The 72,089-nt window shown below is 36.7% G+C and overlaps 2 protein-coding genes across 2 annotated transcripts; both read left to right on the plus strand.

The window, feature by feature from the left end:
• The first annotated feature begins 3,185 nt into the window (after nt 1-3,185).
• si:dkey-1h24.6 (T-cell-specific surface glycoprotein CD28) lies at nt 3,186-7,116 on the plus strand. The gene is made up of 4 exons (XM_027156081.2): nt 3,186-3,543; nt 4,834-5,166; nt 5,296-5,420; nt 6,153-7,116. Exons 1-4 carry the CDS (start codon nt 3,459-3,461, stop codon nt 6,321-6,323), a joined length of 714 nt encoding a protein of 237 aa, XP_027011882.1. The 5' UTR covers nt 3,186-3,458; the 3' UTR covers nt 6,324-7,116.
• A 1,486-nt stretch (nt 7,117-8,602) lies between these two features.
• cckbra (cholecystokinin B receptor a) lies at nt 8,603-36,587 on the plus strand. Its single transcript, XM_027156493.2, has 5 exons — nt 8,603-9,099; nt 14,997-15,245; nt 22,380-22,641; nt 26,189-26,316; nt 34,697-36,587. Exons 1-5 carry the CDS (start codon nt 8,946-8,948, stop codon nt 35,227-35,229), a joined length of 1,326 nt encoding a protein of 441 aa, XP_027012294.1. The 5' UTR covers nt 8,603-8,945; the 3' UTR covers nt 35,230-36,587.
• The last annotated feature ends 35,502 nt before the right edge of the window (nt 36,588-72,089 follow it).

Here is a 72,089-nt window from a genome sequence, read left to right on the forward strand (position 1 = left end):
AAAATAATAAAGATGTATGTAAATATATGTTCGGTTCAAATCAATTCAATTCAAATGTATTCATGTAGCTTTTTAAAAAATGGACAATGTCTCAAAGCAGATTTACAGAACACAGGAAATACAAAAGGTTTAATATTATACAAAAATGAAAATAATACAGAAATTCAAGATTAATATTAGACTTATATTTAAATGTGTTTGTATTTATCCCCAGTGAGCAAACGTGAGGTGACTGAAGTGAATGTGGTGAAGAAAAACTGTGTAATAATATGTGTAACATAATAAAAATTATAATTATATAATAATATAAGACTGATATACTGAAATCTTTAATGTATAAATTTCAATTCGATTCCATTTGATTTATTTATACAGTATATTTAATTACAAAAAAAGTGCTCCTTAATATTTTTCTTCATGTAAATGTATGCAAATTTATGTTTAACATCAGTTTTCCGAATAATAAAATTATACATCATGAAGATAAACGATGAAAGCACTAACATGGGATTTTTCTTCTCTAATGTTCGTACTCTACGGTCAATGAATCAGTCAATGAATCATATGAAGGTAGAACAGACAGATGTTGTTCAGATGTTGTTGGTATGGAGTTTAGCACCATAGAGATACCTAAAATGCATTGAAAGTATTAGTAGAGCACAACTATTAGGAGATCAAGCCGAGAGTAGAGATGTTACATGTAAATATGAGGCCTGGCGGAGAAATATATTGAATTTTTCTTTTCTTTTTTTTTTTCTTTCAAAAAGGCATGTGCACGTTTCTTGGGTAGAAGATGATCTTGAGTGATATCATTGAGGTTTTGAAGCTGTCAAAACCAAACTTGAACCAAACCTTATGACAGTGTTGGCATTTCTCTATCTGGGGGATTTTCAATGTTTTTTTTTTCTACAGTGTTTCTGGTGGTAAAGTAATTAGGGCTCATGTTAAATAAATAAAAAAGTTTAGGCCACACCCACTTATTGAAACAGATACAGAAGATGAGGTTGTGTTGTGTCAATAATTTTTCCAATCATGGAGGTTTTCACACAACAGTTTGAGGTCGAATACAGCAAACTTTTGTATAGTTAGAATAAACCCAGTCCAATTTAACGTGAATTACCAGTAATGAAATGTTCAGCTTTAACAAACAAAGTGCAGACCGTGTATCTGTGATGTACAGGTCGATTTCTGTTGTCTGATATATGGTAAAGACAGGGAGAGTTAAGTGAGATTGTGGAGCGTTCAAATATATGGAGGCATTGATATTAAAATTCAGACTATCTTTGAAAACTAAGGTGAACTTTTTCCACATGCTAGCAAACTCAGCTCTTTTTTCCAGCTCTAGAAAAGAGATCATTTTTGTCTTTTTGTGCAGTTCTTGAGATCTGGCAACCCTGGTTATGGTTCGAACCCCAACTCTAAGCCACAAGATATGTAAAACCAGCAACTTGCAAGAAATACAGTTTCAGAATAAATGCCACTGTGACGATATTTCATGTCACGTACACCGACACACGCAGGCAAGTGGGACAGGATCAAATGTCTTCGATTTGGAAATAAGAATGATATTGTTGATTATTAATTGAATTTTTGATTTATTCTTTGGTTCTTTCCACCTCATGTTGTGGTTTGACTGTAGTTTAGGTACAGTTTATATTTTACCTGAATATTTTTGTAATACATTCCAAAAAGGGGTGTAAATTTTAAGAACAAGGTAAAGCTTCCTTTTTTATATAGCAGTAACAAAAAGCTGCTGACTATAAATCCTACAGCAGAAAATCTCATGAATACCATTGTAACGAGTCTGTCTGTGTTTCCCCTCGTTTCTGTCTGCTGTCATTTCCCTGCTGTTAATTGTTGACCCTGCCCACCTACAGTATCTGTTACCATGGACATTAACTACACTCATTCTCTTCCCCAGGTGTTTTGTCTTAGTCTGTGATTGCCTCTGTCTTGTGATTGGTTCTTGTTCATTCCCCTGTTGTGAGTCATTGTTGGTGTTTGGCGTATTCTGTTGTCTGCTCCCTGTTCCCTGTTCCTGTCCTCTGTCCTCTGTCCCTGTTCCCTGTTCCCTGTTCCTGTCCTCTGTCCTCTGTCCCTGTTCCCTGTTCCTGTCCTCTGTCCTCTGTCCCTGTTCTCTGTTCCTGTTCACTGTCCTGTTCAGTGTTCTGACCTGTTTTGCCTGCCTATCTGTTTGTTTCTTGTTTTGGTTAAAACTGCATTTGGATCCTCACTTGCCTTTGTCTCATCATGACAACCATACACTTATTTACCCTTATGTCATTCAAATCGCATTTAAAATTCAACCAGCAATATATTAGTAATAAGATTTATATAATGCAAGGGTTCAAAAGTTTATCAGATTTTATCAGTTTTGACTGTTTGATACTGTAGGTTTTTTTTTTTTTTAAATAAAGCAGTCATTAGACAAATAAATAAATAAATAAACAAACAAACAAACAAATAAATAAATAGAAATAAAGACATGAAGATTAAAATAAATCACTTGAGAGAAAAAGCATTTCGATAAAGAAGAATAAAAGATACAGGGCATAAAAGGTTTGCATTTATTAGCAGTTATATTTGCTTCAGTTAAAACACACACACACACACACACACACACACACACACACACACACACACACACACATACACACACACACACACACACACACATACACACACACACACACACACACACACACACACATACACACACACACACACACACACACACACACACACATACACACACACACACACACACACACACACATACACACACACACACACACACACACAAACAGTGTTTGCTTAATTATTAAATCACATCACACTTTTACCTTAAAAAAAGAAAACAATCCTTAATGATGTAATTTTGTCGATATAATTTTTAAATATAGTTTTTTTTCTCTCTACTTGTTAGTCATGAAACATAACATTTGATAGATACACTACAAACACATGATGTTGATTTTTTCTTATGCTTCCAAAGCAGAGGATTTTAATATGTTTATTCATCTGGCGTAACTCATCATTATATACTTCATCATGGCTTCCTTAAATCACCTTGACTGTTTAACATACTGTAGCAAGAACAAGTGACTCAGCCACCCACTTCATGTACAAGGTAACACAGTAAGGGTCTCGGCTTCCTCTCCACAGAAAGGTGATGCTTCGTTCTGACACATGACATGCAGATCGACTCAGAGTGTGCAAGGAAACAACGGAAACTTCCTGCATGCTACATGGGGATGTGCCTTCGATGTCACTGTGGTTTTTGCAAGTAGAGTTTCACGTTATTAAAAAAGACTGTAAGATCTCTTAGTGCGTTATGGTATAAGTTCATGTGATAAGCTCAGATAAGCGCTCAGATTTTACTTTGGCATCATCTTGGAGGAAATAAAGGTGCAGGTTTAGCAGCTCTACATTTGTTCGAGCTAACAGGTGCACAGGAGATGAAGACTTCCTGGCTGTGTGCGACCCTCCTGCCCCTTTTCCTCTTCAGCTGTGCCCTTCCTGACAAGCAGTGCCAGTGGAAAGGTGAGTTTAAAAGTCATCTGTTACTAAATCACAGGTAAATACACAGCTAAATATAAAACCATCAGAATTTATTCTATCTGTCATGTGGAAATAAAATGAGTTTACACATTAAATCGATACAAATTCTAACCTAAATATGAGATGATATTTACATACAAGGTGTGATTATATCTTCACAATGCTTCACTGTTTTAGGAAATAAAATGCAGTCACGCCACAGCAACAGTAGTGTTTAATATTTTCACGACGAACGCATGCTCAGATTCAGATTTTTTTTTTAAAGATGCCATTTTCCTTTACCCTCCATAATATAGTTGTAAAGCTGCATACTGTAGTTAGTTGTGTTTCTTGAGTTTGATGCATATTGTTTTTACTAACTGCCTGGATAGATTTGATTTCCTGTATAAAAAAAAGACACTAAACTTTCTCATCGATCTCAACGATTTTGTTATCATCGATTCTAATACATGACAAAGGTTCAGTTAAGGTTAAGCTAAGATTGTGATTTCAGTATGAACACCAAAGGGAGCGTTAAAGAGTTTCCGTGAGCTGGTGATTCAGGCTTTCCTCATGTGTCTTTGTTCTACTTTAGTGACACTATTTCTCCATCATATCTACAGACTGTAAACACTATAGTGAAGATATGAGAGAGAGAGAGAGAGAGAGAGAGAGAGAGAGAGAGAGAGAGAGAGAGAGAGAGAGAGACTGTTTTGGAACAAGTCTGATATGTGGGGAGAAATGTACCTGCAATTCAGCAGAGTTTTGTTTCTTTCGCAGGGTTGTGGGTGGGGGGGGGGGGGGGGGGCTTTTGGTATTTGAGAAATTGAAATTTTCTTTCAAACTGCAAAAATACTAATAAAGATAGTTTCTTATTAGTGTTAGATATGCCTTCGTTTTTCTAGACAAATCCGTCTTCCGGAAAAAGGTCACAGAGTCAAATAAGCAATATTTAAAGTAAAAGAAATGCTTCAAGAGAAAAAAGAGATTCAAAGAGTTTCAAGGACACAGGAAGCTGCTGGTTTGTGGTAACCATTTTTTACCTACAGTATGAGAAACAGTTTCTCTAAGAAGAGGAGACGATTAACGGCTTTAACTGTAACAAAACAAAAAAACAATCATAGCTACTTATGTTTAGTTATGAATCCTATCATTCCTCTGACGTAGACACAAGCAGGTGTTTGGTAGATGGAAAAGAAACAAACAAACCAAGTGCACAGCATCTGTTAGGTCTGAACAATGCCTTCCCAATTTATCATGACTTATTTTTATTTTCTCCCCTTTTAACTCCAGACAACATCCCAGAAATCCAGCGTGCAAAAGTCCACAGCAATGTTTCTGTGCCCTGTCCCAGTTTTACAGCAGTGGAGATGAGGTTCAACTTGTTTAAGGGCCCAAATAATATTGCCTCCATCACATATGGGAATATCTCACACGTGATGAACTCAGAACACCTCGGAAGCAAGATGAATCATTATGTACGTACCGAATCCAACAACACTTGCTTTGTGCTTCACAACGTTACTATGGATGCCACGGGCTTGTACACATGCACGGCTACAAGGTCCTACCCTCCCCCAATGGTGGATATCCAGGAGGCACCTCAGACTATCGTGATTGTTGAAGGTGTGTAGAATATCTTCATCTAATCTTTCATTATTTTTGAAAATCACTATTGACAGACACAGATGATAGAAATGCTGTGCAAACTGCAAATGTGTCAGCCTAAGAGTAAGACCTATATCTTGTTTGTAGAGCATGTGTGTGTGGGGAACAGCCTAAGACCAGTATCTTCTGCCACACATCTGCCCCTGTGGGTGGGGTTCGGGCTACTGTGCTTATACGGCCTGATCATCACTTGCATTGCTTTATCACTCAGGGTGAGTTTCAGTGATTTACATAATTTTAAATAGATAAGAAATAGAGACAGCTAATAATAGTAATAACAACAATAACAATAATAATAGTTATTTATAAAAGTATTATTATTATTATTATTATTAGATGCATTATACTACTACTACTACTACTACTACTACTACTACTACTACTACTACTAATAATAATAATAATAATAACAAAAAAATTATTATTACTATTATTATTATTATTATTATTGTTATTAATATTATTAGTATTATAATACTAACAACAACAACAACAACAACAATAATAATAATAATGATAATAATAATAAGTAGTACTATTATTATTATTATCATTATTATTATTATTTATATCATTTTCTAATAATAATAATAATAATAATAATAGTAATAATAATAATAATAGTAATAATAATAATAATATTACTATTACTATTATTATTATTACTACTACTATTATTATTATTAGTAGTAATAGTAGTAGTATTATAGGGTTTTCTATTCTTACTAGTAGTACTAGTTTTCAATCAGACATTACAGTGTAAAATAATTAAAACTACATTATAACAAAATAATTAGACATTTTTTCTATTCTATTTTGTAACATTACCCTTTATCTAATCTATAGGTTTTAACAGCTATAAATACACAAACATGAAAGAATATACTGTAGTACACAAATCTTGTAAGTTTGCTATAAAGTAGCAGAATGTGCTTGGCTTGCAGTTCCGCCTGAAGAGAGAGCAAATGTCTTCACACGACTACATGAACATGAAGCCACGAACACGGCGGAGGAAGCAAGGCATCCTTCACCCCACACACCTCAGCTGGTACAACGACACGGCCAACGGCTCGGCAGCCAGCAAGAAGCTTCCCACCAAACGAACACCTGTTTAAATCCAAGACTCATCTTAAACTATTTATCCACCGCATAGCACTGCACATTTCATTGTGTATTGTTGCTCTGATCCACATGATCCACAGGTTAAAAATGCAGAAATGAACTAGTTGAGTTATATTCAGGTGTGTTGGAGGAAAGAGAACATGCTGCACTAAATGAATTAGATTATTCAACCACACACACTCTTACTTGTGCAGAAACTGTAGCAAACGTATAGATAGTCTCAAGGATTTATGGAGTTTTCTTTTCGTCTTATATTGCTTCAGTCATTATTGTGTTTTTGTAAATATTAGGCATACTTAAAAACTTCATGCTTGTTAACTGAGATAAACATTTTACTGTTTACTTTTACTTACTGATTAATAGTAGAGCCTGAACTGTAGAATCAGCTGATCTCTGATTTAATCACAAGTGGCATCAGAATTATTGGCACCCTGTAAAATAAAGATGCAGTCGTATAATATTAGTTTTTGGCAGCCAGTACAATCATCCTTTAATCATTTTTGTCCAGCACAATTTTCTGTATTTTGTTAAAATGTCCATCTAAAACCAAGAAACCTCTTCGCTGAGGTAAACAGGTAACAAACCAAAAAGTCTGTAATAGAAATCTGTGAATTTTACAAAAAATATATACTTTTCTTAGCTTTTATTTAAAAATATGTTTGTACCGATATGAGTTTTAGAATTATTGCTTATTTTCTTGCCTGTTTTCTGTGAGGTTGACTGCAAACATACACTACCGACAGTATAAAATAATGGCTTAACACCATATATATATATATATATATATATATATATATATATATATATATATATATATATATATATATATGTTCTAAACTATGTGTAGTAGGAGCTGTTTGGGAGTAGCAATTTAAAAAAAACTGTATTTCTTTGTGTGTGAAGTTTTCACATATTGTACAAGGCAGTACAAATAGGTAGCAAAATAAAACCGATTAAAAACAACAACACAGTGTCTTGGTAACATATTGGACCACTTTCAGCGCATCTGGACAACTTCAGTGCAGTTTGGCACAGATTCTAAAAGTCTTGGGAAGTTAGCTGGAATATTGAAAAAGTCATTTGGGTTCTGATGAAGGTGAGGAGTGCTGTTTAACAACCTGCTCCAAAATCTCAAAAGTGTGATTAGATTAAGATCTAGTGTCCATGGTGGCCATATGATTTAGATGAATTTCCTACTTAGCAAACATTAACATTAAAATTAATTAATACCCTGAAAAGCATAATGAAGACAGTTCCAGCCTTCAAACACAGTGAGTCTCCTCACTTATCTTCTTACATACTTGTATAAATAGATAGATAGATAGATAGATAGATAGATAGATAGATAGATAGATAGATAGATAGATAGATAGATAGATAGATAGATAGATAGATAGATAGATAGATAGATAGATAGATAGATAGATAGATAGATAGATAGATAGATAGATAGATAGATACGTTTTTGTACCTTTGTTCATTTTCCAAGCTGAGTTCCATGTTGGAGGTACAATGGCATAGTAATTTGCTCATTCTCATTGTCAATATCTACATTGTCAAAGGTTACACCAATTAAACCCAAAGCCACTGTTTCAAAGTCTTGTAGGCCTTTATGGAAAGAAATGGTATGCAAACGCTTGCATGTTGGTGCCCACAAATAGGACTTCTTCTTCTTTCTCTTCATCTTCTTTTTCTCATGTTGTCCACAAGAGGGCGACACAGGCCTCTGAATTGCGTTCCAAATATTCACTTTGAGACTAACGGAATCTCCTGAGAGAGTTGAGAGAGGACCATTACATCATTCCGAGTGGTGCATCCCTTTCTAACATCGAGGTTCCCCCTTCACACACACACACACACACACACACACACACACACACACACACACACACACACACACACACACACACACACACACAGTGTCTGTCTTATTATCGGTGTACTATCCTTCAAGTGACATTATTATTCGTCTGAATAATTAATACATTAACCCTTCTCCAAAATGTCACCAAATAGGACACCTTTTTTCTCCTGGAGAGCAAACAAATGTCCTCAAAACTGTCCGATTTTCCTTTAATTTGTTCCCCACCAAGATATAAACAGACACACACACACACACACGCACACACACACACGCACGCACGCACACACACGCACACACACGCACGCACACGCACGCACACTTCTGACCCTCCCCAACCGCACACACACACACACACACACACACACACACACACACACACACACACACACACACACACACACACACACACACACACACACACACACATCCTCTGCGTTCAGCCGCGCTTTAAGCCTCTCAGCCACGGCACTTTGCGCACAGACACAGCTCGAAGAAGTTCAAGAATGTTACCACGGAGTCCATCATTCACGCCTCGACTCTGCATTACTGATTATCTCAGCATTTTTACTCAATATTAATACAGACTGCGCATTTTTTTCTTTCTTCTTCTTCATTTTTATTTTATTTTATTTTTATTTTTAAGTCAAGCGCATTTTAATCATTTCCACGCAGTATCATTTTATGCTTGGGAAAAGTCAGGTATAGATTCTAGCCTTCTAGTTTGGATCATTTTGGGATTATTTAGCGGAATATGGATTTCCCTAAAATGAATGAAAGTCATGGCACATTGTGGGATTGCGCCAAAGCGCATTTAGACTCTCCATTAAACCGCTCCACCGTGGAAATGAACACCACCTGTAACAATGCGTCAGTTTTAACCAAACTTCAAGCAACACGATCTAAAGGTGAGCTCCTCTGTTTTAGTTCGTATTTGACTGCTTGAAAAAAAAAAGTGGGCTGTTTGTGTTTGGAAAAAAACCATTTAAATCCACGTATTGCATGAGCGCATGAGTGCATAATGTATTTAGACATATTTATTGAAATGTTCTGGGTTAAACTCTACAGTGAATACACTGTGTCTGTATTACCAGTTTATCTAAAGCTAGAACCATCATTCACCCAGTGAACCATTGAGGAACCGATTCTCCCTCCAAGTGTGTGTGTGTGCTTTCAAGCAAAACGTTGTTGGTCATTTAATGCGATGTCCATGTCTAAGCCTAAAAAGAGATTTCAGCTTTTGAGAGCATGTATTCATTATATATTAATGAATAGCCATCAGTCTAAGTACTAAAGAGGAGATACCAACTCCATGTGGTCTTTGAGGACAACAATCTCCTCATCAATACAACAATTTTGTCAGACTGTATATTTATAATCCCACCCTGCAGTGTCACCCATATGAGGATGAGGTTCCACTTTGTGTCTGGTTCCTCTCAAGGTTTCTTCCTTTACCATCTAAGGGAGTTTTTCCTCCTCCCCACAGTCTCCTGAGTCACCTCAGACTTGCTCATTGGGGATAAATACAAACACATTTAAATATATCTATTAATCTTAAATGTTTGTTTATAATAATCTTTATATTATTCTTTATATTAACCTTTTGTTTTATGTTTACGTTTTGTAAAGCCGCTTTGAGACGATGTCAATTGTTAAAAGGGCTATAGAAATAAATTTGAATTGATTTGAACTGAAGTATAGTGCTGATTTTCATCCTAAAAACATGGTTTTCTTGCTAAAACACAAATATTAGATCTTTTCATATAATAATATCAAAATAATTTATCGTTGTCGTCTTTAAACTTTATAATTTTGTTTTGGAATCTGACATTTAATTGTAAACCCCTGATTGTCTTCATGAGATATATCATGAGATGAAATACACAGCAGTGGTTAATATCTGATTGTATACACACGGGACTTCCATGAAGCAGTTTGCAATGTATTTACAGTCATTAATTCAGACGTGTAGACTGTTTAAAAATGATGTAGATGTATTGCGGTATTGTGAGGTTATATTTTCGAAAGATAATACAATCTCTTGCATACGCATCGCAGTCAGAAAACTGGACGTTTAACATTTCAAGATTGACGTGGAAACACGTGACAAAAATAGTAAAGGCAAAGACTTCAGTATGTTTTATTATAAAAATCTATTTATTTATTTTTTTTGTGTAAAAACTTTAAACAAACCCCAACTGATATGAATAAGTGTAGATCAACAATTGTGTATTCTTAGAAAGAGCGCTTCCATCTAGCACCCTGTGGGATCTTCTTTAGTAGAGATGTACAGTAAATTTCTTTTTAAACTAATATGCTAAGTAGAAATAATCTCTTTCAGGAAGCTAAACCATCCGGAGAATTTTTAAAAAATCATTTCATACCAAATCATTACAGAATTATTTTCAAATCACTGTGAGGTTAATAGGAACCTTATTCTAATTGATCTGAAAAACATTTTTATATTGATTCACAAGTAAATCAGGTTTACTTCATTATTCAGCAGGATCGAACCGGATGTAAACGTTGGAGAAAGCTAGGGTTCCGTTCTCTTTTACACAATCGATGGACACTCAGCTTCAATTCAAGCATATTCTTATTGAATTGCAAGCATGAGGATAAGTTGGAATTAATACCATTTTAGAATCATATCAATATATAAATATCTTCTAGTCAAAACCGCCTGGCATAAATTTGAAGAAGAAGAGAAGAAGAAAAGATCCAAGATCTAGAATGTGTTCTTAAGTGTTCTAACCAAAGATCATCTGAAGCATTTTTCCTAGCAATGTTTCACAATTAATCATCATCATCATCATCATCATCATCATCATCATCATCATCATCATCATCATCATCATCATCATCATCATCAACATCATCATAACAAAACAATACAAGTTCAGCTCTGTAATTTGTTTGTAGATATAGCATTAGGGAATGTCTTTTTGAGTCTTTGCATTCAAGTGGTGGTTGTTCATTGATATTGGTTCAGCCAATTTAACCTAAACAACATATATGTGTATGTATACACACACAAACACACACACACACACACACACACACACACACACACACACACACACACACACACACACACACACACACACACACACACACACACACACACACACACATATGACTTTTGAGTAGAAAATATAAAGAGCCAAAAAATATGTTAGACTGGAGCCCTCCAGGCATAGAATTGGAGTCCTGATTAAAACTATAAAACACACTCTGGTGGAGTAGAGATAGGAAAGGAGAGAAAGAGAGAGGGAGCGGGAGGGAGGGAGCGGGTGGGAGAGAGAGAAAGAGAGAGAGAGAGAGAGAGAGAGAGAGAGAGAGAGAGAGAGAGAGAGAGAGAGAGAGAGAGAGAGCACATAAAAACACTGATGCATGTTTGTTCTTTTTAGTGATTAGGTATTTAATGTCAGCCTCATGTGCCAAAGTGTTGGGCTTCTGAACATCTGCATGAAATGAGAGGGATGTATTACACACCCTGCTTCTGCCTACCCCCTGTTGATAATAATGGAAAATCCGCCCGGTCTCACTAGCACAGTCACAGATGTGCAGCGTATTTGCACTATAAATACACAATCATGTCATGGACAAAAGTCAGATGAATAGGGCAAAAACCTAGAAAACAAGAAAGAGAGGAGGGCGCAATCTGTTTCACAAACTCAGTGGCGTATTGCGATGCTAATGCTCTTTGTTTCTGCGCAGAAAGATCAATGATTGGCTAAATCGTCTGTAGTCAACTGACTGGAATGCTAATGAGAGAGGGCTTTTGATTTATTTATACATTTATAAATGAAATAAAAATAAAATGTTTCAAAGCCTTTTACCCTAACGTTAATTTGTAACATTCATTATTCATTCATTTATTCTTTTATTATCCCAATTTATTCTTTATTTATTTCCAGTTTTCTATACCTTTAATGGCTTTTGCAAATTCTTGGGAATTAAAAAAGGCAATATTATATGAGCAATATTTACAAATATCATATGATCATTTAAAAACAATAACATTACTTTCATTCCTGATATCAAGCCATCAAGTAGAGTAATTTAATGGCCAAGAAAGATTTCATTAACAAAGAATTAAGGTTGGAAATAGCTCCATTAACACAGACTGAAATGATACAAAGCAGTGAAGAAAGGTAGAAAGGGAAAGACAAATAAAGATGAGTATAGATACAGAACTGCACAAACAGTTCTAATCGTCTTGTTTCATTGTTGTCCCATACTGTACAAAGGTATTGAAACAGCAAGGATGATCATGTTGTTATTGCTATACACTTAAAAGAATTGGACTTAAGATCAAAAGATTGATATGAGATTTCCTGATATTCATATCTGGTGGTGCTAAATTCATGAAGATGTGACTGATTTGGGTTTCTCGTGTCCTGTTAGACCGCCTGTGTAATCAATTAATAGTTTTGAAAGCCTACTATTGGTACAAGCTCTGGGTTTCACCTGTGAAGACCTGTGCATTTGTTGTTAAAAAAAAAAAAAGACAAACTAAGACAAAGGTCAGACAAGCACACCATTCTGAAGCTGAGGAAAAACATGGAAAATCACTCAGAGCCAATACACCAAATTGGAATGTCCTTAAAAAGAAAGAAACCGCTGGTGCATTAAAAATCAGACATTGAACAGATCAGCCAAGAAAAATAACATCAGTTCCTGACTGAAACACTGTGAGACCTGTGAAGAAAAAAAGACAAAACAACAGACAGTAACATCACCCACAACTTCCATAGAGCACGGGTGAGGATATTATAATCCAGAGTTTGGAGAAGACTTCGAGAGCAGAAATACAGAGACCATACACAAGATGCAAACCATACTTCACAACAAGAATCAGAAGTTAAAGCCTTTTCAATGACCAAGTCAAGCAGTTAAGGTTGGGTTGTTAATCAGAGGATCAGGATTTAAGCCTCAGCACTGCCAAGATGCCACTGTTGGGCCCTTGAACAAGGCCCTTTACTCTGACTGACCCTGTGCTCTGAACCCAACCTCCAAAGTCGGGAAATGCGAAGAAAGAATCTCACTGTGCTGTAATGTATAAGTGAAAAATAAAGGCTTCTTCTTCTTCGTCGTCTTCTTCGTCTTCAATCACCAAACCATAACCCAGTTGAGCAGCAATTCACCTCCTGGAGAGGAGACTGAAGGAAGCAACCCACAAAACAAACAAAAACTACTATACTTGCAGTACAAGCCTACAATTACAAAGGAAGTAGGTTTGGTGATGTCATCGAGTCTCAGGCTTGATGCAGTAATTGCAAGCAATATACATGCAACCTGATATTATTTTACTTTTATCTCAAGTTTGTATATTTTTGCTAAAATTGAGTAATCTTCCACCAAAGGTGCCATATTTTCATTAGGGTTCAAGATTTTGGAACATAGCCTAAGTAAACTGGCTTAAAGACATTTAATTGGTATGAAATTACAGCAAGCATGAAGAGCTGGTTTAATAAGGCATGCTACAAGCTTAATTGCAAAGCTAAGCCCTATTGACTGGAATTAATGACAGAAAACTGATTTCTGCCAATCCAAATCTAGCTACTTATCAATTACTATATTAGACTCAGTTAATGTTGTATCAGTTCTGGCAGCTCAGAAGAGACAGAAGCTGTGCTAGTCAGTTCTCTAACAAGACATTCAGAGATTGATGGAATAGGGAGTCGATGTGCAGAAACGGTGTTTCGGTCCTTAATCATGAACATTGGGTACATCTCAGATACAGTCACACTCTGAGGAAGGTGAAGACGCTGGTTGCTCAGTTACAGGATTGTAGCTGATATTTGGAGGGTAAGACACAAACAGTAATTCACAAATCAATCTCTTGGAAATAAACAAATGCCAGATGCCATATTCAGACCAAAAATCATGTCAATATTTACATGTGAAATGTTGCACATATTCAGAGGTTCCAGTCCCTGAGTATTGTTCATTCCGCTGAGATTTTGCTTGAGTGAAAGCATCCGAAAATGGGTGGGTTTTCAAAAGCGTCTAAACCACTTCCTTGAAGCACAAGCGCATTATAATATAAAAGAATACTAACAATATGTATCATAAATACAAGAGAATAGTGAAGAATATAAAAAAGATGAACATCTAATAAGAAACTAGCATATTGCAAATATTCTGAATTAATGAATCACTTTTAATAATCATAAATTACCTTTTGACGCTCATCATTCAACAGCTTATGAAATATTGCTTTATCCAGCGTTTCCTTATTTATTGTATAATGTGCAACAACAGTTTGTTGTCTATAAATATTGTCTCTGTTAAAATAACCCCGTAACATTCTGAGTAGCATTTAACGTATATAATTCTGACTAACGATGTGGACAATTTTAGTATTAAATCCTCATTATGTGCTCATAAATGCACTCTGAATTACAGCTCAGTATGATGTATTTTAGTGTCTGAAATTGAAATTCCTGAGAACAATTGCTGAAGCTGATTATTTCGGTCATTGACCAGCTGTAGTCAGTGGTGTATTTTTTCTACTCACTGTCCCCATGATTGCTGAGAGGTTGCACATGATTGCTACTGGGTGCCATGTCTGTGATAAGGAAGATCCAAATTTCTCCAAATCACTGAGCCACTACAGCATCAAGTGTAGCACATGGGGGGCGGCAGAGGAGTTCTAACTAATGTACCATTACATCAGCTCAGGATATCATGCCTCTTTGATTAGGACTCAAAAGAAAATCTCTGACTAGGCTTATTTTTGCTCTGGTATTTAGATAAGATGAAAAATGTCCCTAATGACTCTTCCTCCTTCCCTCAGAGATGTACTCGTTACGGATCCTCCTCTACTCTCTCATCTTCTTCCTGAGCGCATTTGGCAACCTGCTGATCATCGTGGTGCTGGTGGCGAACAAGCGTATGCGCACCGTCACTAACTCCTTCCTGCTCTCACTGGCTATCAGTGACCTCATGATGGCTGTCTTCTGCATGCCTTTCACTCTCATCCCTAATTTGCTGGAAGACTTCATCTTTGGAGCTGCTATGTGCAAGACCGTCACCTATTTCATGGGTGAGGTGTTCTCCATTTCACCTTTCACTACCTACTGCGTTTCAGTGCTTTAAAGAGGATATTAGTTGATTTGAATATTATATCAATTGGCTTAGATACCTCAAAAAATTCAAATTGGCTTGTGCTATAATCGTTATAAAGAAAAAATATTAATTTTTTATTTTAAGTGGAAAAACAACATTCTATTTAGATCCATCGATTACAGATTAGTTTATAGTAGGATAACTAATTAACAACAGATTCTACATGTTATAATACTATACTATACTATACTATACTATACTATACTATACTATACTATACTATACTATACTATACTATACCATACTATACTATACTATACTATACTATAGTAAAATAATAATAATAATAATAATAATAATAATAATAATAATGATTCTTCTTCTTCTTCTTCTTCTTCTTCTTCTTCTTATTATTATTAGTAGTAGTAGTAGTATAACAATAATAATAATAATAATAATAATAATAATAATAATAATAATAATAATAATAATAAATGTTTTCTGTTGCGCCATCATCCAGTCCAAACCCAAAGTCAGACTTATCAACTTATCAGACATTTTCAACCAGTATCAACAAATTAATATTTTTTTAATTGATTAACTAATGAAGCTGTTTATACAAATTTGCCAATGTTAGACCATACTGACTTGAGAACAAAGTAGACAATGTAACATTACCAGCAGTAATTATTAGAGGCACAACATTACAGAGTAACATTGAATTTATTGATAGGAATAGAGAAGTAGGGATGATGGGACCACCCAAGCAATGAAAGGCCAAGATATGAAGATTGTTAATTGAGATACGTTTTAGAAAAAACAGGTTGTCAGTTAAAAGCCTCTGCACTGAAAAGCTGCCACTGTTGTGCCCCCGAGCATGGCCCTTAACCCTCTCTGCTCCGGTGGAACGGTTTCATGGCTGACCCTGTGCTCTATCTCAAGTTTCATTAACAAGCTAGGATATGCAAAGAAAACAATTTCACTCTGCTGTAATATATATCAGTCAAATAATTTCCATCAATAAAAAACATCCTATCTGAGCTCCACTTTGAGTTTATCCCTGGTAATAACCTACTGTATGTCTGTGACCTTTAAATTCTTAAATTCTCAGTTTTTACAGCAGCACTAAATTCTAGATGTGAAAATGTACAATGAGACCAATGGTAATCTCATTAGTAAAATTACTTTCATTGCATATAATCATAGTCTGTATTGGATGCTGATGGGATTTTGATCCCTCTTACACTTTGTTTTGTATGAAGCAACAACTGTTAATATGTAGGTGGACTACAGTATAACATTTTCTCTGCATGAAGATATACTGGGGACTGAGAAACTAATAAGGTATGAAGAGTCATATACTTTCTTGTTTTGGCATAAAGTGAAAAAATAGCTTTGTTCATGTAGGCAGAAAATTACACCCTAGCCTAACATAAATGTTCTAGCAAGCTGCGATTATAATAATATTACCTCAATGCTGAATATGATCATGAAAACACTAACGCCGAATTAAATACTTGCAGTAGGCAATGTTATAAAGATATCTGCCTCTGCACATTAAAGATAACTCTTGGATGAGTGTTGAATTTGAGTCAGAAATTCCTGCCTAGTGGAATGTCAGAATTCTGGGCTTAATTATCAATTCGTTTACAATGTTAATTTGAATGCAGTGTGATTATTATTATTATTATTATTATTGTTGCCTGGGAAACAGGGCATCCTTGTATCCTTGGAAGGAGGACAGAATGATTTAATGGACTTGATGAACTAAGTTGAACTAGATACACCATTATATGAGAGAGCAAGCGGAAATAACACTGATAAATGTGAAGATAGGGGAAGCTGTCTCGAATGCTTTATTAACTACAACAAAAACAATTGCCCCATAAAACACACAGGCCATTATGACTCTATTTCGATGCATCACGAAAACACAGCATGGCCTTAATACAATTCATGTGCGTTAATGTGAAGGCACAAGCCATTGAACAGTAATAATACTTGTGTGATTATAAATCGTTTCAATTTCTCTCTTCAAGAGCAAATGTAGTGTCATGGGTTTGAACAAGCTGCTTTTTGTGTTTAATCCAGTTTATAAAATTGCCATTGCAGAAATGAGGTCTAAATTAATACAAAAGAGGGTTATTTCTACTCAGAGCTTGGCACAGTGGTGGCACTCATTTGGACACTCCTACAGTGCCATGTGTCCAGTCTTGAGTCAGAGGAAGACATCCTGTTACATCCTACAGCCATGCTAGTGGTTTCTTGCTTACTTTTGGTTTATGTCCTTCTCCTCTGTCGGTTTTCATCAGCCACAATCAGTCAATGAACCATTACAGCTTCTTCCAACCATCGATTTTTGTGTTTAATCTCCAAGGCTATGTCTGTTAACATCTGCCCTTAAGGACATAAAAGGCCATCAAAGTCATGCAGAATGAAGGTGCAGTGGTTTTATGAGATGTGAGCTACACTCTTTTAAGTGTAGCCTGCTATTATTCTGCTGTTTAAGTGTGGTCAACACAAACTGTGCTTTACACCTATTGTACATTCAATTGAGAAGAAATAGGACCATCAAAACGCAGCCATCGTCTGAACTTAAATCACCACGGTCTCTGTTCTGGCCTTTTTTCTGAATCATCCTTTATAGTGGTGATTATACTGTTTGTAAATAGGAAATCAAAAAGGATGCTTGAGCCAATTTTAGCTGTGGTCACCCCCAGCCATTAAAGGATTTGCACAGTGAACTTTTTTCTAAGACTCTTCAAGCTTCATTGCCTTTATACAATGCATTTCATTCATGTATTTTCTGGGCCCAAGGGAGGAATCGCTTAAGCTTTATGGCATCTGTGGGATATTTTTCCCTGATACCTCAGAAGGGATTGCACGCTGCACAAACTTATAAGTCAGCAAAAGGAAATCAATCAATAAGAAATTCTTTGAAATTATAATTTTAAAGGAACACAGTGTTTTTTGAAGAAACAACAACCACAAAAATAAAAGTTCTCAAAATATTCTTTTAAACTTTTGGACATCTGGAATTTGGAAAGATTTCATGTCAATTGATAGCAGATTAAAGGTTAAAGATCCAACTAGGAAAATCGGAGCATGGCCTCAGGAACAGCTCAGTGGGTAAAGCTATTCATTTGTGGTGACATACTAAATAAAAAAAATTGTCATTAGCTTTATAATAAAAGAAACACACATCTAAACATTCATGTACAGTACTTATCCAATCAGCCATTCGTGTTCCAGCAATGCAATTTCGTAAAAGGATGAAGATACAGGTCAAAAGCTTCTACGTAAGAGAAGAGCTTCTTGTTTGAGTATTTTAGAACTGTGACTATAGACTTTAGACTTCAACAACGACTGAAACATCAGAGGAGATCGGGTTCGAGATCAGAGTACAGTAGTCAAAGTCAAAGTTTATTTATAAAGCACTTTTTTTAAAAACAAGTGTTTGACAAAGTGCTGTACATACAAAAGGAAACATGTTCATTAATACGAACAGTCAGCACACAGCATAAAAGAAAAACACTTAAGACACAATACAATACAAAACAACAAAACAATAAAAACAATAAAGGAAAGCAGCTCTCACATGGCATCAAACGGCAGACTGTAAAAATAAGTTTTTAGGCCAGATTTAAAGACCTCAAGTGTTTGAGCCTGTCTAATGTACAGTTAGAGAGGCAAACTGTTCCAGAGCTTCGGGGCCACCCTTGCAAAGGCTCGGTCCTTCCTGCTCCTCAGTTTTACTCTTGGAACAGCTAAAAGCAAATGGTCAGCAGACCTTAGTGCTCTTGACGGAGCGTACAGATTAATCAAATCTGATAAATAACTTGGAACTTACCCATTAAGAGATTTAAAAACAAGCACCAAAATTTTAAAATGAATCCTATAATGGACAGGAAGCCAGTGAAGAGGCGCGAGAATGGGAGTGATATGTTCCCGCTTTCATGTGCCTGTCAATAGGCGAGCTGCCGCTGTAATGAGTCTGTTTGTGTTTTCCTTTGTTTCTGTCTGCTGTCATTCCCTGCTGTCAGTTGTTGGCTCCGCCCACTTATTTGTTACCCATGGACATTAATTGCACTCAATCTCTTCCCCAGGTGTTTTGTCCTAGTCTTTGATTGTCCTTGTGATTGGTTCTTGTTTACCATATCTACTCTGTTTGTCCACTTCCCTGGTGTTAGTCTTTATTTGGTGTAGTATGTTGTCTGTTCACTTCCATGTTCCTGTTTCCTGTCAGCTCTGTGTTCGGTCTTGTTTTGCCTGCCTGTCTGTGTACCTGTTTCCTTGTTTTGGTCATTAAATCTCTTTACTGCATTTGGCTCCTCATTCACCTTTGACTCATCACGACAGAAAGACTAACCACTATGGATCCAGCAGAAATTTTGTTTTGCCTCCGTCAGGAAGATTCCCCAATTGAGGAATACGCAGAGGTATTCATGGACCTGTGTAACCAGGTGGACTTTGGGGAAAAGGCCCTGAAAGACATCTTCAGGCATGGACTGGAGAGCAAGGTGCGATACGTAATGCCGACTAGCCGAGAGTTAGGATCATTGTCGGGTTTCGTCAACTTGGCTTTGCTCCTGGGCGGGTCCTCGGTAACCATGGACAGTGGAGAGATGGCCGGCCTTAAATATTTTTTTGGGGGGGGCAGCAAGCATCGGGGTCCGTGGGCTACGGAGCCAAACCAGCCACGGATGCCCTACAGTGCCTCCGTCCAGCCCAGTCCCGTGCACACCTGTGACCGTGCCGGTTCACATGGCTACCATACCGGCAAGCTCGGCTGAGGCCCGTGCGAACCGGTTGGTCTCCAAACTGGCGGATACCCCGATGAGGTCATCTAAGCCGTCGGTCTCACCAGCCGAACCGACCGGGTCGTCGGAACCAGATGAGCCGACGGGGTCGTCGGAACCAACCGAACCAGCCGGGTCGCCGGAACCAGCCGAACCAGCCGGTTCAACGGAACCAGATGGGCCAACCGGGTCGACGGAACCAGCCGGATCGTCGGAACCAGCTGGACCGACTGGGTCGCCGGAGCCAGATGGGTTGTCGGAACCAACCGGGTCGCCAGAACCAGCTGGACCGACCGGGTCGCCGGAACCAGATGGGCAAACCGGGTCGACGGAACCAGCCGGACCGCCTGCGGTACCGCCCTGGTCTCTGGCCCTGCTTGAGTCTCTGGCTCCGCCTCCAGCACCACCCTGGTCTCCGGCCCTGCTCGGGTCTCTGGCTCCGCCTCCAGCACCACCCTGGCCGCCAACTCCGCTTTGGTCCCTGGCTCGACCTGCGGCACCACCCTGGTCTCCAGTCCTGCTCTGGTCTCTGGCTCTGCCTCCGGCACCATCTGGTCTCTGTCTCCACCTGCAGCACCGCCCTTGCCTACTGCCCTGACGGCCAACCAATTTTCCTGTTTTATCTGTCCTGTGTTTCGTTTCACTGGATTTGCCAGCCCCTCTACCTCCGGCCCTGCTTGGGTCTCTGGCTCCGCCTCCAGCACCACCCTGGCGGCCAACTCCGCTTTGGTCCCTGGCTCGACCTGTGGCACCACCCTGGTCTCCAGTCCTGCTCTCATCTCTGTCTCCACCTGCTCGACCGGAAGCCGCTCGGAGTCGCGGGGGGGGTTTCTGTAATGAGTCTGTTTGTGTTTTCCTTTGTTTCTGTCTGCTGTCATTCCCTGCTGTTAATTTTTGGATCCGCCCACTTATTAGTTACCTTGGACATTAATTGCACTCAATCTCTTCCCCAGGTGTTTTGTCCTAGTCTATGATTGTCTCCGCCTTGTGATTGGTTCTTGTTCACCATATCTACTCTGTTTTTCCACTTACCTGGTGTTAGTCATTATTTGGTGTAGTATGTTGTCTGTTCACTTCCATGTTCCTGTTTCCTGTCAGAAATCAGTCAATAACAACACCCAGATTTTTTGCTTCACATATGGATTCAGCTCACCGAGGTTTAGGTCTACTGAGTCACAGGTTCCCCCTGGCGTAAACAACACCACTTCTGTTTTCTTTTTATTAAAATTAAGGAAATTTAGTGCCATCCAGGTCTTAATTTTTTCTAAACACTGCAGTAGAGGCGCTAGAGAGCAGGTATCTTTACGTTTCAAGGGCAGATAAATTTAACAGTAACTTAAGTAATCACTGTAGAATGGTGGCAAGTGGAAAAGCATCAACACATGGATGGACTCCAACAGCAGACGACCACATGGGGGTCTACTCCTGTCAGCCATGTACCGGAATGTGAGTGGGCACTATCAAGCTCACTGAAATGGACAGCAGTAGATTGGAAAAGCATTGCCTGGCCTTTCTCCGGTCATCAACTGTTCAGTTTCGGTGAGCCTGTTCCTCACAATTCTGCTCTCACCTCTCTCATCATTGAAGCATTTCCACTTGCAGAAGTGCTGCTCACAGGATGTCTTTTCTTCTTCTTTCACACCTTTCTGTGTGAACTTCAGAGACAAAATCACAGATCAGCTGATAATCAAACCAACTCATCTGGTACCATCAGCCATGCCTTGGTCATTGAGATCAGATTTTTCATCTAGTCTAATGCTTGATGCTTCTGTGCTGCTGCTGCTGTATTGATTCGATAATTGCATGAATGAGCGGGGTTCTGGAGTCTATATTAAGTGGCTGGTGAGTGTTTAATAATGTGCCAGTACATGTTTTTTTTTTTTCTTTTGAATTAAAGCAGTGGTTGAACGAGTGGTTTAATAAAATGGATTTTTGAATAAATACACATAATTAAAATGAACAGTAGAATCAAAAACGAGAGGCAAATACAGGGTGTGTGCTTGTAATTTTCTGATGGTCATAAATAGCCTTTCGTGCACCTATGACCTCTGAGTGTATCATAATAATGACTATTGTAGAAGATGAGAAAGGGAAAACCATACCACAGTCTTTAACAGTAAACCTACTGTAGTCTTCTCAGAAAGGCAGAGCATTAAATCATGCAAAATATTTATCACAGAAATAAAGCAGTCGAGAGCTACAGATTTCCCCAGCACTGCCTTAAGGCATGCACATTTTGTCGCTTAGTTACAGCACCATTCCTGTAGGATACTTCTCACATGTCTCGTACTTCCTCCCACAATTCTCCACAGGTATCTCCGTCAGCATTTCCACCTTCAGCCTGGTTGCCATAGCAATCGAAAGGTACAGCGCCATCTGCAACCCACTGAAGTCCCGGGCATGGCAGACCCGCTCGCATGCTTACAAAGTCATTGCCGCTACCTGGGTGCTGTCAGTAGGCATCATGGTTCCCTATCCGATCTTCAGCACGCTGGTGCCCTTCTCCAAACCCAACAACATCACCGCTCACATGTGCCGCCCAGACTGGCGTATAAGCCAAATCGAACAGATTTGGTGAGTTCACTACTCAGCATGATTATATTATCCTAATAATGATCTCACACATGACTGGCATACTTATGAGCAAAACCACTTATAATGGATTTCGTATAAAAGTCCTTACTTAAATCAAAGCCTCCATCTGGAAAACAGTATTTATTTCCACCAAGCTGAAGCAAGTAACTCATTTGCAATAACTTAGACTATATAAGCTCTATATTCATTCTGTACTTCAGCTCTGCTCTTTCCTAATATTAACCTCCATTTTCTCCTTAATCGAGTCGATCTGGATTCTTCTCAGGGGATTTCACAATTTTTTTGAGACAGGATGGAATATTTTTAATTATTTATTACTGTAAATAATTCACAATTTGAGATAGTCCAGTCATTTATCATTACTTACTGTACAAATTTCCTGCAAGTTCGCTCTGAAAAGTACATAATGTCTGTCGTGCTAAATCCACTGGGTGGAAATAGAACTAAAAACTAAGAGGCTTTGTAGTGATTCTGTAGTTGGGAGTGCCATTTGAGTCCCATGGAAAACACAGAAAAAAGGTATTTTAAACATAGTTAAATTGTCCTTCATAACAACCCATGTGCATATTTACAGCATTTCCATCTTAAAACCACTGTTTATTTTTTTTTACCTTGAAATAACTAAATCACTAAAGCTTATGAATAATCACTTAAATACTTCAAAACTCATATTCCTTTTGCATGACTGTGTGATTCAGTTTAATATCTCGTGTTGAAACAGCCTTTTCCATGAGTCATCCGTTACAGTTCTGAAAAATGTACATTTGAGTGTCACACAATTATTTATTGAGCACTTTACTAAGCTATTTACTCAGCAAGTAATTGATAATTACCACATTCTTTTTTAACATATTCTCAAAAAAAAAAAAAAAAAAAAAATCATCAAAAAAACATTGTTGACATTTCTTAGCAAAAAATTTTAAAAACTTTAACTTTTTAAAAAAATTAACAAGGTAAACATACGATATGTACAATATGTGCTCCTCAGAATGCATTTCGGTAATCATAGTAATGCATTCATATGCAATCTTGAAGATATTTGACTGATTATTTAGAGTCTAATTTCTATTTTTAATAATATATTTTTCATATTTACTTTCTTATTTTAAATCTCTGTCTAGTACTTGCTACTTTCTGAGAGCTGACATACTAAAGTTCACTGTATTGTATACGATGAGAGTAAAGTATCTATTATCTTATCTAATATACCGTAAATGGTGCCCCAATCATGGAAATACCCTGATATTCCTTACTGAAGTCGGATAAAATGGAAAATTGGGGTTGTTGGTTTTTCAGCTGTTCCCTGTCACCACAGTGGATCACATGGTCTTCATATTAGATTTGGTGCAGGTTTTACATCAGATGCCTTTCCTGACACAACCCGCTCATTAGATCCGGGCTTGGGACCGGCAGTTAACTCTTTATTAACTCATTGAAATGAGAGAATGGGATTCTGCCTCTGGACCAACAAGAGGCTATATGGAAAAAAATTAGAGTAATGAAATTATATTTGAGAAGGTTATCAAGGTTTCATTGCCTCCCTCAGACTGGCTGTGTGAAGATGAACGAGAGGTTGAACAAACCATTAAGTGTTGAATGTATTGCCATTTAAACTACTGTTGTCTGCAGAGGTGGGTAGTAACGAGTTACATTTACTCCGTTACATTTACTTGAGTAAAAAAGTATACTTCTAGGAGAATACTGCTTATGGTATTCTACGCATCTATTTTAATGTTTTATTTTTGACAGAGAGAAACTTCCTCTAAGGCTCTACCACGTGACTGTGTTTCACCAATCAAACGTAGTTGTGCAGTCTTGTCACGTTACCATACTCATTCTCAGCGGCGGGACGAGGTAGTTAGCAACACAAACCGTCGGCAATGCAGACGGTGAAGTTTAATAGTCACATCACTGAGTGATTATTTGGTGAAATAGTTTGTTTCTGCATGTTTTCACACACGCACACACGTTTTACATTGACCGGTGTGCAGTTTTCTGTTCAGCATGCCTGGTATGAAATGTGTGTGTGTTTCCTTCTGTTGTTCTGTCACTGGAGACACACACACACACACACACACACACACAGTTTATGGGAATTTATGGGCTGCCTCGTTCTAGTTCTGCCTGGTAAAAAAGTATAAAGGTTTGGAAATTTGTGTTACTTGTTTGTATTTATTTTTTTATTATTATTATTTTATTTACTAAGTACTTGAATTTACCTGAATTATTTTAATTTAAGCTATTTTGTAATTAATTAATTTTAATTTATTTTATTGATTGGATGAGCCATAATTTGCCTAAAGATTATTTTGTATTTTTGTCTGTCTGATTGTTGTCTTGTGTTAAAAAATAAACCAGACATTACTCAACAGTTACTCAGTACTTGAGTAGTTTTTTTCACCAAGTACTTTTTAACTCTTATTCAAGTAATTATTTGGATTTTTACTTTTACTTGAGTCATATTATTCTAAAGTAGCAGTACTTTTACTTGAGTACAATTTTTGACAACTCTTCCCACCTCTGGTTGTCTGTAAAGATGATGACCAGTAAACTGTAAACACTGACAGTTTTACACAGTGAATAATTACCGATTCGTGTTATTCTTAGAGGAGATATCTTCTCAAGGTTCAAACACATGAATATTTAGTCATGCAGGACATCATTTGTTTTGGTTGATGTTGTTCTTGGGATTGTTTTTGACCCATCTTAAATCAGCCCTTAGAGACATTTATTACCCCTGGGCAGGGTACGTGAACTCACCTTGCCAGATGAGAGTGTATTAAAGACACCACAGCGATTATGAAATGAATCTAAAAAGCCCTGATGAGTAAACACAGGGCTTGGAGAAAGCATTGGATGATACTAAAGTTAAACAAAAGAAGCTTCTGGATCGTCTGCGATCATTTTCCATTGCCTTCATCGGTCCATTTACTGAAGCCCTTTTGAGACAGTTTTGCTTTGATTGCTTGTGTCCTGGTGATGAATTTGAAAGCCACGTATGGAACAAGAAGACAAGTGTGTTTGAGATCAAATGAATTCACAAAAACGTCAGAGAGATGAAAAAGATGAGAGTAAAGGACCAGCCGAGATGCATTCACGCAGCCCTCCCACAATGTCATTTGAATACCACAATGAAATAATAAAACCAACACACTTTGTGTCTTTTTTAGATACAAACCATGATTCAGTGTAGCTCTAGCAGATGTTGAGACAGATGTGTATTGCTAACTCTCTTGTAGATTGCTCTCAATATTGTGAGTACTCTTTAGCATTTATTGTTTTTCTGGTTTGCTTTTCCGATGCGTTGAGTCGATGCCTGATGATGAAGGATTACACAAATTCAGTTACTCTTTAAAACTCTTAGTAATCAGTAAGGGCACATATCATCATCTGAGCTGACACAAGTACTGTAGCCCATAATTGCTTCAGTGGGTCTCATCTGCATGGGAAGATGGTTACTTTTTGAAAGGCTGTATTGATTCTGTTCACTTTCATTTGGTTTATTGATCTGTTTTCTGTCTCTCAGGTACGTCTTGCTGCTTTTTATTCTCTTCTTCATCCCAGGTGTGGTAATGATCATTGCTTATGGCCTCATCTCCAGAGAGCTCTACCGGGGCATTCAGTTTGAGCTCGAGCAGAAGAATGACTGTAGAGGTGAGATGCAAAACCATACACTGAAATGACCTGAAAGTGTTTCATTCTGTATCTTTGTTCAATCAAGATATCTTGCTGCTTAAGCAATAATGTGGGTCACGGGGCCCTTCAGGGGTTTAATTTCTAAACTGGCTAAACTGACAAATACATTTTCTATAAATCAATAAATCATTAAACCTAAGCAGCCATTATATTACTAGTAATCACAGTTGCAAGTTGTTTTGTATAGGAGCATCTGCCAACTTTTATGATACATACAGTAGATTGAAACTACCTAAACTATACAATCTAAACAACGAGGAACATTGGATAGGAACACTGATGAGTGCAACATATTTTTTAATTTACTTTGGTATCAAAAGAGTATCTATCTATCTATCTATCTATCTATCTATCTATCTATCTATCTATCTATCTATCTATCTATCTATCTATCTATCTATCTATCTATCTATCTATCTATCTATCTATCTATCTATCAGCAAGACTTCTTTGTGTCTAACTACTAAGAGCGTAGTCACTTTGATTTATTCTTTTTTATTTATTTAGTCACTGTTGCTTTTGTATTCCTAAAAACAATGAATCTTTGGTAAAATGAACACCAGATAGCTATAACATTAAGACAACTGACAGTTGAAGTGAATAACAATAATTATGTCTTTACAAAGGCACCTGTCAAAGGGGTGGGATAAACTAGGCAGCAAGTAAACAGTTAGTTCTCAAAGTTGATGTGTTGGAAATAGGGAAAATGGGCAAGTGATTCTGACAAGGAGCAAATCGTGATGATAGACAACTGGGTCAGAGCTTCTGCGAAACAGCAGGTCTTGTGGGATGTTCCCAGTATGCAGTGGTTAGTACCAAGCAGAAGTGACCCAATGAAAGACGGTTGTGGTTAGCAGCGAACCACCGACAGGGTCATGGGGCTCAAGGTTCAGTGATGCAAGTGTGGAGCAGAGGCTTTTCTCATCTGTCCTGATCCTAAAGAACTATGTTGCACAAATTGCTGAAAAATAGAATGCTGGCTCTGAGAGAAAAGTGTCAGAACACAGAGTACATACTGTAGCACTATTTTGACATTAAAGTGTTACATTGAATGGAAATGATTAAAACTAATGCTCAAATTTTGTAGCAATTATAGCTTCAAATATTATATAAACAAACCTGTTTTAGGTGAATACATTTGGAAAATAAAGTGATATCCAGTGCTATTATGATGTTTTTCTTTTTTCTCTTTTACAGCAGCAAATAATTAGTAGACTAAACCAATTGAATGCATCACATTTGTACACGTAGTTAGTAATTTTATATATATCCTTGTTCCTCGAAAGGTTCCTTCCTCATATCATTTCAGAGAGTTTTTCCTCATCAATGTCACCTCCTGCTTGCTCATGAGGGATAGATGTTAGAGATATATAGTGTATTTAAATTGTAAACTTTAAATGTATGTATTCATTTATTCTGTTTTTATTATTATTTATAATAATAATATTATTATTATTATTATTATTATTATTATTATTATTATTATTATTATTATTATTATTATTAAGTCTTCTTCTTCTTCTTCTTCTTCTTCTTCTTATTATTATTATTATTATTATTATTATTATATTGTTTCTATACTTCTGTAAAGCTGCTTTGACACAATGTGAATTGTTAAAAGCACTATACAAATAAACTGAAAAAATTATTATATATAAATAGAATTATTATATAAATACTATAGAATCAATACAAGCTTCGATACAGAAATGTGTTGCTAGCACTTTTGTATGAAGGTTATCTACATTGTCCCTTCATAAGCATTCTATTTTCCATTCTTTTATGATGTAGTCCTGGAGGATCAGGAAGATCATGGGCTTATCGTTAAAAACTGGTGCGTGACATTAATATTGAAAATTGTTTTTTTTTTGAGACTGTTAGTTTGACTTCTCTGACATGAAATTTATAAGGCTTTGAGATATAATTGAATGATGTAGCTATTTGTCTTTGGTTAGTTGTACTTTCTGGATGTAGGTTATACAGAAGCATAGAACTAGATGCTCGTTATGTCAAAAAGAAATGGGTCGTTTGCGTTGCCACTAAAGTGATGCACCATTTCAGTATATTTTCACTCATTTAAGAATGAACACATCATGATATTGCTGATGTACTAGCAATTTTCCATTTCTAACATATTATAAACTGCATTTGGATTTCTATAAAGCTGCTTTGTGACAAGGTCAAAAATAGCACAGTTGACATGTACAGTAATACTGGCAGCACTATGGATGCATTATGTATTATGTTGGATTATGAGCTCTCATTAGGTGATTCTGTCTCTGAAGACGGCTTGCTTTTATCAAAAACCTTTCTCGCAGTGAGAATTACTTTTAGTGCTTCTTTTTTTGGTAAATACTTTATAGCTGCATATTGCTTGTGCTCTCATTTCTTTAAAGCTTTCAGTTCCAGTTTCTACAAAAAGGGAATAAAAGCATCAGAGGGGTGTGGGCTGTTTCTCCGGCGGTGAGGTATAGATCTGAGACAAAATATAATATCGGTGCAGTAATGAAGTACAATACATAAGCTGGGAGGGATTGTAATGCCTGTAGTGTTGAGCCATTTTGTGCTGTTGTGAGTGGTTCCATATGGATACCTTAAAATATATATTTAATAAAAAACAGGTGGTTCCGACGCTAGTATGTGATAAGAGAAAAAGACATTTGCAGTAGGAATTCCATTTTTCCCTCTCTCTCTGTCTCTTTTCCTGTCTCTCTATATGTATTTGAGTTGTTGTGTATGAACATGGTCAGTGTCTCCCACAGTCAGCTCTGGCTCACAGGATTCAAAAAGCCCCTTTAAACTCATAAACAAGTCGTTTTTTTTATACACAAGTGTAGACACCTTGAAACTATAGATTAATCCTAAACGTTGTTCTGTGGTCAACTCGGGACTCATTCACAACATGCTCATATTGAATAGCTTTTCAATGCACCTGTTTTTGGGCAGAGTTCCCTTTTGAATCTTGTTCCTCTCCAGGGAGTTTTTCCCTGACACTGTTGTCTCTGGCGTGTCTATTAGGCCTCTAAATCTACAACAAGTTTTCTATAAAAGTGCTTTTTGTCATTGTTTATTGTTGAATTAAATTGGTTTTCACAGAAAAAACTGTATCTTATCTGTGAAAAAACATTCTGAGTCCAGAAAAGAAAGTAGTCATGAAGATGTTGTTTAAAAAGTATAAACCCAACATAAATCAGAAAGATGCACACAAGTATGGGTTTTAGTTTTGCTTTAACACATAAACCGATTAGGTTCAGGTTATTTAAAGCAATGGTTTTCAATGAATCATTGCTAACTGCTCACTGATGTTTCTAGAAATCACAACCCATCATTAGGGGTCAAGCCCCAAAGGGGTGTAGACACCTATTGTTATAGTTAGTTTATTATTATTATTATTATTATTATTATTATTATTATTATTATTATTATTATTATTATTATTATTATTATTCCTCTCCTGCCATTGAAGTCAATGGCAGCCCATAGAACCGTACGTAGGAAAGTTATGAAATTTGGCAGACATGTAGAGGCCAGTCTTATAAGTTACTATAGCAACTTTGGTATGTCTAGCTCAAACCCTCTAAACACCAGTCCAAAACAAATTCTAGTATTTGAGGGGCAGGTTGGCACCACAGTGACACACAAACAGACACACACACACACACACACACACACACACACACACACACACACACACACACACACACACACACACACACACACACACACACACACACACACTCACACACACACACTCACACACACACTCACACTCACACACACACACACACTCACACTCACACACACACACACACACACACACACACACACACACACTCACACACACACTCACACTCACACACTCACACTCACACACACACACACACACACACACACACACACACACACACACACACACACACACACACACACACACACACACACACATAGACATTTCGCAACATTTCGTGACAGCGCCACCTAGTGGCCACGACATTTTCACGTTAAGTTCAGTATTTTACGAATGCATTGCCATATCGCTACGAAACTTGGTATGGTTCATCAGCGACATGTTCTGAGCGCATCTGATCGGCTTGACCCCGGAATCGCTGCTTGCAGCTATATCTCTTAATGTTATTATACCTATTATTAAACTCTTACAGATATCAATATGTTTGACAGGACACTTGAATTAAATGGGTTTCCAATAACAAAAACAATGCAGTCTACTAATATTAACGCAGTCATTTGAAACAACCATAAATGTATTGTACACTTTTGCATAATGAACCTAGAAACTGTATACAATTTTATATTTACATGAAACAAATCTGTTTTGAGGAGGTCCATGGGATTTATTTTACTGGTAAATGTATCCCTGGCTGTGATGAGATCTAAAGGGAATGTGACTAGTGTGGCCGCAGGTGTCATTAGAAGCCTTCGGGCTTGTGAACAGGGATTGGTGTTTGATTGGTGGTGATGTGATGAGGTCATGGGCTGAGGATCACTTCAGGAGTTGCAGACTCAATCTCCTGTTTATACCTGTGTGTGTGTGTGTGTGTGTGGGGGGGGGGGGGTGTGGCTGTGGGTGTGGGTGTGGGTGTGTGGGTTTGGGTGTGTGGGTTTGGGTGTGGGTGTGGGTGTGTGTGGGTGTGTGGGTGTGTGTGTGTGTGTGTGTGTGTGTGTGTGTGTGTGTGTGTGTGTGTGTGTGTGTGTTAAATTAAGTTAAAATGCAGGACATGTCATCGATGGGAACGAAAATTATTTATCAGTTTGATCCAAGAGCGATTTTTTTTACTTTGCTTTTACGCACGTGCGTTGTAAGTCTTTCAAAGTGCGTCTTCAGCTGTCTGCTTTATTTGAACAGAGAAGCACAGAGTCAGTCAGAGCGCAGTGAAATGTCACTATCCTTATTACCAGAGTTGTAGCACAAAGAAAATATTAATGCAAACAATCCATTCAATACTGAATAAAAATAATATTTATTGATTTGGTCTTTGTCTTGTGAATATTTGTTTATTAATGACTGCATTCATTGGACACACTGTTTGTAGAGAATGCACACATACATGAACTGATTTGATTCAAGACTGGCATCATTACATCATGCATAAAATTTTAGTGTCCACTTTTGCCATTTTAAATAATACCATAACTTTTGGCTTATTATGTAGTCATATAATATATAATATATAATATAAAACTCTTCTTGTTTTAAATTCTCCCTGAGGGCTAAAACCCCTTAAAGATGAAATCCTAGAACCGCCCCTGGTGTATACATAGATACAGTATATACATATTGGAATGTACATATTTGTGTTTTTTGTTGTGTAATTACTGTTTTTATGTATTTTTGCTGTGTTGATGTCTTTATACTTTACAGGTTAGTCCAAATTTCCACAAGGTCAGTTTTTTTCCATCTTGTGGAAAAGAAAACTAACTATCTATCTAGCAAACTAACTAACTTACTAACTAACTAAATAAAATCAGCTTATTATTCAAGATACAATCTAGCCATGATTGCCATAGTTCCCACTTATTTAGTAATTATATCTCAATCCTGCAAGATGGCTGACTGCTTTGTTGAAATATGCGAACAGGAACACTACAGCTGATTAGATTTGCAAGCTTATGAGCATTACAGCTTGAGCTGATTAGCGAATCATGCATTTCAATCTGATTATCCAGTGACACATCTGACTACAAGTGAAAATACATGTGGACCGAGAGCCCATACTGTGAACATGAGGGAGAGGCAGGGATCCACCCCAAACCAGAATAAAGACAAATGAAATTATCCAGTGTAAACAGTCCAGTGTGTTGCACTTAAATTTGTTTAAGGTTTTGTATGTTTGCTGTTCAATCTGAAAGCTAATGCAAAGGGAATTTATTGGTTAATGACTGTGCAAATAGACTTTTTCTTTTTTTCTTCTTTCTAGACATTAACCGTTAAATGTTTAGCGAATTCAGGCAATGTTTGATTCTGGTTTAGTTATATACTAACAGTGGTATTGTGTCTACATTGCTTGGAGTGAAACTATGTCACTTGACTCAGGCTTTGTGAAACTGACATAACTCCTTAAGGGCTTTCTAGGCGTATGTACTGTAAGTTGTAATGTAGGGTTTCTGCAGGTATCACGGTGTCATATGATCATCTTCCATATGTAAAGTGAAATAGACACAACACTGAACCCATACATTCACAGTATATCACTTGACTTGAGGTATTAGGTCAATCTTACATTAACACCAAAGAAACAGTCACCTCCTATCTGCTGGAATAACTCTCTGTTTAAGGTTATGTAGGTCTATGAAGGGCTTATGCATGTAAAATAAAACAGTGACCCCAAGTTTAACTTTTCTTTTTAAGAACAAATACTACAGGTGCATCTCAATAAATTAGAATGTCATGGAATATTCAACTCAAATAGTGAAACTTTTGTATTATATAAATTCAGTAGACACAGACTGAAGTAGTTTAACGCTTTGGTTCTTTTAATTGTGATGATTTTGGCTCACTTTAACAAAACCCCACCAATTCACTCTAAAAAAAAATGTTAATACTTCATAAGACCAATAAATTTTTGGGAATTGTTGGCCTTCTGGAAAGTATGTTCATTTACTGTATACACATGCGGACAAAATTGTTGGTACGCTTCGGTCAATGAAAGAAAAACTCACAATGGTCACAGAAAAAACTTTAATCTGACAAAAGTAATAATAAATAAAAATTCTATGAATGTTAACCAATAAACAGGAGTTTATTTTTTTAAATAATCCCGTTGAAGCATGGTTGAAAAGCAATGTCTGACTTTCATTGGTTAACATTCATAGAATTTTTATTTATTATTACTTTTGTCAGATTAAAGTTTTTTCTGTGAACATTGTTTTTCTTTCATTGACCGAAGGGTACCAACAATTTTGTCCACATGTGTATGTAACTATACTTAGTTGGGGCTCCTTTTGCTTTTTCTCATTTTCCTCTTGACAATAAACCATATATTCTCTATGGGGTTCAGGTCTCGTGAGTTTGCTCGCCAGTCAAGCACATCAACACCATGGTCATTTAAGCAACATTTGGCAGTGTGAGCAGGTGCCAAATCCAGCTCCAAAATTAAATCAGAATCTTTATAAATCTGGGCAGCAGTAACAATGAAGTGCTCTAAAATTTCTTGGTAAACTAGTGCAGTGACTTTGGTTTTCCAAAAACACAGATGACATTGCACCACAAATCATCACAGACTGTAGAAACTTACCACTGGACATCAAGCAACTTCTCTACCCTTCCTCCAGACTTTAGGACATTGGTTTCCAAATGAAATACAAAACTTGCTTTTATCTGAAAAGAAGACTTTGGACCACGGGCAACAGTCCAGTTCTTCTTCTGCTTAGCCCAGCTAAGACACCTCTGACGATGTCTGTGGTTCAGGAGAGGCTTAAACAGAAGAATATGACAACTGTAGCCAAATTCCTTGACACGTCTGTGTGTGGTGGCTCTTGAATGCCTTGACCCCATGCTCAGTCCATTCCTTGTGAAGTTCACCCAAATTCTTGAATCGATTATGCTTGACAAGCCTCCCAAGGCTGCGGTACTCTCGGTTGTTTGTGCATCTTTTTCTTCCACACTTTTTCCTTCCACTCAACTTTCTGTTAACATGCTCGAACACAGCACTCCATGAACAGCCAGCTTCTTTGGTAATAAATGTTTGTGGCCTACCCTCCTTGTGAAGATTGTCTTCTGGACAACTGTCAGATCAGCAGTCTTCCCCATGATTGTGTAGCCTAGTGATCCAAAATGTGAGACCATTTTGATGGCTCGGGAAACCTTTGCTGGTGTTTTGGGTTGATTAGCTGATTTGCATGCACCATAAGTATGGTCTTCAAAGTATTCAAATTTTTTGAGATTCGTGGGTGAATTGGTGGACTTTTGTTAAATGTGAGCCAAAATCATCACATTTTAAAGATCCAAAGACTTAAACTACTTCAGTCTTTGTGTAATGAATTTATAAAATACACGAGTTTCACTATTTGAGTTGAATTTCTGAAATAAATGTACTTTTCCATGACATTCTAATTTATTGAGATGCACCTGTACTTTAAAATAAAAACATTCAAAATGTTTACTGATAAGCTACTTAAAGATATTTGTGCTTCTCCTAACTTTTTCTTTTTTATTCATTTTTGACTGAATAATGCAATACTTGCAATGTCATTGCAGTTTTGAGTCATTAAATATAATTCTCTTTTAAAATGTGAAATCACATTTAAGACAAATTAAAATAAAATTATCCTATTATAAATGTTTAATATTTTAGCCATACTTGTTTATGTCTTTTCTCAGCGATGAAGAATGGAGTGAACGGTACCGTATCCCATGGACAAGATGATAGTGATGGTTGCTACATCCAGGTTCCCAAAAAACCTCCAGCAATGGAGCTTTCCTCCATCAGCAACTCCGCATCCTCTAAGCCGGACAGACCACGCAGCAACACCTCTGAAGCCAAACTCGTGGCCAAGAAGCGCGTGATCCGTATGTTAATCATCATTGTAGCTATGTTCTTCATCTGCTGGATGCCTCTTTATACCGTGAACACATGGAAAGCATTTGACCAGCACTCAGCCAAACGAGCCCTCTCAGGCGCTCCCATTTCCTTTATCCAGCTGCTGTCTTACACGTCGGCCTGCGTCAACCCCATCATCTACTGCTTCATGAATGTGCGCTTCCGCAAGGCTCTGCTGTCCACCTTTGCCTGGTGTGCCCTGCCATGCCGCAAACGTAAGAGGAGGGAAGGTGATGATGAGGTTACCGGGGTCACGGCTACGTCCATGTCTAAATTTAGTTACACCACCGTTAGCACGGTAGGGCCATGTTAGCTTGGGATCGGGCGATCATCCAGATAATATTGGCTTAAGGCATGTTTTGTCTCAAGAGCTTTTGTATTTGTGAATAGTTCCATGTAGTCCTCTTGCTGTCTTGCTGATGTATTGATGTGTTGGTGTTAGAACAAACGAGAATGCCCAAGGGGTTACCAATGATGAGTAAACAGCATCGATGCTGATCCTCAGAGGAAACTTTTGAGCACATTTTTCTAAAATACTAGGTACAATCATGAAAAAAAGAAGGAAAGCAAATCTAGCTATCACAGACTGTGCCTGTACTGGAAAATATCATGTAAATATTCAATCCTTCTTACTATACTTGCTATACTGTATGTTAAACGCATGAAACAATCTATCACTTAGCTGTCTTGCCTTAGGTCAACAAATAATGGCTACAGAATGGTACAGTTGCTGATCAATAGAATATTAATGCCTCACATTGTGTTGATGATCCAACAAACCAAATTCTGTGACAAGCTTCATTACAAGCGTACATTCCATAGGGAGATCATGCATCTTATTACCAAATCCTCATCATCGAGGCATACCTCTGAGCTTGCTGTCATGACGTTAGTAAACTCGACCAATCCACTGTTCCGTACTGCTGTATTAAGAGGCAGCAAAGTATTTCTTTATACAAGTAGCACTTTCTGTGGGAGCAATTTTGCTTTGGGTTGAAAGGAAACTTGAGGAGTATTATAAACAGCGTAGAGCTTTTTTGTTGTTTTGATTTTAGTTGTCACTGGTTACACTATTAAAATGCACATACATGCATACAGATTTACAGGAGCACACTCTTTAAAGAAACAAAGAAGAAGAAGAAAAAAAATATCGTAGGAGTTGTCCTAATTGCTTTCTTGCACTTTGCAAGTTGATGAGGCGTTCTTCTAAAGCTCCTCTGAATACATAAACTGCAATCTCATCCCTGCTTTGTAGTGAGCTTAATATTACATACAAGAATATCTTGAATTCTGCTTGGCCTTGATTGTGGATAAGGTAATTGCAGTGCTTTGGTTTGGTCTAATTTTATTCCTGAATAACACTCTACTAAAAATCATACTGAGAATACCATGCTTTAGCTAAGACACACACACACACAACACACACATACACACACACACACAAACTACATACACACAATCAGCCATTCCATTAAAACGACTGACAGCTGCAGTAAATAACACTGAATATCTCAATACAATGGCCCCTGTTAAGGAGTTGGATATATTATGCACCCGGTTTCTTCCTCTTCCATCTAAGGGAGTTTTTCCTTGCCAAATTCACCCCAGTCACCTCAGGCTTGTTCATTGGGGATAAATACAAACAAATTCAAATATAACTATAATATTAATCTCGATTCATTGCATAAATATTTGTATAATGTTAACCTTTTTGTACTTTTTGCAATATTTCTTATGTTCTGTAAAGCTGCTTAGAGACAAGTGCTATACAAATACATTTGAATGGAATTGAATTGAAAAGTTGATGTGTTGGAAACAGGAAAAATGGACATGTGTCAGGATCTGAGTGACTTTGACAAGATCTAAATTTCGATTAGATGATGAGGTCAGAACATCTCTGAAAAAGCAGGTCTTGAAGGTTTAGTGGTAATGAAAAGTGGTCTAGAGAAGCACCACCAGTCACTGGAAATAAGTGAGATATTAGAAAATAATCAGTGAAGAAGTAGTGTGATATTATCACCATCCTGAATTTGATCATTTTTCTATAACAGCATGTATTACAGTTTTCTTTTTCTAACAAATGTAAATAAAAAAACAACAACATTTAAATCCATTTAAAAATCTTTTCGTTACAGTGTTTATCAGATATTTATTAACCATATTAACAAAATGACACTTTTTAATTGTGTTTATGTGAAGCTTTTACCAAACAAGTTCCTGCTAGAATAAAAAAGATGAGCTAGAACCAGTGTATTAACGTAAACCCGAAATATTTACACATCTAGTTGTCGAGTTGTGCTGTTAAAGAAATTGCACAACACTTTTTGACCAGGTTGGATTTAAGAATTCAGTGACTTTGTGGTACAAATTGGAGTGATTAGATAAATATTAAGCTTTTTGAGGATATCAGTGTAAGCTTCAAAAATGCAAAACAGTTGTACTTTGTCTTTGGGACACTGTGAACTAATGTTAATCACATAGGAAAGCTGTTCTCGCTATCTTTTTTTTCTGCTCTCTCACTCACTCACTCACTCACTCACACACACACACACACACACACACACACACACACACACACACACACACACACACACACACACACACACAGACATATAAACAGATGGACTTCAGCAGATCAGGACTGGAATTTCTATTTTTCTATTTTTCTCAATCTGTAAATTACACCCATACTGTATGTCCATACCCTCTTTTCATTTACTTTCTCATACATTTTTATCTGTTTCTCTCACTCCCCCACTGGGTTGTGGACCGTCCTTGTATGCCATCAAATTCTATCAAAGCCAGGAGCCTTAGGGCTAAAACATGAGCAATGTTTCTCAGTATGACCGCCGTCTCTTGGTGAAGCAGGTGCTGTTATTTATCCAAAGTTACCAGCTTTGTGTTACAAAGATTTTCTAGTCCTTCAAGAGCTCAAAGCAATGTTCGATCATGGAATGACACATTAAGTTTGCTAGCTACCATTTTCACTCTGGTTTCCAAGACTACCATGCCATTTCACACAGACCTTGACAGAGATCAGACATAGCTCAAAGTAGCAAATGGAGCTTCAAACTGAAATGGAGCCAAGTGCAAATAAAAACAATAAAGAAAACATCTATTGGAAATGAAACAGCAACAAACCAAAAAACTAGTAATCCACTTTAGTGCACTTATAGTACTTGAGCAGATGATAATACATTTGATAATCCATCTGTGATGGAGCTAAAATGGCAGATGGAAAATGCTCATCATACTGAGATCTGTTTGGATGACTACAGTATATAAGTTCATAATTGCTCACAGACTTTCCTCAAATGAGTCAATTAACCGGAATTCGAAATACAAACCTGAAAACTCAGCCTCCTAAACATCATTGAAGCGTAGTTAGAAGCAGAAGGCAACTCGTATGAGCTTTACTCAGCCAAATCCAAGATTCATAATTACGGTCAATTGCAAAAACCGTAATTAAGGTTCATTGTCGAACTGGTCAAAGGTCTATGTAGAGATGGAGATGTAACTTCTCTTTAATCACTACAAAAAATACAGCAACTTAAATTTTTAAAGACAATTTCAACAAATTTACTTTTAAAACTACAGACAATTATTGATTCCACTATGTTTTCTGACTGACATGCTCCCTCAGAACTTGGACACTGAGAGCTCAAAGAAAATCCCTCAGGTAATTACAACTTTGCTGTGATGTTCATGTGCTTTTATATATACGACTCAAATATACGGTACTGTGCAAAAGTTTTCGGCAGGCGTGAAAAAATGCTGTAAACAAAGAATGCTTTCAAAAATGGAAGTGTTAAACATTTATTTTCATAAATGAACAAAATGCAGTGAATGAACAAAAGAGAAATCTAAATCAAATCAATATTTGGTGTGACCACCCTCTGCCTTCAAAACAGCAGCAATTCTTCTAGGTACCCTTGCACATAGTTTTTGAAGAAACTCGGCTGGTAGGTTGTTCCAAACATCTTGGAGAACTAACCACAGATCTTCTGTGGATGTCGGCTTTCTCACAACCTTCTGTCTCTTCATGTAATCCCAGACACACTCGATGATGTTGAGATCAGGGCTCTGTGGGGGCCGTGCCATCACTTCATGCTGATTTGAAGGCAAAAGGTAGTAACACCAAATATTGATTTGATTGAGATTTTTCTTTTGTTTGCTCACTTTGCATTTTGTAAATTAACTGAAATAAACACTCGTTATTTATATTTCTGAAAGCATTCTTTGTTTACAGCATTTTTTCACACCTGCCTAAAACTTTTGCATAGTACTGCAACTATACTCGATCTTTCCAATGTGATTCAAACACACCAAGAAAAAACGAAACAGTCACAAATGGTGTTTGTTGCAATAAAAACAGTGAAACCGGGGGCAATAAGTATACTGCAAATGACACAACACCAAATAGGAACTTAGAGTACATTTTTAAAAATAAGCAAAATACAACAATAAATGAGTGGATTTAGAGTAAAGTCCTTTCCTTCATTTGAGGAAAATCAGTGGCAACACTCTAATATAATACAGGTTTTACAATGGCTGAGTAAGCATCAGTACATACAACACAGTATGAGCAAATTCACCTACCCAATTACTCTGAAGTATTTTACTCAGTATATGCTATTGTGATATATTAAATCCATATAGGAGAAAATTCCAGCCCAAGCTGATAGTGACACACTTGTAAGCAACCACCCTTAACTTTCCCAACTAAGTTCTCTGTCATGCCTTAGTTAGATATGATCTCATCTCGGCTGTGTTCTTGTAGGGAGTTAATTGCGTCATTACACAGGTCATGTGTCAGATGAAAATGGTAAGTGCATTGGGCTGCACTGAGCACTGATTCATCACTCTTTTACTTTTGGATATGTATAATGGGCTATAATGATGTGTGCTTTATTTACTTTTTTTTTAAGACAGCAGAGGGTAAGACGTTTTTTTTAAAATGACGCAGTTAGACATTTATTATGACTATAAAGACAACTGAAGTATCTGGACATGGCTTACAACCTCATGCTAGCATGGAGTGTAAAAAAAAAGCAATTTAATATTTGAATAGTGCGATATTCATCAAATGCTGTCATTTATGCTATATTAAAGACATAAAAATGGTACAGAAAATCACAATATGAACAATATGTGCTATATGTGATATATGTAGTATCTATTTTACTGAATAGTTCCCTACTTCCTTTAAACAGTTTGGAAGAAAGATAAAATCGACCATCTTATGCCAAAGGACGCTGTTTGATGTTTGCTTTAGTACCTTAGTTTGCTCAGGAGTTTTTGCTAACAAATTGTTGCTAACAAGTAAAGAAAAACCTGTAGCTACCAGTTTAGCACTGTGTACCCAGCATGCCTAAAGCGTCGACTGAACAGTTCCTTTAAACCTGTTGTTTTTGTAGTAAGATTTTCCGGCCTTTTATTTCAGCTCGAGCTTTGCATTCATAGCCGAATGTCACCAATAGAAAAATTGTTTTAATATGGAATGTGAAAGGTGCAGAAGCTATAAATAATTAATTGTAAGCGTTTGTTTATTTAGTTATAGTGTTTGTGGGGAATAAATTAGTTATTTGTCTAGACGTGTGAAAATTAGTCAGTCAGCCGTATGGGGACTGTGTATTCAAAGAAAATGGACTGTGCAATTTTTGTCATTGTGTAGTGGAATCCAAATGTTGAGACAATGACACTGGGAGTTTTAAACATTTATTAAGCTGAAACACCAGAGTCTCTCGGCCACCATAGCCTTAACAGACTGAATGTGTTTCTGTGTGTGTGTGTGTGTTTGTGTGTGTATATAATCGTTTTGTTCTTTCCCAAGCAGGAGTCTCTGCTTGATAATTGTGATTTAAAGATTATTTAAAGGTAACCTGTATACACTTCTTCACGCTCGACATGATCCGTTTTCAACCTGTTTTGTGCGGCATGATAAGTGAAATTGCTATTGCTCCTCAAACCTTTCCATCTGCTTTAATCCATACTTTTTAGTCTCAGTGATTAATATCAGTCTGGTTGCTTGTGACTGGGAAAATGAGAATATTTTTCTCCAGGTGTTGACAGGCAATTCTATTTAGTAATTCAATAGTCCTCGGGAGGAAACACACCATAATGAAAGGTAGTTACACGAATAAAAGATGTGCTGCTAGCTTGTTTACGAGTAATCCATTCTCATTACACATGGCTGACTTTCTTTTGATTTGTAGCCTCACGCAGCAATAGATAAAGATCGCAGGGGTAATTTAAGATTGTATGATATGTCAAATGGCTCTCTCAACGATGAGCCAAATCAATAGGTCATCACCCACACGGTTTAAATATTCCCTGCAGAATTACATACTGCTTATTAAGTTACATGAACGGAACGGGTTCGAATACTGCTGACACTTTAAATATAGCCTGTTATCTTTTCTTCAAAACAAGTAACGGAATACGTGTTTTGTTGTATCCTGCTAGACAAATGAGCACTAAATATAAGTTCATGACTGGAGATCCAACAATGTGGCATCATAGCATTTATAACATCTACTGACTGTGTTTTTTTTTTTTAATTACTGTTAAATGGAGTGAAAGGAAAATGTACTTTTGTGCTGTGTACGTAATGTTCTGTGACAGTTAGTGTCAAATCCACTCGTTTGCCTTCTCGAGGAAAAGGAGCAGCTTACTCTTTTGTGTAGTGTATAATGTCATAAACAATGTTGGAGCTATGCTTGAAATAAAATGTCAAATAAAGCATGTCAAATTCTGCATGGAGATCTGTCTTCTGTCGTCATGCACTGCAGCTGATTCCTGATTCTACACTTGGGAAATTTTAAACAACACTTTTGCAATGGTTTTCCAGTTCACAGTGTAAACTTAAAGAGTTGGTAGGGTTTCATAATATGATACACCAGACAGCAAAACAGCTCTAGCCTATGTAAGGAAAATGTAGGTAAATTATCTGCAGGTAAAAAGGTAACTGAGATACTTTTGTAGAGATTTTTTCCAGTGTGAACAGGTGTCCAGTCCAGATGTCCAGTTTTTGTTTTGTCTGCCTTTACTTAAGCTGAACAGCTGTCTCTAGTAAGAACAAACAAATAATTCGTTACCAGGTCAGCTATCTGTATGCATATTAAGGGGAAATGCATACCTATTACACTTTACAATGTGATAGCCACATTAAGTTATGTGAATTTATATATTTTTTCTTTTTAAGTCTGACATGACAGGTTTTGAATATTGAAATCAATATTAGATTTTTTCAGCAAAAAAATAAAATTTCCATGCATCCAATCAAAGCATATCTACAAGTTGAGTTTATTCACATTTTCCTTTTCAAGGTTTAACCACACTGACATTTCTTAGAGTGTAATATTTCCTAGTTGGCCTAGTAGTTAAAAAATACAATCAATTAATTAAAAAAATAATTAGTAATTAAATAAATAATTAAAGGGGAAAAAAATATGGACTACTCGTTATCTACTTTCCCCATAGGTAAAACCATAACTGATTCAGGACATCACTGTTATTATATTAGTGATGTTAATGACAATTCACTGAGTGTGTTAAGGAGTAAAGTGTCCCAAGGCAGACTAGGAATGGGTTTGATGCAAATACACAGCATTGTTTAAAGACAAATAAAACAGTCAAACAGAGACATACAAAAAATATTGGGGCAGTCACAACATTAGAAACATGCAAAATTATTTGATCATCCAAAACAATAATAGGCACAACAGCAGGCACAAAACATTAGTTAGTCAAAAAACAGTCAAAAAGTGACCAGGAAATACTAAGATGAACAGAGTAACAAATCTGAATCACAGGCAAAGCAAAAAAAAAAAAAGAAAAAAGAAAAACTACAGCAAAATACACACACAAAAATTTTAATGATGAAGCGGAGGCCGTGACATTAGTAAACTACAATTGCTAGTTAATTACAACTGGGGATGTCGTGGCCAATGGTTAGAGAGTTTGACTCCTAACCCTAAGGTTGTGGTTTTGAGTCTCAGGCCGGCAGGGATTCCTCCCCCAAACTCCCCCCCCCCCTCCCCAACCACCGCCACCAACTGCTCCCCGGGTGCCGCAGCATAAATGGCTGCCCACTGCTCCGGGTGTGTGTTCACGGTGTGTGTATGTGTGTGTGCACTGCTGTGTGTGTGAAGTTTGGATGGGTTAAAAGCAGAGAACGAATTCTGAGTATGGGTCACCGTACTTGTATGTCACTTCACTTCACTGAGCAATGCAATCTTCCATATGTTCTTAGAGAACTACTAGCTAACAGTTATTGAACAGTATGCTAAAATGTTACCTCTTTTTTTTTATCTTAAAGCAGTTGCACATTATATTATAAAGACATGATGTATGATATGGAATCTATTTAATTTAATATAACAGGCCGAGACATTTGCCATGGTTGGCATTAAACAGGTTAGTAATCTACCAGGACTGCACAATGCTTCACATATTGAAGATTCTGGCAAAAATCTCTCTTGCTCTGTCTCCTTCACACCTCATAAACCCAGCAGCTATATCCTCGTTGGACTCCAGCCATACTGACCAAGTGCATGATGACTATATTTGATAAGCTGTAAAGTCACAGCTGAGCAGTTGGTTTGATGAAGCGATGGTGGCCCGAAGCCAGCAGAGACAAATGGTCCAAGTTCCAAAGGACTATCCCATATGTGATCGAAGCAGTTCCTCAATGTCATGAATCTGGCAGCATCTACACAGAAGCACCTCATCAGGCAAGGGGGAAAAAAATCAAACATTTAAATCAGGCTAGATTAAGCAAAGATTTTTTAAAAATTTGTATGCTATTAAACATCAAAGTAAATATATTCCATACTGCACATGATGCATTAAATACATATGTACTGTATGTATTATATTGGCTGAGTTGCTTAGGGGTTTATATACACTCACTGGCCACTTTATTAAGAACTTTATTATTCATTCATTCATTTATTCATTCATTCAATTATCTCAGCCAATCGTTGCATCAACACAACGCATATATTCCAGCAGATAAAGGACAAGTGCTTAACTTAACATTCATGTCAGACATCAGAATGAGGAAAAACAAAGATCTTTTGTGAGAGTGACTTTGAATCTGGCAATATTGTTGTTGCCAGATTAGCTGTATTTTAGATTAGATGTGTTTCTGCCTCGTTAAAGTGAAGGTTTGATCGTAACCAGAGCCGGATTAACGCAAAGGCAAACTAGGCACGTGCCTAGGGCCCGATTGGCGGGATGGGGCCCAGACAGAGGGACAAAAAAAAAATTATTATATATATATATATATATATATATATATATATATATATATATATATATATATATATATATATATATATATATATTTGTCGGGCAAACATATACGGCGGGAAGATGCGGCGGGAAATGCGGAAGTATTCCATCCATATACAAGTCTTTAATAGTCTGAATACCTTTAGTTTTCCATAGTTTAAATCCCCCATCCTTATATTTATTATTATTTATTGTTAGACAGTTTCTAAATGGTCTTGATGAATGTGAAGGAGTCATGTTTGCCTTCTTGTTCTTAATTACAACATTTATAAATGTTGTAAGCTATTGTATTTTGCAGAAAATCTTAATTACAACATTTATAAATGTTGTAAGCAAGCTATTGCATTTTGCAGAAAATCTTAATGAAATGTGTTGATTAAATGTAAACAGAGCAAATAAACTTATTTGCTCTGTTTACATAGTTTACTGACACCTTTTGGTTATTTGCTGGTACTACTGCCTTAACAATGACACTCCCAATGGATGAGGATAAATTAATAGCATTTAATAGAGCCGTGTAATGACGTATAAATAATGAATATCAAAAAATAGTCTGATAGACTGTTTAATATACAACATAACCAATTTGTAACTAAAGACTGGGCTATGTAAAATGTGAATTAACTTTTATTAGTAACTTTGGTAAGTTTCAGATTTCAGTTCATAAATAACATCGATGGAGGGGGGCCCAAAAAATGCAGCCTGCCTAGTGTAGTCCATTTATTTAATCCGGCTCTGATCGTAACACTAACCCTGCAGAACTGACTCTTGTCTCATTTACAGTTTCTATGTGTTGTTGTCACTTTGGCCATGTGCATGTGTTTATGTTCTTCGTCACGTGTCTGCCCCGCCCTTGTCTGCTCCTCACGTTTCCACACACCTGTTTCCCATTGTGATTACCCTGTCTATTTAACTGTGGAATCTACTGTTGTCTTGTCCCGTCTTTAGTCCGTGTCATGTTTAGTGTTCTTTTGTTATTAATCCCTGTTTATTGTGCCATCCTGCATTTGGGTCCGTTTTATTCCCGCGGTCATGACAGTTTTCTGCACACTGTGTTTGTATAGAGTGGTTAGTTACTGTTGTCTTCCTGTCACTGTGAACCTGTCTGACCGTTACCTCTGAGCTCCCTCATCAACAGTGCTTTTCTTCCCACGGAACTGCTGCTCACTGGATGCTTTTTCCCCTCAATCTATTCTCTATAAACACTAGACGATGTTGTGTGTGAAAATCACAGGAGATCAACAGTTTGTCAACTGCCTGTCTGGCACCAACAATAATGCTGCTGTCAAAGTCACTGAAATCAGGAATTCTCCCCATTCTGTTGTTTTATGCATTGCGTCCCAGCAACATGATTGCTTGATTGGGTAAGTAACTGACTGAATGTGCAGTGGTACCGCTACAGTCATCATCACTGCCATCAATAACTGACCTACTCTCATAGATTCATTTTTCAATTCCAGGAAATAGAATTATAACAGAGTAGAATGTTTTATAAGTAAGAGACAGCCTCAGACAGTGCAGAGATTCACAGTGAAATTCACTTGTAGCATTTCTAATAACATTTTTCACACAAACTCGTAGCTGCTGTTTATGGCTGCACTGCTGCAGGCTCAAAACGAACCGTCTGTCCTGTACTTCTTCGGATAGACAACTTACACAGACTTACCAGACTTCATTATCACCATTGAAAGAAACTATTATAAAATGCTAAGTTAAAAATGACCGTGCTGTTCTTCAGACCTCAGGACTTCACAGAGTTTTTTGATGTGGATGAAAAGGCTTGTTTTTCTTGACGCTTTTCTCAAAAATTATGCTGGAACTTATTTTGTTGTGTCCCAAACTCCTTGACAACAAAGTGGAATACGTGGTGTGATGATGCCACAGGAGGCATCTTGACCCAAATCTGCAGAAAATCTTAGAATAATCTTGAAAATTTGTATGCTCCTCTGAACATTTCTCAATTTTATGCTAATTTCTGCAGTCGTTGTCTGCATTTTTTAGGATGAAACTGCATCAGGGTAAGTCAGTTATCAAATTCACTGGTTCTTTGTATTTTTTTAAGAGGAACATTGGTTTGTTTGGAAGCCAAACAAACATTAAATTTGCTTCAAGCTTGTTCAATGGCTTGGGTCCTCCCTAACCAGATGTAGCCTTCCAAGTTGGGTAGTATCAATTTTTTTAATTTGCAGCATTTGCAGCAACGTTTGGATGATTTAAGTGTACAAGAACTGATATGTAAATCGACTCTGTCTGTGAACTCCATTTTCCAGAATATACCACGGCCTATGAACATGCCCATCGTAAACTACAATCCCCAGGTAGACACACCACCAGCACATTCACAGTGGAGGTCTAATCTCTCTCTCTCTCTCTCTCTCTCTCTCTCTCTCTCACACACACACACACACACACACACACACACACGCACACACACACCATTCATAGATTAGACTACTGTATAAGTTTATGAAATAAGCACACGGTAGTTCCTTCTCTGACTTTCTAAAGACGTTGTTTGATTAGGTAGTTGTTTGATTCTGCACATTTCCTGTTTTTTTTTTTTTTTTTTTTGGGTTGGGTTGATAATTCTACATCTTGTTTACTGATTATTTGAATCTCTATCTTTTTTTGACCCAGAAACTTCTCATGTTTATGGTCATTTGATGATACAGCACACCTCACCCAACATTGGCAGCTTGGCAGTGTGGAAGCTTAAGCCACAATCCTCTGATTAACAGCCCAGAGCTTTAAGCGTACAACTATCGAGCAACTTGGCTCATAAATTTAGACTGTATCTACAGTAGAATAGATTTATCAGTCTTTTTTCAGTTATTAATTAATTAATATGCAAAATTTAGGAGATATCTACACTACAGTGTGGAGTCAAAGTGAATAGAGTAATTTAGCATTGAAAGTAATGTATTGAAGAAATGAGTATGACTGGAGACCATGTATTGATGGATAAGACAATATCAATACCTTCATTTAATAATTAAAATGTTTTATGAAGATTACACCACATTATTAAAAACCTTTCTCATTATGCTGTGGTTAGATATTCGCTGTACATTCACACCTCTGATGTGTCGGATTCTTATTTTTTTTCCCGTCTAGCAACAACGTCTTTATAGTATGCTAATCTTTATTCTCAGGACCGGCCTGAAGTCTGCAGCTCCAGAAGCCTGAGTACCAAAAAAGAGCCTCCCACAAACAAATGGTATATTAAGCCAAATATACTCAAAATCCTCATTGGAGTTAAACTACTGTAAACTTAGAACTGTTACTCTTCCCAACAGTATGAGACACAGTGTAACTCCTGCTATGTGAAGGTTATGCAATGAGTATTAATAGACATATCCTACACCAACCTTCTTCACATGCCAAGATTGTTTAAATAGAAACATTGCAAAAGGTTTCTTTCACACATAACATAGCCGAGGAACAATATTTCACAGCCTCTTTAATACAGTAAAATCTGCAATAATGTGCATGTTGCTAGGGTTTAATACATTTTCTCAGATATCTAAACATTAATCACATCCTCAATAAGCAATTTCTGCACACAATCCCATGATCAAAAGGTCCACATTGCAGAAATACACTTTATGGCCAATATTATGAGGAAGAACCGGAATGTCGTGTACTAAGCCTTGTCTAAGTCTCAACACTGCTGAACACCTTTGGGATGAAGTCCAGTTTGAGACGATACTACATTTATAAAATTTGTATCCCTGTTAGTCTTTACAGATCTACTCTGCTCTTCACGTGTATTATTACCTTGATGCTGTTTGCTCATCGCCTGACCTTTTCTCACCATGTCTTTGAATGACATATTTTGAATTACATGTCCAGTTTGATTACTAAAGCCAGTGATGAGTAGCTGCACTTCATTCTCAACTGATTCCTGACTGTTGCTAACACAATAAATAATGACTAGTTTTATTGCTCATTTTTAATCTGTTATCCTTCAATTCTTCCATAATTTTCTCTCACTCCAGTTATTGAATTTTATCATGTTCTTTTATTTTAGTAAAATCTTTTTTTTTTTTTTTTACATGACAGGATAACTTACCTATTGATTTCAGCCTCCAAAAAACAAAAAAAGGCTTCTTTCTTACAGAGCTTTAAATTTTCTTGTATCTTCTAAAAAAATGTTTTGTAAAGGAACTAAATTCTCAGCTTAAATACATTAATTACAGACAAAACAAACAGAAGTTTTCCTCCCATGTTCCTTTTGTTCACTCTAAAAGTTTCTATAAGTGCAAATTGAAACCTTTTAAAACTATTCAAGTTTAGACACTTGACTCCTTCCTGTCACATATTTTACATAAAGATGTCATTGAAGATGTTCTATTAAACCGATAATGCCTCTTGTTTAAAAGTCAGGAGTTCATTATAGTTTTGCTTTTAGCTCGAAATAGCTTTGTAAATAATGCTGTAGCTACAAAGATTAGATTTCACCTCATCTGCATCATGGATGTGTTTCTTTTGGTGATTCAGTACGATGCTCATTGTAGTACAGGTTAAATATCGGATTAAAACTAAAACATTTTCTCAAAACTCATTCCTGTGATCGTTCATGCAGAACTGCTCTCAAGACTCTGAATCATGCTTAATATTTTCCTTGCAGTTTGTTAAATTACCAGTGGAAGACTAAATTATCAGACTCCATTCAATTTTTTTTTTTTAGCAACAAACTGTGCAAACTTTTTTTTTTGTTAGCAACAAACAAACTCTGTGCAGTCCTTTTGCCACTTTTAAAATAAAGTAATTAATCTAGAGTCACATTTGCCACTGATGAAGAGTTATTGGGGGATGTGATAGTTCAGTGGTTAAGGTGTTGGACTACTGATCGGAAGGTCATGAGTTAAAATCCCAGGTCCACCAAGCTGCCACTGCTGGTCATCACTCTGAATAAGAGTGTCTGCTAAATGCCAGAAATGTCCATTTATTAGTCTGTTCATTACTCAGGCTAAAATCGTGTGCAAAGGATGTTTCTTTCAAATGTTTGTGTGAGTGTATATGAAGCATCAATAATGTAACAAAATGTCACTTTAATTTCATGTGACCCAGTTTAGTGATTTTTTTTTTTAATGCTACACAGTCATGCAAAATATAATCACTTTGCATATGGCTTTTGGTTTACTTAGAGGCTCCTGGCTGGTTCGGAAAGATAATTTGGAGACAGACGGGGAGTGAAATTGCAGGACTTCATTATCATTTTATTATCAAATAAAGAATGTCTCTAAGGCGTGCAGCTTTAAGGATACACACCTTTATCCAGTGATTGTCCATTTTTATATTCTTATATAACACTTTATATAATGTACAGAATACATCAAATGATCATAAAGTGCCTCAGAAATCTTGTAATGGCTCAGAAAATAGAGTAAAAATAAAACAAATAAAATAATAATCCAATAAACGAGAATAAAAACGGAATAAAATAAAATATAAATAGAATAAAAAACACATGAAAGTAGACTAAACTTGACTTTCAATAAAACTAGAATTTAACTCTACAGGAATGAAAGAAATAAACTACAGAACATATAAACAAAATAATCATATATTAATTCAGATCAGTGACAGAACAACTACAATTATGCAGTATACATTAGGAACAGCTGTACAACTTATTCTAATTCATGCAATTATCTAATGAAACATTCAGGTCCAGTTCAAGAGCTTCGGTTAACGTTCACATAAAACATCAGAAGAAGGAAAAAACGTGATCTCAGTGTCGTTCACCCTGCATGGAGGTAGACAGGTTGTCATCTGTCTCACAGTTTGATGTACGTTGTGGCTTCTGAGATACTGTACTTGTCTGATCATCACGGCTGTAAAGAGTGGTTACCATAGTTACAAGCATTACAGGGGTATTGCACAGCCTCCTGGTCCCTTTGCAATGACAGTGTGTTGAAACCCATCAGCCATGAACTTCTATTTCTAAACATAGTGTACAATTATAAGAAAGATCAATTACTGGTGGATGATTTAAACCAACAGTATTAAAAAGATGTCTGTCATGTAAAAAGACAGCGTAAGGTATTCTATACTATTCTATATATATATAATGCCAATTTAACAATATTTTGGTTGGATTATATGTTGCATTAAATAGAATTGTGCTTTGCATACCATAATGTTTAAAGTATTTAACTGTAAAATTGTACAAACCAACTGAAATCAGGATTTTTGCCTTTATTCTGCAATCAAAATAAAACATAAAACAAACTAACAAAAAATATACTGTATATATCATCCAAGTTTTTTGCATTTTCTCTTGGTTTTTACACAAATAGAGCAGTTTCTGAAGGACTCAGACTATCCTGTCCGGCACACAAGCCTTCCATGAAAAGTAAACAACAAAATTCATTCATTCATATTTCACCATTCTGATGATTGATGTGAACATAACCTGAATCTCTTGAGCTTTATCTGTCTTTAGACGGGGATTATCTGCCTCTACATGACTGACTGACTGGATAATTGTATAAATAATTGGCACAGGGGTGTGTATAGTACTCCATAATAAAGTGACCAGTAATATAGTTTTTCATTTTAAAAAGAAATATTTGTGTATTCCTAAATTCTTCAAGTCAATTCAATTCAAGTCAAGTCAATAAGGATTTGTTGTTATTTTAACTATATATACTGATGCAGTACATAATGAAATGAGATGACGTTTCTCCAGGACCAAATTGTTCTAGTCACTTACAGTAGTGCGAACAGTGCAAGACAAAACACTACAGGACAAATACACAAAATAGCGCCGACTGTACTGTACTGTACATACTGTATGTTACACACTACTGTATATTGTGTGGAGATTTAGGGAGGTTTAAAGAAGGTTTAATATGGGTGGTGCTGTAGAGACGCATGTATAAGTGTTTGGGTGTGTTTTTGAGTCTGGTAGTTGAGTGTGTGTGTGTGTGTGTGTGTGTGTGTGTGTGTGTGTGTGTGTGTGTGTGTGTGTGTGTGTGTGTGTCTGTGTGTGTGTATGTGTGTGTGTGTGTTAATGGAGTTAGTGTTGCATTGGGGATCATAATTAAAATTAATAAATCTTTACTTTTTCCTAAGGACTTGGGGGTGCTGCGCTTCTTTGAATCCCTTATTATCAACACAATGGTACAGTACCATGCACTTGATGAACTTTCAAATGAGCAAATGAGTCAAACAAAATTACAAGCTTAATGAGGAAAGAAATTAAGAGAGGCTATTGGTGGAAAAAAATCATCTAATCTTTTCATATGTCTCAGTTTGACATACAAGCCAATTAAATCGTGTGGTTGTTAAGTGATACATTATAAGCTGCCAGGTTATAAACATGGATCTGTATTTTTACAATTAAACTGATTTGTTTGATCAAAGGTCTCAGGACTTATGTATGCAGTAGATATTCTGTATTATACTACACTTCTATTGGGTGTTTATTCGAATGCTTGCAGTCAGAGAAAGATTCAAATGTTGGCGTATTTTTAATTAAAAGATTAAGTGAATAATACAAAACAATAATAAATACACACATTTCTGGTTAAATGCAGAATTTATCAGTGCTTTAAGCAGAGTATTCTATCCATGTAAAGAACCTTATTAACTCTTTTTAACAGTGGCCTGAATCTAGATTTCATACCTGTTTTGCTTTGTCGATCTTCAGCATTGATTTTCTTTGTCATGTCACACTCTATAGTGGTGATTAATTAATGTCTCAGATGAAAGTAGACAGTCTAGAATTTATGTTAATGAGTTTTTCATAAGCATCTAAAGTTTAAAGATGTTTGTAAGGTTAAGGGAGAAACCTCTCACACTGAATGCCAACAGTGACTCATATTATAACAAGCTTATGGACAAAAAATATTTCCAATTGTTTATACTGATTGAAAATGTCTGATAAGTCCAGAGACAGAAAGCCAGCATACCGGTAAGAAGAGTTAACTTTTCCTTTATTTCATTCTAACTGACTTACTGAAAAGGGCTTGTGGAAAGCTGGAGCAGTACCGTTCCTTTTCAGAGTGAATTGAAATGAAAAATGAATGGCTTCTAATTCCTGCTTTGCAAAGCTAATAACTGTATATTATAATGCACAGACGTTATACAATCTACGCCTACACTTAGTTGTGATCCAGAGTCTACAGAAGCTGGCTTTAGCTCCTTGATTTATGAGTTAAAGATACAGGAAAATGTCTGTGTCAGAGAGATGGGGTGGCGATTATTGTTAATCCAATAGCCTCAGGAAAGAATACACAAAAGAGATGAATAATAAATAATACATTATTCAAATTTTTACAGATTTTCTTTTTTTTTTCTTTTTTTTTTTTTGTCAAAAGCAGCTAGTGACCTGTGTGGGAGTAATTTTACGATTTGAAGTTTCAAGTGCTTAGATGTTTTTTTGTTTTTGTTTTTGTTTTTTTATCGTGGATGCTGAGGATCTCAAAACAGAATCTGAAGTAGAAAGAAAGGATGCTAAACAGCTGAAATCTTGTAATCTAATGATGCTCATATGCTTATCATCTGATATGTTTTGATTCAAAAACAAAAGAAAGAAAAAAGAAAGAAACCCTGTCTGTCTCCTGCTTCCTGTTACTTCCCCAAGTGAAAACGATCTCATTTTCTTGTGCTTTCCTGTACCACCTGTAGTTATTATCTGTCTCTCTCACAATTTCTCTAATATTCCTTTGCATTTATACATGTATGTCCTCATTTGTATGTTTGACGGAAAGCCGATAAATCTCTTAAACACACGGACAAACATATCGTCAGCTTTAGGATTTTATTTCATTTGCTACAGGAAAATTTATTCAGAGTTGAAACTCAGTTCATTACTGATCGGTGCCTGTATATAATTCCTGGGTTTCAGTTTTAGTGGTCAATCAGACTAAACCTCAGAAAAATCAGATGAAAAGTGTATTTTTCTCCCTTAAGGCAGCAATTATTGGGGTCTGCCTCCTTCTTTGTTCATTTCTTTCATCACTCCTACATACTCCCTGTGCACACGGGTCCCCTTTACGCACCTGTCTCTCAAAACTCTGTCCTTGGAAAACCGTTAATTAATTAGTGTGTGTGTATGTGTATAAGTGTGTGTAGCTGAAAGACAGTGTGTCTCACCATATAAATGTGTTTCCAGGCAGGTAATGAATAAGAAAAGAAAAGAAAAGGTGAATCCTCTGAGACTGTTCTTTTTGCAAAGATTACCAAAAGAGATGTGTTTAGTTTCAGGAATACTTTCTCAATCGCAAGGAGAACGTTTATAACGTCAAATTATACCTTTATAAACCTTTCATAACAACTGGGAAACATACATTCAATAACAAAGGCATCAGATAATATTATTCTTGATTTTTATTTTTTTGACATAAAGTTTACCTAACACCCGTGTTGAATGATAATTATTGATGTTTGGTTGTGAGACACTTCCTGATGAATAGAGTACACGACAACCTCCTGATAAGAGACTTCTAGTGATTTACATAATAGTGATGGTTTAAACTAGCTCATTATAAGAGAGAGTTATTTTAATGTACCATGAAGATGTTTACTTTTATTTTTATAAATGTTCTGAATGGAAAATTAAAACAATTAACAAGGGATTTTTTCTGGCTCTTAAGCAAATGGAGTTTCATTTTGCTCTTTATCATTGTTTTATGAATGCTTATAACAATTCCATGACATAATAAAACTCACATATTTGAGTAAGGTTTGTTGGATTGACGTCAGTAACATTATATGACACTAATGTACTAGAAGTAACCGAACTACAAAATCACTTAGCACAACATAAATCATCCTTATGTCACTTAAAAAAAGTGAAAAGTGTAAAGAGGAGAAACTGTAGTACTGGAGACTGGCACTGATTGTAATATAGGGTTGGTTGTAACAGAACCAGATGCAGGATAATCATAAAGATCTCACAACCACAATCACTTGAAATAAACAAAAATATCTTTAGAGTCGATAGAATTTTGGAGGACGAGGTGTATATTTTGATTAGCACTTAGGAGGCTTTAACACTGGCACTTTAGTCTGAAACACAGCCTTAAACATCAGTAATGTGAAAGCTGTCATGAGGACCAGGAAGCACACTGCGGAACTGAACTGGAGATTACCTGTATGAGGTGGAATGAGTTTGTTATGCTGGAACGGTGTTCTGATTCCAGTGAACCTGAAAGCAACTCATACTCAGCTCTGTTCTGGACTTTTTCAGGAACTGGCGCATATGTTTTGGCCGATGACAATGTCATTAGGTTCCACAACAGACATGTAGCATGAGTGGCATTGTGGGATACAGAAGAGATGAGATGCTTTACGATGTATTATAACAGCAAAATCGAAAATATATACTGTATATATTGAGGCGATATGGTTGTGTTCTCTTTCTGTGTTTGTGATGATGTACAACAAACACAAATGAATCATTCGAGTCTGGAACAAAACCAATGGTGCAGGGCGCCGGGAACAAACGCACTCATATTCAGACCACAGCGAACGTGAGCAGTGTGAAAACCACCTTAGAGTGAAGTTCTCTAAAAGAACATGAATCAGAGTAAACGAACACTTTAAGGCTAGATTAGAAACATCTAGCGGTGGTCATTTCTTCTTTAGATATTATAAGTAAGTCAGGAATGCTTCATTCACTCAATACATTCATTTAAAACCTCCATGTTTTTGTAATGAGTCTGTCTGTGTTTTCCTTTGTTTCTGTCTGCTGTCATTCCCTGCTGTTAATTGTTTGCCCCGCCCACTTATTTGTTACCATGGACATTAATTGCACTCAATCTCTTCCCCAGGTGTTTTGTCCTAGTCTTTGATTGTCTCTGCCATGTGATGGGTTCTTGTTCACTCTGTTTGTCCACTTCTCTGGTGTTAGTCATTATTTGGTGTAGTATGTTGTCTGTTCACTTCCATGTTCCTGTTTCCTGTCAGCTCTGTGTTCGGTCTTGTTTTGCCTGCCTGTCTGTGTACCTGTTTCCTTGTTTTGGTCATTAAATCTCTTTACTGCATTTGGATCCTCATTCACCTTTGCCTCGCCGTGACAGAACGACTAACCACAAATGGATCCAGCAGAGATCTTGCTTTGCCTACGACAGGAGGATTCCCCAGTCGAGGAATATGCTGAGGTATTCGTGGACCTGTGTAACCAGGTCAACTTTGGAGAGAAGGCTCTAAAGGACATCTTCAGGTATGGACTAGAGAACAACCTGCGCTACTTAATGCCGACTAGCCGAGAGATAGGATCTCCAAGATACAAGCAAATTTATTATGATTATTAGTATTAGGATTTATTAGGACTGCCATGACTGCCAGTGCAGGAGAATGATCACAAATGAGATATCCTGATTTGTTTAAGCTCAAAATAAACCTGCACAAAAACACACTGTTCTCATCTCTTTCTCTTTCTGTCGAATCGATCTGAACGAGCTAATCATATATCACAGCATATCATCGTTTGTTCACCCAGTTTTTTCATTTCGTTCACAAGCTGCACGTACCATTTAATTTACAATCAGCAGGTCGAACTCTCTTGTACAGACTCAACGTAAGGGACGGATTCATTCAAAACATCCAACCGACGACATGCTCCTTCATAGTCTGCACTCGAATGCACTTCGTTCACAAGCTGCCATAGCAGTCATTTTTTTGTTTTATATAGAAGAGAAGGGAAGTAAATGAACAAAAAATATTAGTCGTGAACGAGTGATTCATTCAATTAAAAGAATTGTTCAAAAACACTGATTCGTTCAAGAACAAAACAACAAGAAACAGTTTAATCATTCTGTTTAAATCTCAACCCAAACCTACTACAGCAGCTAGACTAATATAACAAACAACTGTGTAACAAACAACTGTCAGTCATGACAAAGACAATTATTTAGCTTTACACAGTATACAGTGCATTATGGAATGAGGAGACAACAAACAGAGGTGCGACTTTGAAAAACTTCAGGGCAAATCAGTCATATTTGGAATTTATTATGTATTATTAAATTATTACATATTACCTTGTGAGGTGGAGTATCACCTCTCTCACACTCACACACATGAGCACACACAGATACAAACACACACACAGACCCTTGGGATGAAGAATCTACACAGCATGTAGACAGCATGCATCAGATCTGGTCCATGAAAAGCATCGAGGCAACTAGCTTGGAGTGAGTTCGAGGCTAAAATACGGCTGAAAGACCATTGGGAAAGTAACTGAGAGGCATTGCTTTAGTAGCAGTGATATATAGAAATTGAAGAAACGTACACAAACAACTAATAAACCTTTGCCTGCTGAGTAATATCATCATCAAATATTATCCTCAAATGCCTACGCATAAAGAACACGATTTATTATGGATCGTAATTTCTTCATTCATTTACATGTTTGTCTCAAACCATTAAAGCACAAGCATTATCTGCTCGGCCAGTTGTCTACGGTGGAGGAGAGATGAATTAAATTAGCATACAGTGATTAATAAGGATCACAGAATGTGTAAATGCAGTGAAGACAAAGGAGCTATTCGGGATGCATGCAGTGATATTAAAGGAATATTCTTCAGTCTTTGACTTGCTGGGAGAGAAAACAGGATGGTTTAGAAAAATCAGCAGATTTCATAAAGCCCACACACACAAACACACACACACACACACGCACATATATTAAAAATCATGTTCATATATGCTTTTCTAATGCAAATTCTACCACTTAAGCCAGTACTGAGTTAGTTGTAACAGTAGAACTCCTTGCATTTACTATCGATTCAAGAACACATGGAGTTATACATTACTGTGAGGATGAAATGGCTGCTATTTGAAGTAGACAGCTGTTTACATTTACGACGTTTGGCAGACGCTCTTATCCACTTACATTTCCTTCATTTATACAATAGAGCAGTTGCTTTGCTCAAGGTCCCACGACTGGCAGCTTGGCAGTGAAAGGATTTAAACTCATGACTTTACGCTCAGAAGTCAGACATCTTAACCGCTGAGCTGCAACCACCTTAAATATGGGATCTTGGTGTCTACATATCAGAGTTTGAACACAAAAACATCAGGCAGTGAGAAAAATGTGTCAATCATCCCCATTCCCCACCTAGTAATAATTCCCTTAATTAAAAAATAAATATCAAGAAAAAAATCTAGGGAGTAAAGAAATCATCTGGTGAAATAATTATTTTGCAAATGATTTGGATTGAGAAACGTATTCATAAATAATTATGCTAATAAAGCAAGGGAGCTTTGATGGAATGAACACCACCTCCATTATCAATAGTATATAAAGAAATGTAAAGTTAGCTGACAAGCTAATTGCTGAAAGATTGTTTGGTACATTAGCTGTTTTTTCGTGATCACTCGTACATGTTTGTAGCAAAATATTAAGCTATCTAGAAAAGATGCCTCTTCCACATTATTATTTATGTTTCCTATATGCTGTAGCAGCGCTTAGATGTATTTAACACAACAGGTAATCAGTACTGAACACTGCAATATCTTGTGTTTAATACATAGCTTTCAAAACTGTACAACACCCGAAGATCTTGCTAGCTAGTTGAGCATCAGTGTAATTTTTTATTGGTTCAGGTTTTGATATAAATTCCTTCCTGCCAAAGCCATCAGATATTCAATGACAGTGAATGCACTCGAGCTCTGCTTGGATTCCAGTTTGTGTAAACCTTATGTTCGATGACACATATTTGTTCACACATCTAACCTTAAATACTACAAAATCTTGAATAGTAAATATGCATGACTTTGAAGATTTATTTTTCAATGCTTTAAATATTTCCATTCATGTCCAGTTTTAAACAAACTAAATAAATAAATATAATCCCAGATTTTTGGTGTGGTCTCAGAATTCTGACAACATATCAAACCTTATTAAAATCATTCTATTTGAACTATTAGTCAGAATATTCGAACGTCTGAAGGATATTTTTCATGCATTCATATGATTTCAAAAGACGTTAGCCTCTTTGTTAAGGTGCTAATCATTTACAATATTTTTAGATATTACATTCTCAGAAGGGCTTTTGGTATAAAACCTGTGCCATATCATCATACAGCAGCTCTGCTCTGATGACCCCTGACGGGAGCAGCTGAAGAAAATCAATAGCATTTACAAAACACATCTCACAGATTACATTAATTGTAGATGACATTTTATCTGTTGATATTCATACCATCTGATATTTTCAGTCTGTACATGATAAACAATATCAATATCAGTGTTTATAAAAAAAATCTAATAATGTTTTATACTGTTTAAAGTACATGAGTCATTTGGACACCAGCAACTATTAGTGTAGTATAGTCAAGTGTAGTGTTATAACCATTCATAAATGCTTATTGTGTGTACTTATTTGTATACCTAATATCCCAGCTTCAAAATGTGGCATGTTCTAAATGCTACAGTATGCGATGGATATGACATTCGGAATTGTGTGTACAGTATACAGACTTTACATTTGTTTTGATAGGGCAATAATTCTGCAGTATGGAGTGAAGAAGGAGTGATGGAGTCGAAAATTGCCAGTGGAAAAAGAAGTTGTCTGATGTGAACTGATTTGATTTTAAAGCCAACAGTGCTTGACCTACAGTTAGAGAATAGACCCTGATACTTGATTTGCTCATGGTTATTACTTTATGTTCTGTTCTTGGTTATTTCTGCATTCCCCAAAGCAGGGAACAGATGTTTTCATCCAAGGAGAAAGCTCTGGTTTCTGTTTTGTTTAATATAAGTTATGCCTTGTAATACAAAAGTGAACAAATCTGGCCTGTCTGGAGGCAGGATTGGTTTTATAGGGTGAGCGCTCTCAATTTATTCTGACTCTGTAATCTTCCTCAGTGCATTCTGATCAGAAGTGCAATAAGATACAACACACACACACACACACACACACACACACACACACACATACACACACAGACACACAGATACACACAGATACACATTCACAGAGGTAGGAGGCACTATGTTCTAAAATTTTCTTTGAACGAAGTAATAAAATGTGTTCACTGTGCTGTTTACTCTACTATAGATAGATAGATAGATAGATAGATAGATAGATAGATAGATAGATAGATAGATAGATAGATAGATAGATAGATAGATAGATAGATAGATACTTTATTGATCCAGGAAGAAATTTAAACATCCAGTAGCAACATACAGAAAAACAGGATTATCACAAACAGTAACATTCACCCAACCCCATCCACCCCCACTAATATATGCAAATGAGGTCATTTGTTTTTAGTGAAAAATAAAATGTAAATTGTACAGTAGCAGCAAGTAAAGATAATTAAATACAGCTGAAAAACCATACTAAGTCACTCCTCAGATTGTAAGTTTCCATTCTGCCATACCTGAGATGTACAGTCTAATGGCCAGAGAGACAAACCAGTTCCTCAGGTACAACATATAAAGATGTTCTTCAACAATGTTGGGATGCTTTAAGATTCGGAGAATAAGTTTTGATTCATCTTACTATACAAAATCTGACCTCACAATTCATTTCGATCTTTTGATTTCAGTAAAATGTAATTCGTAATGCTTCACAGTTTTCAAGATTTTAGATGTTAAAATTTGTAAACATTTTATGACAACTCTAGATATTTATGAAGATGCATTTTTTTTGGTGCTCCAGGACTGTGAGATCATACTGAATGATGTTAGACATGGAAATAAACAGATGATTTTTTAATATTTACAACAAAGAAAGTAAATTTCCATTTTCTTGTATATTTATTATTCATGATGCATTTACGGCATTTAGCAGACACCCTTATCCAGACTGACTTACAACTGAGCATTAAGGGCCTTGCTCAGGGTCCCAGCAGTGGCAGCTTGGTGGACTTGGGGTTCGATTGAACCCACGACCTCCCGATCAGTAGCCCAACACCTTAACCACTGAGCTACCACATCCCACTTCCCAGATTCTGTTTAAAAGTTAAATGTAAGCAAATGTGTGATATCGATCCTGTTTAATTGCGCTATAAACTACTAAAAAGGTCTGATTTTCCTCAAGTCTAATCTCTTCTACTGAAGCGTGTAATCAGATGTGTCTCTGATTGATCTGATCTAAAATGGATTATACAAACTTGCTGGTGTCCATGCAAAGCTCAAATGCACACTCTTAGTAAAACAAAAAGGGACAAATTAAATACTAAGAAACTCTCAAATTCATGTCAATATTTCAGATTTAACTTTAAGATTCTTACTGAAGATTCTTACTCAAAATGTCAGTAAAATCATTTGTAATGAAAATTATTGTATTACATTTCTTGTCATATTCGCATTAGTGCTCTCAGAGTTTTGGAGCTCACTGTCATCTAGTGTTAAATTCATAGGTTGAAAGAAGACTGGATGTTGACATGTCACATGGAAATGTATAGATACTCTACATATTAGCCTGTGGGAAGAATTCTCTTAAGTCTATATTGGAAAATGAGCTGTAACTAAAACTGCACTGCACACAATTCAGTTCAGTTTAATTTTATTTTTATAGAGTTTTTACCAATGGACATTGAAGAAAAGCAGTTTTAAAGAAATAGAAAAATTCAGAGTATAAATTCTAAATATTAAATTGAAATTTATGCCTACTGTAGCAAGCAAGAGGCAAAAATGACAAGGGGAAAACTTCCTGAGACAATATACGTAAGGAACCTTGACAAAAACCAGATTCAAAAGGAAACCCATTCTGATTGTGATGATAACTTAATATTAAATTTCCTAGTTCCTCTCAAGGTTCCCTCCTCATATCATCTCACGTAGTTCTAGCTTGATGTCATCACCTCTGACTTGCTCATTATGGAAAGAATTTAAACTGATCATTTATATCCTGAATTGACATATTTCTGTAAAGCTGCTTTGATTAATCAGTCTTTTCTGTGTATTTTTAGTGGTCTTTTGGGTTGAAGTGTTTCTTAAATATCTTGTACTGTACAATGCTTCTGTTTTATCCTTTATTTAATTAGAAAGGAGATTATGGATAAGATCAGTTCATTCAGGTTGAGGTAGCCAATGAATGCATCTGGCATTGAATGTTAACAGCACCGGAGATATAGCAGGAAATATCATCTCCTTGAATTCATGCTTGGTACAAAGTGAATGAGTGTTTACTAAAACTAAGGTGACTATGTTCATATTGATGGCTATTTTACCCTTAGGACTTCTAACAAGGATCGTGTAGGAGGAAGGATGTGGAGGCAACCAAATAGAATCACGTTTCTCAAATCTCTTGTTCGAGCTGCCTTTCTGTTCTCTGCATGCTAAAAGGGTGAGCAGCCCTGAAGAGGCACATACCTCCAAAGGGCTATTCATCATGTGTGACATTCGTTCAGCTACTTTTTTCATTCTCCACTTGGTCTTTCTTAGTGTTTTTACAGCATTTCTTTCCTCCCAGCACATTCCTATACTTTGTTTGGTCTGTTCATTTCAAAGAGAGAAAATTTTATTATATGGTATAAATATTTATGGACAAAGTGTTTAATGCATCCTATAAAGATACAGCGGTTGTAATACTGTAAAGCTTATACAGTGTAGTTAGTCAATTTTCTAAGAAAACCAAACTTAGTGTTCTGAAATTAAATAGTTTTTCAATCTGATTTCAAAGGTATTCAAAGGAATCGAACAGCTATTCATGAACTTTTCCACCATATTAAATATGACAAAAGTACCTCATAGTTACAGTATGTTGCAAGGACTCGAGTGAAAGGAAAGAGTCCTTGATGCCAGATACTTTGGTTTATTGTAACAAATGAAAAGGAATTTAAAACATCAAATAGGACAATACTGCTTTAAAAGTTAGCCTTGCAAAATATTATAGTGTGGCGGAAAGTAAAAGTTTAACTTTATGCAAATATGGAGCGACTATTTGCAGCGACTACCAATAGGAGTAAAGACAGTAGAGCTCATTCGTGTCAATTGTATTTCCATTTGCCTCTAAAATCCCTCGAATGGTAACATTGATTTCTCTTTTTTTAAGGATGTTTTTGGATTTTCAGAAATTATAAATTTCGCAGTTTTTCAGTTACTTTTCCTCCTCACTTCAGTAGCATCTTTGGCTGTTTCATCCATTTCAGATGTTTGGTTTTCACTGCTGCTAATGTTATCCTTGTGCTAACACTTTAAAATCGTAGGTCATGAAATAGCTGTTTTGAACCTCTTTGTCAAGTTATATTTAAGATTCAAAAGTAAATTTCAAAGTAAACATGGGTTTAATTTTTAATTCATCATGTCAGTGATGTTTTGTTTGGAAGCATGTGACAAGAAAACATCATTTATCGAAGACAGAATTCTGTTTTCTAGATAAACTTTTACTTTTTATCCAGAAAGCAAGAAGATGCAAAATATTGCAAATAACCATATTATAACGTACAATAATGACCCCAATATCAAAACTGCCTATCTGCTCGGCTCCTGTACCTGTTTGCTCCTACTGACTATGAGCTGTTTTTGACACACGTTTTGCCTAATGTTTTAGATTTTCTCTATTAAACAGGTGGAGGAATAAAACTCTACACCACCAAAAATGTCCACACAGTCATCAACGGTGCATACGCTACATGAATCTCTATGCAATCATCTGCTCTGATGACTCACATTTCCTCTCCTGCATCCCTTTCTATACACACTGAGATCATATCCTGTGTTAGCTTGGTGTTAATGAGCCTTCAGGGAGAACTTCCTGGTTGGGTGCCGGCATTCGGTGTTGAAATCCTAATCCAAGTAATTATCAGAGCAACCCATTTACCGGTGCGGTGTTCAATTGATGCTTACAAAAGGTCAGAGAGAAAGAGTACGGCAAAATTCTAAGAATGGAGTGTCATTAAAGTTTTTTTCTTCACCTTTTTAGCGGAAAAGTGTTGTCAGAGAGCTACACCGGATATGCTGTAAGATGGCAGGAGTAGGAAAAGAATTGACTGAACATGTGAGTTAGTGATGGCTGATTCACAAATGATGAACGACTCTGTTATGCCCTCAACTGTAAAATCTGCAAAGAATTGGTGAGCTAAGACTAATGTATTGAATATAAGCTTAAAAATAGTAAGCCAGGTGCTGCTTTAATGGAATCGAGTTGACACATAAAGGTGACCGGAAAAGCATTAAAAAATGATTTTGATATTGTTTTGATGTCTAATACTTGCATTAATGTCATTTTATAAAGAAATAAGTGCTCACACTCTTAAAAGGAATGGGTCTACAGTATATAGAACCAGAAATATGGGAATGGTTATAATAGAAGATTAGCTTTGAATAGATAGCTGGATCTTCTTATTATTATTATCAGTAAATTCAAACACAATACGAATTTATTTCAGAAAAAACGTTGTGTTATGAAAAAATTTATATGTTAAGTGTTCTATCATGTCAGTTTAAACTATTTCACACATTTAAAAGTAGTTAAAGCTCTGGGATGTGGGATATGGGACCATAACCTCACTGCTTCAGGGGCACTATATCATGAATGAACCTGTGCTTTCAAAGTTGGGATATGTGAAGAAAATATTTCACTGTGAATGTATGTGACAAAAGTACCACAATAAACATGTCATTTCAAAACATCGAGATAAAATAGAGATAGAGATAAAATAAAAAAAAATAATAATGGCATTGATATCAACTTGAGCATAAAATAAACGGTTTGTTGTTCTTCAAATGTTTTACAGAGTGCTGTTTTTGCAGGTAACTCTTCTATTGGGCAAATACAGAACGTCAGGAAAGCTCTATTTTTAAAAGTGCAATTTTCCTGAATGGTTTAATATTCAACAAACAAAGTATCTAAAGATAAATAACTTTAAGGGTTTCTACTGTTCCATAAGCATCAATCCTTCATTTTTTGGTAAGGCCATCTTAGTGTATGAGAATTAGCAGTGATGATTCTGGAAGTTTTAGCCATGTGTATTTAATCAAGGTTAACATACTCTTATTTGAAAGCTGGTACAACTAATTATCCTGTTAATGTTGTTGACTTTTCTGCATATAAATAAATTGATTTACAACACTATTTATGTCCAGGTTTCTGTGTACCTCTTAGTCATGCTTCTGTTAATGTCAAATTTTGTTTTTTGCTTATAGGCTGTACTGAATGTTTTACTGATTTTTGGCTTTGTAAGAAATTACAGAAATTGCACCCAAATTCCACTCCAAGGTACACATCTAAAAGAGCTCATTCCTAAAAAGGTTCAAGTATCATAAGGTAATACGTTTAGGACTCTAAATGTATACACTTGATTCAATTATAAATATGGGAACAGCAGCAGGACATCAGGGATCACCACGAACAAAGGGTTTAAGTGACTGCGATTACCATTTAAAGTGACCACTTGGTTGATAACAATACCAAGCCAAGGTCCACGTGACCGCGATTACCATTTAAAGTGACCATTTGGTTGATAAAAATTGTAACAATACCAAGACAAGGTGTAAGCAACCATGATTAACATTTAAACACAATCAGCTTGACAACAAGGTGTAGCCCATCTATTTGGGAGACATTCAGTTATTACACTCAATACACATTCAAAGCATAACTTCATTTAAATTACCAAAAGGGAAAACTGTATGTAGCGTCTGGTACAGGTCATTTTAGATTTCACGTCCCAGGCACCTTAAATTTCAACATCTACTCTCATAGAGGCCCTCAACAAACACACACACACACACACAAAACACAATGAGACATTCCTTTTACTAATAAAACCCGAAGATAAGGTACTCTAAGGTTCTCATTCTTATAACCCTTTTTGTAATGTGTTCTTCTTTTAAGGAAGGCTTGCCTGACTTATTATTTGCTCCTTAATTTCCTGACAAGGGTGTATTTTATTCATGTGTCAGAAAACAACATTGTATTTTAAAATCAGTTATACTCTAATTACTGATCATGGCATGTTAATGTATCCCTGTTCTAATGCTGTATGCCCCTTTAAGGTCTGATGTCAGAATGTATACGAAGCTATCATTTTCTTTTTACTTCCCTAATGAAAGTGCATCTTGTTTTATGTTTCATTTTTGTTTCTTTGCCTTTATAAGAACACAATAGCGTATTAACATCAGTTACCCTTCGATTACTGATCTGTGTATGTAATGTACCGCTGCCTTTATACTGCTGCCTTTACACTCCCTTCATGTTTAGTATCCAAATGACCACAAAATTATCGGTCACTCGTTTTTCAAACAATGGTGTATTTTATTTGAGCACGAAAGGCGCCATACCGTCTTAATACACCCTGGATAAAACTTTAAAGTCATGTAAAAGTTTGATAGCTAAACCACGCCCACAGACACCTGAAACAATGGGAGTTTTTCCCTCCAAAACCTTGACTGAAGTATTGGTCATCTCCCCAAAGATGGGTGGAGTTCGTAACCTTTAAATTTTCACAAACACCACCAATCCGTGGTCAGACTTTCGGAACAGCTTGGAGACGACTACAACTTCCTTCAAAGAAGTTCCAGCAAGCTTCACGTCCAAGAACGACAACTGCTCTGATCTTCAGGAGAACTTGGAAGAACGTCTGACCCCACCCTAACTGACTTTTCAGAGATTTCTCTGTTGCATCCGGACTCTTGTGCAGTAAGCCAATGCAAGTAACCGTTTCCTTTACCAACCAATTTAGATGCGTAATTTTAAGTAAGAATCTTTCATTGAATCTTAAGGTGAATTTAAGTTTCTGTGACGATTTCCCAGTTAGGGTGTGATTAATTTTGAAGTTTAAGCTTGCCATTCCTTTCCTTCCTTTCTCTAATGTCGTCTTTCCAGTCTCTTCCTCCCTTTCCCCAATTTTAATTTCTTTTGTTTTATTTTATTTTCATCTTCGTTTTCGAACAGACCAAATAAGTGTAACGTTAATTCCATTACCGTTAATTTCAACTTAGGTTAAAATATTTAGAGTAACTATAACGTGTTATAATTACTCAAATATTTACCTTGCTTCGCGAGCCAAAATCGCTACACTGTATATAATGCTTGAGTAGGATTTGCTCTGGGTTCTTACTGACTCCGATGAACCCAAAGTACTTCATGTATTTTGTCACTGCTATGCTGGAATAAACTTCTTGTTCTTCATTAAGATCTTCACTCTCATCTTTTTATTTTCACTACCACATTTTTTATTTCTTACAGCTTATACTCACTCTCTCGCTCACTCATTTCCTACCGCTTATCCGAACTACCTCAGGTCACGGGGAGCCTGTGCCTATCTCAGGCGTCATCGAGCATTAAGGCAGGATACACCCTGGACGGAGTGCCAACCCATCACAGGGCACACACACTCTCATTCACTCGTGCAATCACACACTACGGACATTTTTTCCAGAGATGCCAATCAACCTACCATGCATGTCTTTGAACCGGGGAGGAAAACGGAATACCCGGAGGAAACCCCGGAGGCACGGGGAGAACATGCATACTCCGCACATACAAGGCGGAGGCGGGAAAACACCCTGGAGGTGTGACGCAAACGTGCTAACCACTAAGCCACCGTGTGCCCATACATCTTATACTCACTTTCTATTTTATTTTTTTTACACCGTTAATTAATGAAGTTTGCGGCTGCATCCGTCAGCTCAACAACTCTGTTAACTAAGACTTGTCAACAGGACCGACAAATTTGTGCACAAATAAATTAATATTTATTTTAAATTCATTGTATGGACAAATAGTTTATTAAGTTTATTATAAATACTTGTTTCATAAGTTAATGTTGTGAAAGCTAAAATTCATTGGCCAGCAATGAGTGAGTTAAGGAAGTCATGTGATATCCTTATTTGATTACTGTGGTAACTGTGATTAATACGAGTTAATAATTTGTGAAATGCTTTTTGTTAAAATACTTTAAAAATGCTAATGAAAATGATTTTATTTGTAAGTTTACATAAGGTACCAGTCACGTGTCATGTCATATTTTCATGCTGGGTGTGCCGTGCATGGAGCGAGAAAGAAAGGGAGAAAAGGTGATGGAAATAGAGCTGGTGCACTTGAAATGGTCATTGTACAATCTGTGCTTTGATAAGTATCACACATCTAGTTAGGTGTTCAACACAAACACTCAGTGTAGCGTTAGTTTCTGTCCCGTGTGGAAGGAAACACTCCGGAGGATATCTCCTCCGGTGAACAGAGACTTAAGATGTTGTTTCCTGCGCCATGTACATGGAACTTGCTGATGGATTGGCTGATAGCTAGCTCAACTCGCAGGCACAAAGTTTGGCAAAATAGAATTCTGCAAAGTATCAAGGCTCTGTCGGTTTTCTCCATTGAATCTTCTCTGGATTTGACGTGTGTACTGTGTGCTACCAACTTCTTTCTAAAGGTACTATTTTGTTTTTTTTTTGCATTCGTGATGAAGTAGCTATTTTGTTTGGCTTCCATGAACACCATCTACATAAAGACCTGCAACGGTTTAAACTGAGTACTTATACTGAACAAAGTTCTAAACGCAACACTTTTGTTTCAAAGACCTTTGACATGACATTGTATTTATACAAAAGGCCTATTTCTCTCAAATATTGTTCACAAATGTGTCTAAATCCATCAGGTGTGGCATATCAAGGTGTGCCATAGGCTTTCCACAATAAAAGGCCACTCTCAAATGTGCAGTTTTTATCACAAAGCACAATGTCACAAATGTCACAACTTTTGAGGGAGCTTGCAATTGGCATGCTGACTGAAGGAATGTACACCAGAGCTGTTGCCCGTGAATTGAATGTTCATTTCTCTACTATAAGTCTTCTCCAAAGGCGTTTCAGAGAATTTGGCAGTACATCCAACCTGCCTCACAACCTCAGACCACGTGTAACCACACCAGCCCAGGACCTCCACATCCAGCATCTTCACCACCAAGATCGTCTGAGACCGGCCACCCGGACAGCTGCTGCAACAATCGGTTTGCATAGCCAAAGAATTTCTACACGTACTGTCAGAAACTTTCTCAGGGAAGCTTATCTGCATGCTCGTTGTGCTCACTGCAGTTCATCGTCGTAACCGATTTGAGTGAGAGAAAGCTCACATTCCATGGCATCTGTCACTTGGATGGATCCCGGTTTTCACTGTACAGGGCAGATGGCAGACAGCGTGTATGGCATCATGTGAGTGAGCTGATTGCTAATGTCAACATTGTGGAACGAGTGGCCCATGGTGGCGGTGGGGTTATGGTATGGGCAGACGTATGTTATGGACAACAAGCACAGGTGAATTTTATTGATGTCATTTTAATGCACAAAGATACAATGAGGAGATCGTGACCAAAGGCAAATGGTGATCACACCAGATACTGACTGGTTTTTGGACCCCTCCGGACCCCCAATAAAGTAATACTGCACATTTTAGAGTGGCCTTTTATTGTGGCCAGATTAAGGCACACCTGTGCAATAATCATATCATCTAATCAGCATCTTGATATGCCACACATGTGAGGTTGATGGATTAACTCTGCAAAAGAGAAGTGCTCACTAACAAAGATTTATACCTATTTGTGAACAATATTTAAGAGAAATAGGCCTTTTGTTTACATAGTAAAAGTCTTATATCTTTGAAAAACAAAAGTGTTGCATTTATAATTTTGTTCAGTATAATTTTACCGGCTTTTATTATTTATTTTATGGCCATTTATTGGTAACTTATTGGATTTATTATTAATCATTTTCTTTGGACAATGACCTGAGTTGAGTGTTTGGAACTGAACATCTGCATTGAAAGGAATTGGAAATCTGTACAGTATATAGTAAATAGATTTCATTGAACTTAAAAAGAGCTCAGGTTAGCCACCCCATTATAGCTTGTAACCCGAGGTGCATTACAGAACTCCTGATCACAGCTGATTTGTGCCTCTAAAAACATGTCATCACTCTCTTCATTCAGTATTTAAACCAATCATATGGCTTTCGCTACTTCTCTGATTACCAGCAATTTGTAATAAGTTTAAAGTAAGCCAATCCTACTGTATTTCATTTCAGTATTGTTAGCAGCTATTAGTGTAAGTAAGTAAGTAAGTAAGTAAGTAAGTAAGTAAGTAAGTAAGTAAGTAAGTAAGTATTTCTTTAAAAAAAAGAGAGAGAGAAATGTTTTAACATAAAGAAATGTTCTATCCTATCAATCTTTACAAGAGCCTCTAGATCATCAGTCACAGTACAGCTCCAAAGCACCAATGACTTACCACCATACTTTACGGCCTGTTCTTATGGAGTTTGTATCCAATAGTCTCTCTATCTCTCTTTCTCTTTTTCCACACATGCTAGTACTGAGATTTCACTTCTGTGCTCTGTACCTGAGAGATCCATCCTGATTCCCTACTTCTGATCTTAACATTTGGAGCCCACTCACTGTGGCTGAGGGTTCCACATGAACAACCATGAGATTGCTGCAGATGGTGAAACTTACAAACCATAAAGATGACCTTATGATGATGAGTAAGTGATGCAAACAGGTTTGCTCTAATGGCTTTATAGTACACAGTTATAGAAAGGACATTATATAGAATCACACACTCTGGGGTCACAACTCAGGGAGTTTTTCCTCTCCACTGTATCCTCTGGCTTGGGATGAACATTTAAAATGTATATCTTGAATTTAGAATATATTTCTGTAAAGCTGCTTGTCCATCATTAAAAGTGCTATACAAAATTGAATTGAGCAGAAAGATGGGGGCATTTGTTTCTCTCTCTCTCTCTCTCTCTCTCTCTCTCTCTCTCTCTCTCTCTCTCTCTCTCTCTCTCTCTCTCTCTCTCTCCTCTTCCTTTTATGACTAATCATTGTCAGTGTAATAATTGTCTTTTATCTACGAACAAGTCCTTAAAGGAGGTTTTGACAATCAAATTTGCATAAGAGTAGAGTTATACTTAATAGATGTCAGGAGACAAGTGGTAAAAGGTTATAAAGAATTCATGATATAAAACAGAATAGCAGTGTTTAGTATATAGTGTCTGCTTACATCTGCAGATTTTTTTTTACAGATGGCATGAAATGGCATTTATAATTAAACTATTGTTTTGGGGAAAGTGCTATATGATTTTATAACAAAATTGCTAAGTGGAGTGCTTTTATCCCTCAGCCAGTCAAAATTAATTTTTTAATAATCCTCCCACCGGTTTATTCAGGTACTGTCAACTGGAAGACAGGTACTGTTTTAAAAAACCACAAAGAACAGAAGATGGATACCAATGAAAGGCAATCAAGAGCTTATTTGGTCATCATAAAATAAATATTTTATATGGTGTTTCAGTTCTGTGACTGATGATCCAATCTCTTGTAAACACAAACAGTAATGACTTGCCATTCATTCCAATCACAGAAGGCAACGAGACTGACTTCCAAATAAACAGATAATATGAGATTGACAATTTTGCTCTTTAGAACTTCCAAACATTGAGCCTTGAGATTTCTGACAAGTTTTTAAAAAATACTATAATTGTGAGCTGTATAATCAAGAATGTGAGATTTCTTTTGGCATTTGGAGGTAAAAAAAAAACCAACAAAAAAAACAGTAAAAAAACAGTAATTACTGTTTAAAAATTAATATTAATAATACCAGATGAAAAAAATCATCTTGGAAACTCATCTAGAATTTATTGTCTATAACATATGCGTAGATTAATTCATTTGCAATCCAATCAAATTTTTTTAGAGGTTTCGAGTCTTCAGAAAAGTCAGGACATTATAATGTTCACTATTGGCAGTATTGTTGTCTGTATCCGTCAGTGAGCTAGTGAAGAAGACGACTCTTCAGAAATCTCGCTTGGTTTCTGTCTATTGCCAAGCAGTAAGGCAACAAGACACACAAAGTAAATCATGTTGTTGACAGGCATCATGCTATGGGGATGCTTCTCTTCAGCTGGGACTGGGCTTCTAGTCAAGATGTTCAACACAAACAACATGACAGTAGCTGGATTGGCTACTCTAAATGGAATGGTGCACTGTATGGTTGCATCTCATCCTGGGAGCGCCACTTTGCACCCAGTGTTCCTGAGAGTCCAGACTGGCCACGATCCTGACTCAGATGGGGTTTTATTGTTGTCCCAGTTCATTTCTAGAGGTTTGAAATGGCTTCCTGATTTGACACAGACATCTTTATTAGCCTTAAACCTGACTGAACCTCTGCTGTAGACACTGGCCATGACTACATCCACTCAAATCACTACATTTCATAATATCCAGAAGGAACCATTTATTTCATAGATTCAAGATTTGATTAAGAGAAAATAAATGTTCCTTGGCCAATCCTTGACACACTCATTTAGATTTGGGATACGCAGCAGTGATCTGCCAGCTGTAATGGACTTAATAACGGTTTAATGGTTTCCAATGTGTTACATTTCATAATCTGGGTGTCAATAAATATGACACCTGTAGCATTCAGACACAGCTTAGAGAGATAATGATATTTATAACCAGACTGAAATAGAAGGTGCAGCTCTGATTGATTAAATAGCACCGAAGCTAGCCTGCATTACTTTAGATCATACAGATAGTAATACTTCTTGTGCTAATATGAGCCAAATGTCAATGTAAAAAAGGAAACCGAGATCATTCATATCAGATCTTTTTTCTACTTTATTTTTTTTATAGAATAACCGTCAAATGTCATGTGGAAAAAAATATTTGGGGGGGAATAAAAGAAAACAATACCTAATATTAAATAATACCGAACTATGGTGGATCATGTGACTGTACTCAGAATGAAACAATCACATCCAAAGTCCTGTTCAAAAGTAATTATCATACAGATGTATTCAATGAAGGGGGACACGGTGGCTTAGTGGTTAGCACGTTTGCCTCACACCTCCAGGGTTGGGGGTTCGATTCCCGCCTCCGCCTTGTGTGTGTGGAGTTTGCATGTTCTTCCCGCGCCGTGCCTCGGGGGTTTCATCCGGGTACTCCGGTTTCCTCCCCCGGT

Source organism: Tachysurus fulvidraco, chromosome 18 (genome assembly GCF_022655615.1).
Source record: "Tachysurus fulvidraco isolate hzauxx_2018 chromosome 18, HZAU_PFXX_2.0, whole genome shotgun sequence".
NCBI lineage: Eukaryota > Metazoa > Chordata > Actinopteri > Siluriformes > Bagridae > Tachysurus > Tachysurus fulvidraco.

Coding starts and splice junctions, on each gene's coding strand:
- cckbra (XM_027156493.2), top strand. CDS start 8,946: ATGGATTTCCCTAAAATGAATGAAAGTCATGGCACATTGTGGGATTGC. Junction 9,100..14,996: donor TCAAGCAACACGATCTAAAG/GTGAGCTCCTCT, acceptor TCCTTCCCTCAG/AGATGTACTCGTTACGGATC. Junction 15,246..22,379: donor GACCGTCACCTATTTCATGG/GTGAGGTGTTCT, acceptor AATTCTCCACAG/GTATCTCCGTCAGCATTTCC.
- si:dkey-1h24.6 (XM_027156081.2), top strand. CDS start 3,459: ATGAAGACTTCCTGGCTGTGTGCGACCCTCCTGCCCCTTTTCCTCTTC. Junction 3,544..4,833: donor CAAGCAGTGCCAGTGGAAAG/GTGAGTTTAAAA, acceptor TTTTAACTCCAG/ACAACATCCCAGAAATCCAG. Junction 5,421..6,152: donor GCATTGCTTTATCACTCAGG/GTGAGTTTCAGT, acceptor CTTGGCTTGCAG/TTCCGCCTGAAGAGAGAGCA.